This window comes from Balaenoptera ricei, chromosome 17, assembly GCF_028023285.1.
Source record: "Balaenoptera ricei isolate mBalRic1 chromosome 17, mBalRic1.hap2, whole genome shotgun sequence".
Classification (NCBI taxonomy): domain Eukaryota; kingdom Metazoa; phylum Chordata; class Mammalia; order Artiodactyla; family Balaenopteridae; genus Balaenoptera; species Balaenoptera ricei.
This window is the reverse complement of record NC_082655.1, coordinates 61,790,875-61,862,963: the sequence shown is the minus strand read 5'-3', so window position 1 is coordinate 61,862,963 and position 72,089 is coordinate 61,790,875. Positions and strand designations below refer to the sequence as shown.

The window sequence follows — 72,089 nt, the reverse complement described above, 5'->3', positions numbered from 1 at the left end:
AAGAACTCAAAGATGTATTGTTATTATATATCCCTTGATGAGAGAAACTGCGACTCTGCTTTATCAGGGCACTATTGTTTCTTGACTGCTCCTCCTTTGTTTCTGCATTCCCTCACTTCCCAATCAGTAACTGTTTGAACTGGCCCTTTGGAACTCAAGGAAGGTCTAGGAGGCTGAAGCCTTTTTCCTACAAACAGGAAACAGGGACATGGAAAGTCTTCTGCATCCAGGAGGACCCCACAGGTCCTGCTCGATTTCACAATGAAATGTCGTCATTTGTGCTGTCCTTAGCTGTTCTCGCTTTCACAGGTCACTGCTGAATTGCCTTTATTTCTGACTGTGAGACTTCCTCAGCTATTACTCCCAGCTGTAGCCCCTCACTCTTCCCCTGGCATAAAAAACTCAGCATGACAACCCGTAGGCTTTACCATCTTCAAGATATTCTTTGGCCACATTGGAATTATTCTACTGCTCTTCCATAATACTAAGGTCTGGTCAATTATGCCAGGCTATTTTGAGTTCATATGCATAGACCTGTAGTAGCTAGATGGGTCAATAGATAATCTACCTGAGGTAGGTGTGTAATGGAGACTATCATGACCTACAGAACACCTTGCTTGTTGGAAGATGGTACCATTATTCCATTGCAGTGGATTGCTTCTGTGCTCAAAATGTGGACCAATGTTCACAGATCTTCTGGGTTTTCAAGAAAGTGGAAATAAGGTTTTATGTGAAATTTCCCAACAGTAGGCCATATGTAGCCTGTGAACAGCTATATTAGTTTTCTTTTGTGGTTTTAACAAATTATCACAAACTCAGTGGCTTAAAACAATACAAATTTATTATCTTACAGTTCAGTAGGTCAGAAGTCTGACATGGATCTTTCTGGACAAAAATCAATGTGCTGGCAGGCTGTGTTCCTTTCTTAAGACTCTTGGGAAAATGTTCTTTCCTTGCTTTTTTCAGCTTCTAGAAGTCACCCACATTCCTTGGCTAATGGGCCCCTTCCTCTATCTTCAAAGCCAGCAATGTCATGTTTCTCTGGCCCATTCTCTGTTGTCACAGGCCTCTCTGACCACAGCTGTGAAAGGTTAACCACTTTTAAGGACTTGTGTGATTAGAACGGACCCATGTGGATAATCCAGGATAATCTCCCCATTTCAAGCCCCTTAACTTTAATCACACCTGGAAATTCCCTTTTGCCGTGTAAGTTAACATATTTACAGATTCCAGGGATCAGGATTATGGATACCTTTAGGGAGTCTTTATTCTACCTATAAATGGGCCAGTTGTAACCTCTGGCCTAGATATTCTATGAAGTCATCTCTAGTCTAGGATTCTTTCTACTCTCTAGAAAAGGGCTATGGGCCTCTTTTGCTTTCTGTTTCCTGGATTTACCAAGATGCTGTCAAACCTGTCCAAGTGAAGGTTTATGGGATTCCCCCAGATCTTCTCAGAAACCTGCAGGTGCTCAGGGAAGGTCCTTGCTGCCTTGTTGACTTTCTTTTGTACCAGGACAGAATCCAGTCTCAGGGAGCAGGGGGAAAGTTTTACTCTGGCCTCATCTAAGTGCGGCAAATCCTTAGCAACCTCAGGGCTACGCTATTGAAAATTTGTTTCAAAACCAGTTTGTTTTTGCCTTGAGGCTCTGAGAGTTAAAGGGCAGCAGTGGTTTGGCTGTCCTAAAGAAAGGAAGATCATCAGGTTACAGGAAATACTGTGGAGAGGGACTAGTTAAAATTCTATTATTTTGTAAATTAATTTTATTTTGCCTCTATTTTCTTAAGTGAGAGATCTGTGTGTGCTCAAGCAGACCACACTTAACTATTGCCCATGAGATTAAAAAAAAGAACAATTAGCAAGTAGTGCTTTAAATTTCCATTATTTCCAAGCAACTTAATGCCCATTGACAGACGAATGGATAAAGAAGATGTGGTATATATATACAATGGAATATTACTCAGTCATAAAAAGGAACAAAATTGGGTCATTTGTAGAGTTGTGGATGGACCTAGAGACTGTCATACAGAGTGAAGTAAGTCAGAAAGAGAAAAACAAATATCGTAGATTAACGCATATATGTGGAATCTAGAACAATGGTACAGATGAACCAGTTTGCAAGGCAGAAATAGAGAGACAGATGTAGAGAACAAACGTATGGACACCAAGGGGGAAAAGTGGAGGGTGGTGGTGGTGGTGGGATGAATTAGGAGATTGGGATTGACATGTATACACTAATATGTATAAAATAGATAACTAATAATGTACTGTATAAAAATAAACAAATAAAATAAAATAAAGTTCCATTATTTCAATTGCAAAAGTTGTAGTTGACATCCAGTTTTCTGTTCTGCCTTAAATAAAATGTTTAATGATATGAGCATTTCAATAATATGTGAAATTTATTTTCCCATAACTTATGCTATTATGTTAAGCTTACAGTCTTATATAGACTAATAACTTCATCACCTTCACTCCTTAAAATAAGATTTTAAATAAATTAATAATATAATTTCCATATTTCCCTTTAAAATTTGAAGATCTATTTGCTGGGCTTTCTAATTTCCAGTTTGCTGAAAGTCAATCTGACTACGACCACTACTTTTAGGATAGTTAGTGATTAGAAAAGAAGATTCATCATTTTATTTCAAATGCAGTTACCTATGAGTATATGAAAAAGAATTCAATGTCGTTAATAATTAAAAGATGCAAATTAGAACACAGGACATTTTTTCACTTGATAGAGAGTTTTCAAAAGATAATAAAATCTGTATTGTCAATTGTGTAAAACAAATTAGGAAATTATTTTGGATGTCATTATGACAATAAATATTATAAAATTTTAAAAAGTATGTATTGGGTAGAGTTTCAAGTAGCTCCCAAAACACATAATAGCTCCAACACAGTGGAGGTTTATTTCTTGTACATGGTGCAGTGTTGGAGCAGTAAACATGTGAGCAGAGACCCTCTCTACAGTCACTGGGACACTCAAGTTAACAGAAATTCCACCACATTTAATATGTGGCTTCCAACCTTGTCCTGGGGATCGTTGTCATTCCAAACAACTGAAAAGGGAAGAGAGTATGGAGAAGTATGCATAAGCGGTTTATATGGGTCATTATTGAACTGACTATCATTGGTTGAACCTCAGACTCATGGTCACATTAAGAGCAGTGGAGGGAGGGAAAGGTAGTCTGGCTGCATCTAGGAGGAAGAGGAGACCATAGATTCCGGTGAATAAATCAAATTCTCTGCTACAATATGCATTATATTTGATCCAGCATTTCTACATTTGTCCTAAGAAAATGTAAGGTTTGTACCCAAAGATTGAGCTACAAAGATGTTTATTAAAGCAATGTTTATGATGGTGAACAATCGGATACTATTTGAATGTTCAGAAATAATTTGTGTACTGATTCAAAATACATGATGATGTGCGTATGTATATCCATATATATGAGAAAAAGAACTGACTATGGTACAAGAACAACTATAGTAACAAATGATGCTTTAGATAAATATTTATTCACCCGGAAAAATATGTATGGTATATCATTAATTTTAAAGTGCTGATTATGAATAGTATGTAGAGTTTGAACCATTTTCATCATAACAACATATACTGATGGGTGGAAAATATCCTGGAATGATATTGACCAAAGCTATCATAGTAGTTACATCTAGATTGTGGGGTCATAGGTGTTTTGATTTCCTTTCCTTTGTGTATTTGTTTCTTTTTTTCTAATTTCCCTAAAATTACCTTATATTTATTTTGTGGGGTTTTTTAAAATAAAAATTAGAGTCGACTGTATTGCACATCTTGCAGTACAAAAGTTATCTCTTTCTATGGGTTATTTAAATCATTACTTAGATTTCTTTTGCAGAGTTACATAGAACCTGAGAATTCTATTTGTAGTTGGATACCTGTTCCCAGTCACTCTGCATTTGAGCACTACCTTGAACTATGTAAATAACTCTTCCATGTGGCAGGGGCTACATCCTCAAGATTATCTTTTTGTACAGTGGATTAAAGTACTTAAAAGTTCTTTTCAGTTGGGCTAACTTGCTCATAGCATTCAAAACAGAGTGTGTCTGCTGTAAGTAGCTGAGATGATTAGAAATCTGTTAGATTATCACCCATCCTTTGTTTTTCAATGCAATATTGTACAACATAGTATGTCAAGAACCAAGGACACACTGGGAACGCTGTTCATGAAAGAATGAGATGCTTCACTGTGACTGCTTGCTCCTAGGTACTCACAAGCTTTCTTTAATCTGGAACATAGCTAATTTTATAGTAAATTCTCAGCTAAATGCTTGTTGGCTCATTATTGAAGTGTCCCAGCATTTAATTTTGACTGTCTGTAAGCAAGGTGGCTTGTCAAGAAGTCTCATTTGGTAAATCAGAGCAGAGTCCTTACTTAATTTTTTCAATTGCTTCCTTAGATAAACTGCTCTACAGCACAAATATATATTTATAACTGAAAATATTAGGAATTTAAGAATCATAAGCCTAGGATAGCAACAGGCACAGCAGCTTAAATAGCCATTGAGGATCTATTAATATTAAATCAGTCTCCTACCTGAAAAGAACAGTTCTCTGCTGAGTTATAAAGATCAGTAAGATGGGGCTTTGAGGAGGTGGTGTTCTTGGTCAATCTATGGGGCTTCAGGTTGCCCTCTGCACAAGGGCTCATGGCTAAGGGGCCGAGGCGGGGCTGAGATCCAGACTTCATTGGCTTCTCCAAGCTATATGCATCCTTGTGTGAGGCTGTGTCTATCTCGGCACTTGAAGGAGATTAGCACAAAGGCTCTATTTGGTCTCTGCTGTCCCAGCCATTATTTAAGTCTGAAGCTGTAATACACCTTATTAAGCTTCTTTTACAGTTAGAATCAAAACATTTTTTTTATTACAGTTTTGAAGGTTAAGATTAACATGAACCACTTATTGACTTAACCAGGGTCTTCCTTCCTTCCTTCCTCCCTTCCTCCCTTCCTTCCTCCCTTCCTTCCTCCCTTCCCCATCATTTTATTATATGCCAGGCATTACACTAGACTTCAGAGATTAAAAAGTGAACATCAGGGACCCTGCCTTCAAGGAATTTACAATCTGGTGGTGGCATCATTTTAAAAAATGACGATTAGCAGATAATGGAAGTGTGGGCAAGGCACGCTCATGAAAAATTGCCATGGCCTCAGCTTGCTTCACAATGTCTAGGTGATCAGTAAAGTTCTCTGGGTCAAGCATAGGGCATAATCCTCACTGAGTTCTAAGGTTTTTGGAGCACAGTTGTTAGTAAGAAAACCCCCAGGTTTAAACATTCTCTAAATAATGTCCCTGGCTCCCTTCTCAGCCCTTTACCCCCAAGATCCTCACCTCTGTTTTATTTAGCTTGAAACTCAGCCAGTCAGCTTTCATATGAGTCCTTAGCTCAGCCAGGCACTGAGTAAGCTCTAAAGCTACACTGTCAGAATAGATGAAAAGAAGATGTAGTACAGAGTATCATCAGTGTACTGATGATATTCCAATATTTGCATTAAGAAACCATAAATATTTTTCATCAGATTTCAAAAATTCCCTGTGCCCAACCCAATTTTCTCAGGAATACCCAAAGAAATTTGGTAGAGGTATTTTATAGAGTCAGTGGGAGAAGATGGATTGATCTTGGCTGGAAAGAAGAGTTTAAATAAAAACTATGAGCTATCGTAGGTCATGTGTTTCTGGGGCATTTTTTTGTAGGTGTATATGATTCTATAAAACCGAATTTGACTAAGTCTTTGTATAGTGACTTCTAAAACATGATATTCTTTTTTTGTGCAAAATAGAAAGAATTGCCTTTTTTCTCCCTTAGACACGAGTATAACAAGTATAAGAGAATGTCAAAATATTCTAGTTAAAATGCACGATGTCAGAGATTCAGCTTCATTGCTATTATGTTCGCAGCAGCATGGTACCTAAGAACAATGGAACTGGAGTGAACTCTTCCAGGCCCAGTCTGCTTTATTTGAGCCCAGCACTTTTCTTTGCACTAATTTCCCTGATTGACAGTAATATTGGCAGTGGGAAGGAATTTATGGGTATCATTAATGACAAGCAGTGGAAGCTTTTAGGTATTTTTTTTTTAAGAAGGATTATGCCTTTCGAACTAATATGGTATGAGGACCTTTAATGAGATGGGGTTCATAGAACCTAAAATGAAAATCTAACATGTACTATTATATGTGTACGTAGAGGCAGTTTTATAACTTTCTGAAGTTGGAGGGTGGCATTTTATCAACTGGGAGCGTGGCAAAGATGAGAGGCCATCATGAGGATTTCTTGCTCACCCTTCATCTGTGATTGGTTACTCAGCCAAAGCTCTCCTTGATGTCTGTGGTTCTGGGTCTGTGTTTAAAACCTGCACCCAATCCAATGCTTGGCAAATGAGATTGCTGTTAGAAACTAGACAGAAATGATGTGCTTAAATTCCAGGAGATTACATTAATGTTACCATAAATGGAAAATCAAATTGTCATCGTCTTAGAGGAGTAGAGAAAAAAAAAATCTATTTATACCAGACACATCATAAAATTAAGTTACGTCACATGAAGTATGAATTACTTGAGTCCCGAGAGAAAACCATAAAATATAGGCATATACAAAGACAGTTTTGACTATAAAAGAAATGAAATAAACTCAGGATCTGATTGGGCCATTACACTAAGGAAGAGTTGCTAAATAGACCTCCTGTAATGGGGGGGCTGCCCATTTCTGAGATACCAAGGACTTTTTAACTGCAGAAAATTTGGTGATAAAGGGAAAGAATAAGGGGATGGGAGAGCAGGTTCCAGGAACACCTTGCTAAGCACCATTTCCCATTGCCCAAGTTCAATTCTGATTACTTCTGCCATTTTAGAAGGCTCAAAGCCTGAAAATTTGACAAGGAAATAGACCAAAAAATTGAACCCACATGTAAACTATTCACAGTTTTGCTAGCCCAGAGAAATAGGATGGGAAACAAACAGCAGCAACAGCAGATTCGAAATTGGCTATAAATCTCAAATAAGAAGTGTTAAGACTCACATTGGGCATGATATACCAGAATAAGCTTGCTTTAGAATTTATATATATATATATATATTTGAAAGAAGAACACCTTTCATTAGTTCTCTCAGCTTGTTGAAGAGAAATTGCAGCAGAGAATTGATACCCATGGAAAAGACTTATTACTGGGGAAAAGCATTATTTATATTTCCTGCTTTATTACCACAAGTGCTTAAACTTAGCAGCTCTGCTGAATTAAAAAGGGCTATGTTCCAAATGTACAAGTGGGGTCAGGCATGTAGAACTCAAACACAGACTCTTTCTTTAGCCTCAGGCAGGTCCTTTAGTCTCTGTCGCTCAATTTCATCTTTCTACATAGCTCAGTGGAAACTACACAGCCTCCCTCAACAAAATTGCTAATAGCCTAGGGATGCTCATGCCATCTTCAGGGGTCATCTGATGCGGGGGGACAAAGCCAATGACTATACACTGCCCAAAGGGATCAGGCAGTGCTTTAGGTGCTAGTCTTAACCCTAGGGATATTGTCTTATTGGCCTTGGGCGTTTTGCACTCTATACTCTTGTGTGCTTGTGCAGGCAAGTTTTGACATGGTATAGCAGTTCCCCACTGAGTTACTATCAAATGTTTGAAGTTCTTTCTACATGTAAATATGCCCTGAAATTCAGCTGAGACCGTTACATTTTATTCATATTTTCACCCATTGAAATACATTTTGAGAATAAACACTGTGGTGGATAATGCACTTGATAATGGGATTAAAAAGGAAAATATATCGCCCAGTCTTCAAGGAGGTAAGGAGGAAACATGTAGAAATAAACATCACCATGTAACGTGATCAGAGCTAGCAGGGGTCATATGAAGAGGAATAACAGCAGGAGTAAAAGACTTGATCTCAGGACGTTGAAGGAAGCTGCACAGATATTTGAACTGGGTTTTGAAGAATGAGGTAGAATTCACTGTATGGGAGCTATATGATGGATGTTCTTATACAAGGTTAAAGGCAGAGCAAAGTCCCAGAGGAATGGAAAACATAGTGTGTTTAGAATAGTTTTTAATATGTGAAATGGGGAGTGATAAAAGATGAGATCAGAAAGGTAGGATGTGTCCTGAGCTTAAAGAGGCTTTGAATGCAATTCTAATGCAGGGTCTCAACCTATTAGTTCATCATGGAATCAGTTCAGTGGCTTCCCTTCCCAAGACTTCTCCCTTGCATTTATATCATTTCCTCTGAAACATAATTTTATACCTTTCTTCTGGATCATATCTCAACACATATACATGTACTAACATTTATTCTCTTCAAATAAAAATTCTTAATGCTAGGTTTTATCCTCCTCATCTCTCTGTGCTACTGTCTATATCTGACTATAGCTAAACTTACCTTCACAGATAGTTCTCAAAAGTATTATTTACTTCTTTAATAAATACTTCAGTCTTCACTAGCTATGATGGTTAATTTTGTGCCAATTTGACTAAGCCACAGGGTGTTCAGATATTTGGTCAAACATTATTCTGAGTGTGTGCAAGAGGGTTTCTGGATGAGATTAACATTTGAATGGACACACTGGGTGAAGCAGATTGCCCTCCCATAAGGTGGGTGGGCCTCATCTAATCAGTTGAAAGACTGAATAGAACAAAAAGGCTGACCCTCCTGCTCATAAGAGATAATTCCTCCTGCCTGACTGCCTTTGAACTGAGACATCAGCTTTTTCCTGCCTTCAGATTTTAACTGAAACATCAGTCCTTCCTGGGTTTCAAGACAGCTGGCCTTGAGACACTAGAACTACACCATGGGCTCTCCTGGGTTCCAGCTTGCCAATTCACCCTGAAAACCTTGGGAATTGTCACCCTTTATGATCATGTGAACAAATTTCTTATAATAAATCTCTCTTATATTTATATATTATATAAATATTAATACATAACTTATTGGTTCTGTTTCTCTGTATGTGTCTAATACATCAGCTAACACTCACTGATTCTCAATTTCCTTATCTTTATAATAAAGATAATAATATTATCTACCATTGGGTCTATTATGAGGAAATGGTACTAATATCTGTGTGTGTAATATATGTGTGGAAATGTTTATTTAGTGGAAATAAATATTACATAATTGGAAGCTATTATTATTAAAAAACGTTTCTTCCTACACTACTCTTTGGACTTCTCTGTTCACACTCTATCATTACATCAGACATCTCTTGTGATGGGCTTCATATTTTTGGATCATCTTTCTTTCTCCAGTTATTTTTGAGCAAACAGTTTAGCACATGTGCGACTCAGCAGTACCACGTCTTACCTATGCCAATACTTCTCTCTTTTTATTAGCTTTATAGAGCTATAATTGACATACATAAACTGAACTTGGTTACAGTGCATGATTTGGTAAATTTTAACACATGAATACATCTGTAAAGCCACAACTACAATCAAAATAATGAACATATTCACCACCCCCAAAAGTTCCTCGCTGCCCTTCAATTCTCCCCTCTTGCATCTCCCTGCCACCCCTCTCCCAGGCTACGACTGACCTGCTTTTTGCCACTACTAATTAATTACCACTACAAATTAATTGGAATTTTCTAGAATTTTCTATAGGTGAAATCAAATTGTAGTATTTGTATCTTTCTTCTTTCTCTGAGCATACTGTTTTTGAGGTTCATCTGTGTTGTTGTAGGCATCACTAGAACATTCCTTTTTATTGCTGATTAGCATTTCACTGAATGGATATATGACAATTTGTTATATTATCTACTGATAAGCATTTGGATTTTTTTCCAATTTGAGGCTATTAAAGCTGCTATAAATATTCATGTTCAAGTCTTTTATGGAAATATGCTTTTATTTATCTTGGGGAAATACCTTGGAGTTAAATGGCTATATCATATGGTAGATATAGAATTAACTTTTTAAGACCCTGCCACACTGTTTTTGACCAGGAGTGAATGAGAGTTTCAGTTGATCCATATACCTGCCAACACTTGGTATGGTGAGTCGTTTTAATTTTAGGCATGTCAATAGCTGTGTGGTAGTAGTTTACTGAGATTTTAATTACACTTCTCTAATTATTAATGATGCTGAGCATTTTTTATGTGTTTATTTGCCATCCATATAATTTCTTTGGTGATGAGTATGCTCAAATCTTTTGCCCATTTTCTAATTGTGTCTTTTTATTTTCTTATTGAATTTTAACTTCTTTATATATTATAATACAAGTCCTTTATGAGATCAATGATATGCAAATATTCTCTCCCAGTCTATGGCTTATCTTATCATTCTCTTAACAATGTCTTTTTGAGGAGAAGATGATTTAATTTTGATGAAGTCAATTAATCAATTTTTACTTTTTGTAAATCATCTTCCTGGTGTGATAGCTAGGAAATTATTTCCTAACCCCAAATCACTTACAAATCATTTAGGTTATCTCCTCTATTTTCTTCTAGAATGTTTATAGATTTTGAATTTACAGTTGAGTATATGATCCATTTTGAGTTAATTTTTGTATATGGTGTGAGGTATGAAATGAAGTTCTTTTTTCTTGTTTTCTTTTCCTCTTTTTAAATATGAGATATCCATTGTTCCAGCATACTATGAACTGAATATTTGTGTTTCCCCCACCCAAATTTACATATCGAAGCCTAATCTTCATTGTGATAGTATATGGGGGGCAGGGGCTTTGGGAGGTAATTAGGTTTGGATGAGGTCATGGACATGGAGCCCACATGATGGGATGGGATTGAAGCCCTTATAAGGAGATGAAGAGCACAACCTTTCTACCATGTGAGACTACAAAAAGAAGTCAGATGTCCACAACTCAGGGAAAGGCTCTCATCAGAACCCAACCAAGCTGGCACCATAATCTTAGACTTCCAGTCTCCAGAACTGTGAGAAATATGGACCTGGGAATCAAAGAGTGGAATTGCAGGATATACATTTTTCCCCCTGTAATCTTAGTTTCTGTAGGATTCAAAGTCCTGGATCTTGGGTAAGTGGAAAAGATGCTACCACAGAAAACACAGGAAGGATTCTACTGAACTTGAAGAGACTACTACCAACTGGTCAGTTCAGCCTTGCTATGTGAATGAGTCAGCAGGCAAAGAAAGGAGTTACTACATTGGTGGGAATAACTGATTACCATTAGAACCTAGGATTGCTAACACGTAATGAGGACAGAAGAGAACATATGTAAAATCCAGGGAACTCACAGGAGTATTTCTTATTACTTCCATGATCAGTAATACCTCTAAATGGGCAAATCCAGCAACCATGGCCAAACAGATGCCAAGCAACTAAAGACTCAGACCCTTTAGGGATGAAGGTCTGAGTCACTACTAAAGCAAACAGCCTAGTCTTGATGAAGAGCTGACCAAAGGTAAGGGGAATATAGAATAGGTGGGAGAGAAATCTGTTGATAAATATAAATCGCAGCCTCAGTCCCGGGTGCAGCAGTGGGAACTATAGCTTGCTCAACTAACCCTTCAGCGTTGTCTTTTGTAGAAATTAAAGTCAACCATTATCTTGAAGGTCCTGAATGATGCAAGGAACAGATATTATCAGACTTTCTTATTCCCCATCTTACATCTTTTATGTTCACTTTTAATTCCAATTATTGCTGTTAGCAACCAGATTTTTGCAAGCATAATCTAGCAATACCTCTTCTCTGCTGTACTTTGTATCTCTATTTTTCTGTTCTGACATTTCTTTGATTATACTGAGTGCAGCATCTCTCAATAGTGGAGTTTGTAAACACCTGGGAGTATGAAGAATGGACATCCCATGAATGACCTTTGTCTCATGACTTTTGATCAAAGATCACAAAGAATGATCTTTGTGTCCCATAGGCAGTCAGTTCTAAGGCATGTTCTACAGCTTCTCAGATAATTCTAGGATGATTGAGTCTCCAGTGATGATGAGGTGAATGTATGCTTGTATTGACTTTCCTTCCTTCCCTGCTTCACTCTTCCCAGTCCTCCACTCCTAGTTCCTGGGATCATGTCCCAAAATAAACTACTTTCACTGTAGCCTTTGTTTCAGACTCTGCTTTCTGGTTGGTTATACAAGCTCAAACCGTTGTCATTGGCAACCATGTTCCAATGGTCATTTCTCTGTCCTTATTCTACCTGTCAGAAACATTAGACTAGAGCTGACCACTCACTCTCTCTTTTGTAACACAGTTTACTCTTTTCGTTTCTATGATGGACACTGACCTGGTTTTTCTCCTACCTCAGTGGCTTCATCTTTTTAGTCTACCTCATTGCTGTTAAATTTTATGTTGCACCTATAAACGTTGGAGTGTTTCAGAGTTTGATCCTTGGATCTTTTTCAGTCCACTATCTTTCCTTAAGACATCTTACCTAGTTCCCTGGCTGTCACTGAAATGTCGACGAATCCCAGTTTTTTATCTCTAATCATGATCTCTACACTGGCCTCTAGACTTTGATACATATGCAAATACATATTTGATTTCTTCCCTTGGATATCTAACAGGCTTCTCAAAATTATCTTGTACAAATCTGATCCTTAAAACTGTTTCTGATCCAGTCTTCTCAATCAGCCATCTATTGCTCAAGACTAGGAGTCATTCACCTCTTTTATTTATATTCCAAGTCCCATCAATTCTACCTTCAATATATACCATTTATCCATCCACTTCTGTCCATGATCATTGTCTAATCCGTCATGATCATATTTCACCTGAACCACTGTAATAGCCTTTTTTCTACTTGGCTTAACAACTCCTATTCTTGCTCCTTAGAATTCAATCTCTGCACAGTAGAGAGAATGATCCCTTAAATTCATTAGTTAGAACACGTTGTTCCCAGGCTGCAGGTTCTCTGCTGCACTTAGAATAAATCTAATTACGTATCATCACCTTCAAGATTCTTGAACTGGCTACTGTCTGACTTCATCTGTCTATCTGTCTACTTGAACTGGCTGCTGTCTGACTTCATCATCTACTGTGCTCCACCTCTCACTATGCTACAGTCACACTGGCCTTGTGTCTGATCTATGAATTTACCAAGTGTATTCTTGCCTTAGGACATCTTTACTCTCTGTTCCCTCTGCCTAGGACAAGCTGCTGCCATAATATCTTTGCAGAGTTTGCTCCTTCTTGTTATTTATCTCAAGTCAAATATCACCTCTTCAGAGAGGTCTTCAAGTCTAGCCAAATACCCCACTCTCATGCCCACTCACTCTATATCATGTTTCCCTATTTTTTTTAAAATATATGTGTCATTACCCCAAATGATCATGCTCATTTATTCATTTAATTGTCTATTATCTCTTACTCCCTTGGGAATAGAATCTCCCATGAGCACTTACACTCTCTAACACTCTTCCCGGTACCTATGTGGAGTTTAATAAACACGTATTGAATGAACAAAAAAAAAAGATTTCACTTCAAAACAAGATTTCACTTTTTAAAAAGTCTTAAAACTCTGGATCTTACTCTGCCTTACTGCTAAATATTTACTCTTTGCAATTCTGTCAGTTTTACATAATCTCACCTGCAGTTTTTTATTTCGTAATTCCTCCGTAATTCTTAAATAATGGGAATTTGTTGCAGTGATTAAAAGGGGTATATGTACATAGCTATTCCTTATTTGCTGTCCTTATTCACAAATATGGTTCTTTTGGCCCATCATGTATAGAAGATAAACTGAAATAGTGTAATGTAGTCAGATAAATACAAATTGAAGTTAGAATGTCAACCTTTGGTATCAGTTCATTCACTTGTAATACATTATAAAATGGGACTTGTTCTGCCTCTCTATCAACTAAAGTCTCCAAAGGAATAAAGCAATAGAAGAAAATATCCTGACATTTCAAAAATGTCATTTGACCCCTCTATGCAAGATTTTCAAAGGTCCCCCCCAAACCCAGTTTTATGGTCTTCAGCCCACTCAAGGGAATAAAATGCCTGAGTTTAAAGATACAGGGAGAGCAAATGTCTTTGGAGAAAGCTGTTGCAAGTTTTGGCGCTTTCCTTGCCCTCCCTCTGGGAGAGGATTGGGTGTTGCTTTCCCTTCATTTAAGCCATGAGAGAGGTGTTTCAAGCAGACCATCTAGAGAACCTGCTCGAGAATCCTGGAACTTGGGTGACATGGTTGACCAGTATCTATAAGATGGTCTTGGTGTCGGAAAGAGTGATGACAACACTGTGAGCAAGGTGATGACAGGTCGGAGTTGTATGTGTTTCCCCTGGATTGAAGAAGGGCCCAATGGAAGAGAACAGGCCCAAAGCTTGTTTTAAATGAAGTCCTAGAGAGCTTGCTGAGAAATGTGAGACATCCCAGCAGCAAGAAGCCTGTGTATACCACAGAGTGCAGAAGCTGAGGAGTGTATTGTATGTATCAAGCTAGAGGAGAGGCACCACCCAATGTCAAATGAGCCACTGTGAGACATTCTCCATAGAAATTATTCCTGAAGAATCAATAAAAGGAAGATTCAGCCTGAAATAACTGTAGTTAAAAATTTACTTAATGTGAGAGACTGAATACTTTCACCTTAAGATTGAGAACAAGTCAAGGATGTGTGCTATCACCACATCTATTCAACTTTGTACTGGAAGTCCTAGACAGTGCAATGAGGCAAGAAAAATAAATAAAATATAACTTTAAAAGCATTGTACTAAATGAAAGGAGCCAGACACTAAAGGCTAGATGCTGTATAAAAAAGGTGAAACTAGAGGAACAGTTATCAGATCAGTTGCAGGGTATGTGAGTATGGGAGAGATTAGATTAGGAAGTGGCAAAAGGGAACTTTTTGGGGTGATGGGAAATTTCTATGTCCTGATGTTGTGGTAGTTACACGACTGTATGTTGTTGGGAACTTTTCTTAAGAAATTAAATAAATCTGACTTAAAAAGTTAGTTGTGCCAAGAGCTGTAATAGAGATATGGAAAATGGGTGGGGAAAACATAGACAAGGGAAATATAATCTGCAATAGGGTGGTGGAATGCTTTGAGATAAATACATGGTCTACATTTATCATCCCACATGACATTGAGCATCAAGTGGCCAAGTACTAAGAAATCTGAGCTTCTGAGGCTGAATGGAATATTGCATTGTGTTATACAAAAGCATCATTGCACCCGTGTTCCTGCCAGTTGAATATATGCTCCCTGAAAGCATAGATTTGGTCTCATTTATGATATTATCCCTTGTGCTTAGCACAATGTTCAGAAATTCACTGGCACCATAAATGCTTCTTGACTGATGGACTGAGCATCTTGTGGGAAATCACTTTTAAGTTCCCAGATACCAATCAGAAGATTACTCTTCTCAAAAGGTAGAAGAGTAGAATTTAAAACATTTTGCCTATTTCCAACACCAAAATGTTTACTGTTTTTCAATTATATTCATCCAGTCTCCCCCAAAGGCAGATCCACACATTTTCTCCTGGAGGCACGTTGGTCTCCCAAGCCTGGATAAGTACCCATCAGGTATGTTCTTCCTAATTTGGTGCTTATTACATTGTATGAACACATATTTATCTTCCCCTCTACCCGGATTATAGTCTATGTGACCAAGATCCAAGTCTGTATTATTCATCTTTGTATCGTAGAACTGAATACCAAGTCTCACTTGTACTGAATAATCTATAAATATGCATTGAAAAAAATGAATACTTATAAACTTTAATTTTCCTTACAGCGACAATTAAATGAAAGGGCTAAGAAAACAGAATCTTAGTAGAGCTAAAAACACGTATCCTGCTTAAGAATTTCCTTAATCAGCACCCACTAGGGTCTGAACTTACTTTTATTTTTGTACCAGTTAAGTACAAAGTTAAGTAAGGAATAAGGCCAGACGAAGAATACAATATATTCTTGTGGGTTTGTTTTAACCTCCCACTAGGAAACTAATAAGCTGAAGCAGGGTCAGTGGTAGTCAGGAAAGAATAAAATATCTTCTGAACAATGACTCTACTTAAATATTTCCTTAATAAATGCCACAGCATTTGGGAATTCATTAAAGGGAAGAACACTCTTTTCTATATGTTACCTGCAGCTTCAGCAAGAGGAGAGATAATTAAGAGATTTTTGAACGGGGCCCAACTTTCTCAGCAGCAGACTAATAGCTATGATTTTCCTAAAAAGGACTTTCCTAATAACCTATAAGCTTTCCTAATCCCTGATTCAGGCCTGTTTTCTGTCTATGAATAAAAATAGAATAGTTCTGGAACCCAACCCGAAAGTGCTTAAAATTTAGAATCTCCTTTAAAAGAGAAGACAGATTGGCTCATAAGTATCTTCCCTTGCTGAATATTTTCCTTCTTGTCCCCTATTTCTCACCTTTGCAGGGTTCCAATTCAAGATTGCAATTTTTAGCAGTACGCATTCATAATATTTACCTTAAAATTGGGATGCATTCTAAAGAAGTTATTAATTTAGTTAAAAATTTTGATTGTGGTGGTGGTTGCATTATTCTGCTTATTTACCAAATGTCATCAAAATGATGACTGAAAGAGGTGAATTTTGTTTTACTTAGGTTATATTTTTGTTATATCTCAATCAATTGTGAAAGAATTGTTTTGGGATTTTGCTATAAATTGTGTAGAGTGCAGAATTGAAATCTAGGATTATATTACACAGATGTAGGTGTAGGTAGATGATAGATGATAGATATATAGCTAGAGATAGATAAAACTTTTATTGTTTTCTCCATAGAAATAAGTTTATTTCTGGATATCCTGTATTTTACTTATTCTTTTATATGGATTTTCTTTTCCATTTATTTATTAGGAGCTAAATCTCAGCAGTAAAGAAAGACTTTTTTTCTTTTTTTTCATCAAGTAACTTAGATTGTAGTTGTCATAGGTATATAAGAAAGCTATTGAGTTCATTGCACGACCAATTTAATGAAATCACTTACCAGTTCCAATGATTTTTCAGGTTGTTCTCTTGAGTTTTTTTCCATGTGGGTAAATCACATCATTTGAAGATTTAAGAAATTGTTTCTCTCTTTTCCAGTATTATAAGACCTCATTTCATTTTTGATTACATTACTTAGCATTTCCAGAAAGATGTCAAGTGCTAACAGTGAATTGAGTACCTTTGCCCCATTCTTAACTCTAAATGAAATTACTTCCTATTCCAACATTAAACATGATGACAGTTAGTTAAGATACCATACATGTTCATATCAAGTTAAGAAATTATTCTCCTATTCCTTTTTTGCTAAGAGTTTTCTTAAAAGGAGTATTAAAATTTTTCAATTGCCTTTAGATCATCTATCAAAATGATTTTTGATTTTGCTCCTTTGACCTAGTAGGAAAATTAATTGTATTGATTCTTAATAGTAAATTATACTTGGACTCGCTTTTGCACATACTGCTGGGTTTATTCTCTATTATTCCATTTAGGATGTGCATCTATCTTCAGAGGAGAAATGGTTCTTTTTTGTCACTATCTTTTGTTAGACTGTGTTAATAGGGTAATTTCAGTGTTATGTTATAAATTGAGAATTTTCCACTTTCTCTCTTCTATGGAACAGATAAAAGGAATGAGGTTCACCATTTTCCTGGAAGTTTTGAATAATTTGTCTATAAAAGAGTGAATCATATACCTTTTGAAGAAAATTCTTTTACAGAATTTTACATTTCATGTTTATTGATTGAGTAGATTTTTTTTCTCCTTAACTCAGTTTTGGAAATTTATCATCTCCATGAACATCATAAATTTCATCAAGATATTCAAAATTATATGATATTCCCATATATGTAAAAAAATCTTACCTACAACTTTGGTTATATCATCTCTTTTTTCATAATGTTTTATCTGTTTCCCCTCAATCTTGTTCATTCTCTGTGTGTGTGTCTCTCTCATTGTCAAGCCTTGTCAGACGTTTTTCTCTTTGCCTTTGAAAAAAGGAAAAAAACAGACAAGCTCTTGGACTTATTAATTTTACTTTTTTGTTTTCTGTTTCATTTCTACTCATATTTGTAAAGTTATATTTCCCTCCAAATATGTTTCTATGTGGTCTAGGATTTGTAGCAAAGGCTATTAGTTGCCTACCCAATATTCAAGCTCATCTTTTTAGCTAAATAACAGAATCCTGATACTAATTCGGGTAGCAATACGTGTTGTCTGAAAACTACACTTTTCAGTCTCCTTTGAAGTTAGGTGTGACCATGTTCCTAAAACCTGGCCAATGAAATGTAAATGGAAGGTAGTGGGTGGTACTTTCAGACAGGCTTTTTAAGGGAGTTGACTTTGCTGTCACTAATTTCTCTTGCTGGAAGGTGGATGTTATGGTCAGAGATCCAGTAGCCACCTTGTCACTTTGAGAATGAAATCAGTGTTCAAAAGATTGTAAAGCAGAGGGATAGCAGAAGGAGCTTGCATCTTTAATATCATGTGAGACTCCCAAACCAGCCTTGGAATGCTTACCTCTGGAATTTTTTCAAATGAAGGAGAAATAAACTCACCATATCATCCTGTTCTCACCATAATCTAGTCTCAACATAAGAGCCATGCTTACTCCTTTAAAGGGAAAATCAGATTATGGTCCTCGTTTATCCTAGACATTATTATTTGTCTTGAATTCTATGTTGTTATTGATATTGGCTTTCTTGGTTTGTTTGATACCTTAGTTAGTAATATCTTTGGCTATGCCTTAATTGTTAGCCTTCTTCTGTCATTTAGTTTTAGGTACAACTTGTAAATTGTTTATTATAAAATTTAACTTTTTGTTTCAATTCACTGTTTAATAATAGTGACTTTAACTGAATACTTATTATGTGCATTGTGCCATGTATTGTGGAAAGTACTGTTTTATTAATACTTATAATGATCTTATGTGATATTTTGTTCAATAATTTTCTTATCTTTTGCTTTGCTCAAGTTGTCCTTTTATCTTGGTAATGAGATTCATCTCCTGAGGGCCTGGACTAATAGAGATAGTCAGAGATTCTCTGGAATAGCAAGAGTAGTCCTTTTTAGACCAGAATAGCTTGAAACAATAACATTGTTGTCAAGATGTTTACTATTTCATGTAAGAAAAACCAATGAGCCATTCAAGTCTTGTAAAGTGAATATAAGCAAACTGTGAGTGGAAGCCTCAAATTATTGTCTAATATGTGAACCAGAGATGTAAAGTCAATATTCACTAACTATTAAAATCTGTCTTTTTTTCTGCAATAGATGTGCCACAGATAATGAAACTAGTGTAGCTTCTAGATTTTTCCCTTTTTTAAAACTTCTTGTAATTAAAGGCTATCAGTGAGTCCCTAGCCAAAATGTTAAAATGTCGGGCCATGAGTTCCCTGGCTCCACATTTAAGGACCTGAAAATATGAGGAAAAAAAGTACATAAAAGGCATAAAGAGCAGATAGAACAGATTCTTGGAGATTGAATTTTTTAAATCCTATTGTTTTTGCGAATAGGCACTTACTCACCAGCCATAGGTGATTATCAATTTCTGCCAGGGATGTGGTAATAAATGCCGACTTCATTTGTCACTGATCTGCTTTGGGGACAGAGAACTGTTAACATTGAAAGCGAATGCACACCATTTACATTCTTACATAAATCTAATTAAGAATTACCAAGGAGAAGAAAAGTTTCAGCCGAACTCAAAAAACATATATAATGTTACTCTCAATCTTTTTCATCAACAGAATATTTTGCAAAGTATTATGTCATTTTGCTTTAGAGATTTCAATTAGGTATCTTCTTTTGCATATAATCTTGCTATTGGAGGAAGGAGTCAGAAAAAAAATTATAAATAGAGGAGAAAACTTACATTAAGATCAGTGTTTAAAAATTGTGAAAGGAGATTAAGGTTACAAGAGAATATTTTAAGTAGACGTTATTAATTTCAAAGCGGTGTATTTTCTTAGATTTAGTTTGACATGTAGTTAATGACCCCACAGTTAGAAAATTCCTATTTATATGAAAAAATGACATCATGGAAAGTGTACAAACTAACCAATTTAACCTTAAAACTACTTTGTTATTGAAAATGTTAAAAACGATCACCTTTCAGACTTATTTTAGAATGGAATTGACCTAGAATGAAGTTTATGACTTTTGGAAAATTAATCTTGCTAGATTTTATTTATGTTTTTAGTTTATGATGGTTTCAAATTTTGGTGACAGTCACATTAAAAAAATCAGTACAGAAGACTGCTTTTTGCTTATAAACAAAACAAAGAGAAAGATATTACTATGACCTTATCTTCATTCTCTTATGAGTAGGATGAAACATATTATAACTTTTCTTTTGGAAATAATTATACTAAACCATAGCCCAAGAAGTTTTAAATTAAGTTTAAAAACATTAAATGGATACAAATTACTCCAGATTTAAAAGATAACGTTTTTCCACAAGAAGAAAATAATGGCTGTCAAAGAGTCACCAACATTCAATTCAAGCATCATCTCATAAATACAGTGTCCCAAGATGCTGGGGGACTATAAATATAAATAAGATATACTCTCTATCTTCAAGGAACTTTCAGTGGGGGTGACTTGCAGAGCCAAAACATGTATAAATCAAGGCAGAAAAAAAATTCCCAGACTCCTTTGCAGGGATATCCCCTTCCATGCCAGCTCCCTCCCCTGCACATACAAACTCACACCTTAAAGATTTTTCTCTGTTGATGTTCTTCAAGGATGGGTCCTTGGCTCTTATCCCCTCTAATGTTCTATATTTTCTAAGAAGTTTCTAGGCCAATGAGCCTCAAATATACATCAACACAGACTTCTCCTTGGATCTTAAGTGAACCTTAAACACAAGTTTCACCAAAGTGAAAGTATCTTCTCCCAAAGAACTGATTTTCTTCCAGTGTTCCCTGTCTTGGTGAATGGCACCACCACTCATTATACCCAACCCTGAAACACTGCCATCCCCCTCTCTCTCACTCTCCATATCAAACCATCACTAAGTCTAGAAGATTTTATGATCTCAGTATTTCTCAAATCTGTACACTTCTCTTTACCACCACTGACATCCCCAACACCCAAGCCACCAGTTCATACCTGAACTACTGCAATAATCTTGTAACTGGTTACTCTGCATCCGCTTTTGTTATCCTCAGATAATTTCCCTGCTACAACCAGAGGGTTCTTTACAAAACCATGTCACCCACTTAAAACTCAGAGGTTTTCCATTTCTCTTAGAATAAAGACGAAATCTGGACACCTCCTATCACAACAGATACTCTCACCTCATTCAGCCCTTGCTTTATGTCTTCCAAGTATCTCTGACTTTCTTTCATTTTTTTGAATAAGCCAAAGTCACTCCCACCATGAAGCTTTAGCATTCTCAGCTCCCTCTACCTTTTCCCCTTTTCATCTAGTTGACTCCTATTAATCCTTGAAATCTCAGTTTGCCTGTCAATTCCTCAGAAAAGCTTATCCCAACTGCCCAGGAAAACCCTAGTTATACATTCTCAAAAAACACTTTGTTTTCTTGAAGAGCTCTTTTTCTAGTTCACGTCAGTTTATCCTTATTTCTTAGGGCCGTTATTTAATTAATAGCTGTCTTCCCCAGTAGTCTAAGCTTTGTGAGGGCAGAAACTCTTACAGGACAGAGCAGAGTTCCAAGTTCATGGTACGTTCTCAGTAAACATTGTTGAATGAATGGATGGATGGAGGAATGAAAGAAAAGACAGATAGATGAGCAGAGGAATTATCAAGGCAAATTAAAAGTAAAGGGAGAATTTATTTAATTCTCAAAGTAAGGTAGGATAGGTTTCCTGAGGTCATAGCTTTTGAGCTGAACCTAATAGACTAAGGAAAAGGGGAAAGTTCTTCTAGGTTAACGGGAGAAAAGTTTTTTAAAGTAAGAAAATATAGAAGTTTTTAGATATTGTTGGCATGGTAAGTTAGCAAATGTGGCCAGAGTAGGAATTTGTGAGGCATTAGATATACAAAGGGCATATAATGACGTACTAAGAATCTTATTTGGTAGACAGTGAGACACCAGTGAAGATTTGGAGGAAGAATTCATCATTATTTAACCTGTTGAAAGATAAGTTGAATTTAAAGGATGGACTAGAAAGTCAAGAGATTAGAAAGAGAAATACTAGTTGAGAGGCTACTCAGGAAAGAGAACGGAGGTCTCAGCTTGGACTGTGGAAGTAGTGTTGGAAAGGAGGAAAAGGCTAGATACATTTCAGAGAATGAACCAATTGTACTGGGTGACCATTCAAATGAGGGGAGGAAGAAGGTGATGAGATTCAAGATGCTTTGATTTCTCTGCCCATAGGCCCATGGGACGAGGACCAGAATTAGAAAGAATAACGTTGGTGAAATAAGTTCAGACTAGAAAAAATAAAAATTGGATAAACCAGTATAATATCATTATAAAGATTATTGTCTGATAATAATTGCAGTCCTGCCCTTAGACCCTGGAGAGGAGCCCTTGCCCAAGGACCCACAATTTAGAGGGCTCTACCCTGGTCCTGGTCTGGATATGTTTCCCCATGGGATGAGGAATCCACAGGTCTAAGAGGGATGTGCCCTGGAGTCCACTACTCATTGCTAAATCAGCTCTGGGTTCCTGAGACCCTAGAAACCATGCCCAAATGGCCCTCAATCCACTTCTGGAATAGGTGCAGTCTTCCTCATTAGGTCCATCTTCCGATGTGCTCCCTTAGGCTCAAGAGATGCTCAAAGGATAGCTGTCTGTAAGTGTATGGATGCAGCCTGCACCTGAGGTATGGGGTTCTACACATGAGGTCCCACATGGTATTGGATAGAGCCAGGAGGTGGAGAAAAAGAGAGAGGGCAGGACTGGAATGGTTCTCACCTTTTGTTATGTTCTTGGGAGGAATTCCCAGAAATCTGAAAGAAGTTTAAATTTGAAACTGGCCTTTCAGGTTTTTATGGAGGCATATTTGCCAGAGTAGAAGAATCAACTATATTGAACTGTTAAAATATCAGGCATCTAAAATGTCTATACTGTTGGTGGGAATGTAAATTGGTACAGCCACTATTTTAAAAAACTAAAAATAGAGCTACCATATGATCCAGCAATCCCACTCCTGGGCATATATCCAGAGAAAAACATGGTTCAAAAGTGTACATGCACCCCAATGTTCATTGCAGCACTGTTTACAATAGCCAAGACATGGAAGCAACCTAAATGTCCATCAACAGATGAATGGATAAAGAAGATGTGGTACATATATACAAGGGAATATTACTCAGCCATTACAAAGACTGAAATAATGCCATTTGCAGCCCTATGGATGGACATGGAGATTATCATACTAAGTGAATTTAAGTCAGACAGAGAAAGACAAATATCGTATGATATTGCTTAGATGCAGAATCTTAAAAAAAAATGATACAAATGAACTTATTTACAAAACAGAAACAGACTTACAGACTTACAGAATGAACTTATGGTTACCAGGGGGAAAGGTCGGGGGGAAGGATAGATTGGGAGTTTGGGACTGACATGAACACACTGCTATATTTAAAATAGATAACCAACAAGGACCTACTGTAATAAATAAATAAATATCAGTCATCTGTTAAGATATCAGGCTTGGAGATATAGACTCAAGAGCCATTAGCATCATTGACACCATGATATGGAGGAAGCCTCCTCTGGACCAAGTGCAGGCTCAGAAGTCATTATGAAGGTTTGGATGTGGGATAGGCAGAAAGAATGGAGCCAGTGAATGAGACTTAGATGCAGCAGTCCTAAATGTAGAAGGCTGCTCAGATGAGCAGTCAGAAAGGTAGACATTCATGAAAGCCAAGGGGGAATTTCAAAAATAGCAAGATTATTAATAGTATCTCTTTCTAGATAGGTCAAGCTGGATGAGAACTGAAAAGTGACCAATAGATTCTAAATGACCTTTTAAATAATCGTTGCAATGATATTTTACGGGCAGTAATAAGATCTTAAGGGATTAAGAAGGAAATGAGTTGTGAGAAAAAAAGGGTCATAAGTAATGAATATTTTCTTGAAAAATTTAGTAGTGAAGGGAATAAAAGAGAAGAATGGGGAAGTTTTTATTAGGATAGGAGACAATCAGACTTGTAACCAATGGTGTAGAAGCCATGGAAGGTGCAAGGGAGGGTAGGTAACTGATGGAACAAGCATAGGGCACTTGGGAAGTAGCAGTGTTCATAAAGTGGGTTAAAGGGGGTATCAGAGTTAATCTAAAAATTAGTGGCTGCCATTATTAGTAAGTTTGGAAAGGAATAAGTGATAGCAACTGAGAGAGTTGGCATCTGGTGGTCTTCATTTATTCTGTGATGTATAGAACACGTTAGAGTGTTGTTATGTGGGTGGTTTAAAAAGAGCAGAAAACTTCTGAAGTAATCACTGTTGGAAAAAGAACAGTAAGTTAACTAATTCAATGAATTAGTGAGCAGCGTTGGGCTAGTAAAGGCTGCTCTATACACTTGTCACCAAATAAATCAGGTTTGGTCATGTCTCTCCTTGACAGCTTCATTTAGAAAGTCAGGAAATTCAAAAACAGAAAGTGGATTTTAGGTTTTCCATGTTTATTTATTCAGCTATCTAATATTTATGGTTTTGCCTAATTAGCTGATTTAGACAAGCACAGAACCTATATTTGGGGAACTAACTGCACAGTGGAATTAGAATAAGGTAAGTAGTCAATACAATTTGGAATACTTGTGAGTGAATAGTTGAACCTTTTCTTGGGGATCTGACTGGGTAGGAAGGAAAGTGAAACCAGATTGTAAACTCTGAGATCAGGAACAACTAGAATGTTTTTCTGTAAAATCTGCATTGAATAGGTTTTAAATAAACCCTTGATCAAGAAATGAATGAATGAATTTGGTCTTACAAAAATTAATGAGTCGGGCATAAATGAATGGTTATAGAGTAGAGAGAAGTTAGGCCTGGAAGTCTGGATGAAATTAGAGAGTAGATTTAGTGGTAGTGCAATATTGACAATGAGAAGCTCAAAATAAGGATCGGAGGAAAAATTTAGAGTTTGGCATTTAGGGACTAAAGAATTCCAAATAATGGAAGTGCTAGGGTGTGGCTCTGTTAAAACCAGATGAGGGCAAAATGTGTTGGATTTGGTCCAGGAACTGTGACATCTGAGTATTGGGTGGTTGTTCTACTGCAATGAGGTAAGGCAGGTCTAGAGGGAATCTGGTGCAGGTTTCAAGAACTCTGAACATGAAGGGGAGCTTCCTGAAGTTAAGAAAAATCCTGGTAAAAAAAATAGGAGTAGAGTCATAGAGGCAAAAAAGTGGGAAGGGAAATTAAACGAGGGTGGACACACACAGACGAAGACGTGGCAGTGAGAAAGGAAAGGAGGTGGATCTTGGTGGTATCTGCTGGTTCTGAAATATTATAAATTTGGGACAATGATCCACTTTCATTTGAGAGAGTTACCGGGAAAGATAGTTCATCTGAAGGAATCCAGTTCTCCACTGCAGTGGAGGTGCCGTGAGAGACAAAATAATGGCCCTAGTATGTTCTCATTTTTATCCCCAAACCTGTGAATATACTACCCTACAAGGCAAAAGGATTTTACAGAAGTGATTGAGCGTAAGGATTTTAAGACAGAAAAATTATTCTAGGTTCTCTCTGTGCAGTCAATCTAATCACATGTGGCCTTGAAAGCTGAGAACCTCTTCTGGCTGTAGTGAGTGAGAGGTGGCAGTGTGAGAATGATTCTGACACTTTGCTGCTGGTTCAAGGAGGTAAGGGGCTATGGGCCAGCATGGGAGAGAGGTTTTCTCTAGGAGCTAAGGGGTCCCCCCTGCTGACAGCAAGGAAACAGATCTTGAAACTGAGCAGGACCCTCTGGAGCTCCTGGGCACAAAAGCCTGTCTGTGTCCCCCGTTTCTTTCTTTCTTTTTTTTTTTTTTTTTTTTTGAGATTCCAGGTTTGTTGCTATGAACTTTTTTTTTTTTTAACATCTTTATTGGAGTTAAGGATATAGGCTTCATTCAGCCTCCGTGACCCTCCCTGAGTTCCAAAGAGCAGGTTCAAACAGTTGCTAATCAGGGAAGGGAGGGGATGCAGAGACAGGGGAAGAGCAGTCAAGAAGCAATAGTGCAGCCTTGGGGCAGGGTCCTGGTTCCCCCTCAAGGGATACACATAACAGTATCTTTGAGCTGTTTTGCAGATACTGAAATCCCTACCAGGTGGAGAGGTGAACTGTATGCTGCCCACAAGCATGTAGACCCCAGACCGCTGGGAACCAGAAGGTTGATGATGCCGACTCCCACTTACCTCACCACCAAACGAATGTCCACGAGCTGATCACGGCCTCCTCTTTGAACCATGACTATAAAACTGCTCACTACCACCTCCAGGTGGGGACACAGTTTTGAGGGCATTACCTCTGTGGCCCCCTTTGCCTGACAAAGCAATAAAGCTATTCTTTTCTACTTCACCCAAAACTCTGTCTCTGAGATTCAATTCTGTACCGGTATTCTGAGGCCGAATTTTGGCATCAATATCAGTTCTACAACTGCAGAGTCATCCCTTGGTATCCCCAGGGGATGGGTTCCAGCACTTTGATTTTGCCCTGGTGAGACCTGTCCTGGACTTCTGATCTATAGAACTGTGAGATAATAGACTTATGTATGTTGTTTAGGCCACTAAGTTTGTGATCATTTGTTACAACGGCAATTAAAAAAAAAAAGAATTCAGGGGCCATTATCGAAATAGACATTTTATAGTAATTTTCTGACAAAAAATTGGGGATTTTAGAGAAAACATATAAAATATTTAGGAGGATATTGATAAAGACTTCTCAGGTTTCCAAAAATGCATGGATAATTTATTTTTCAAAGGTCACACTCTTTCACAAAATTACACAGAGGTGAAGGATCTCATATTACATGCTTTAAAATAGAAATTATGTAATAAAATGTGAAATGTCAGTTTGATAATTAGTCCTTAAAAAGTTTTTATAAGCTAAAATGAATAATATTTTATATCAAAACCCCACCACAAACCACTACTTTTTGTAATTAAAGAAAAAACATTTTTTTTAAATGAAATGGGGTGAATATCCATTGCAAAATATACAGTTTGTTCCCTATAATCTTAGGTTCTGTAGGGTTGACAAAATTAAAATGATTGACCTCTTGATCAATTAAAATTTAAATCTAGACAATTTAAATCTAGAAAGGGTCTAGAAAAGACTTGGTCTTAGCCCTGGAGCTTAGTCCAGCTCATATGGTAGTCTTGAAAATTGCTCAAGAAAAAGAAAGAAAGAAAGAAAAAAAACTACCTCTTTGCACCTTTTATGATTTCATAGCAAAGATAATTTTCAATCCATCCTGTTTCCATTCTAGTCCTACATGCCCCACCGGTCTGGGAAAAGTTTTCCTGACAGAGGGGTGAAAACAAAAGGGAATTTGCCTGCATTTTGCTGATGTGCAGGCAAGATCTTTCCCAGAATTTCCTTTTGGCAAAAGCAGATCTTTCAATTTACATAAAAGTGACTGTGTTTTTCCTTTTACTTGTACCCTTTTGATTTACATTCTTCCTTATTGACTCACTTCTTCCTGGCGTGTTAAAAATCACTCCTCAAATTCTAGAATGACTAAGTGGACTTTCTGGCTCTTCTTCAGGCAATGCTTCTTCATGACCACCCTCTCTTTCTAATTCCAGCCGTTTCACCCCCATGACTGGCCTGAAGAATGGGGCTCATTCTGGGGTGGTCCCTGTGAACCTCTTCTCTCTGCAAGTGGGGAAAGTAAAAACATATTTATGGCACAAGACCCTGTATGGTATTTTAGTGCCTAAAATATTTTAAAATAGTATTATTTTTATAAAAAAAGCAAATGTATTAAAGTTTTGGTATACAAGATAGTAAAATGTCAGTTTTTAAGAATAATGAATAAGGAAGGTTTGAGGAAGACTTAGAAACAAAATAAATTCAGTAAACTTTTTGTTTTTTAAACTGATAAAGGAAAGCAGAAAGTAATAATAAAAAGATCATAGGTTTGGGAACTAGATAGAGCTACCTTTGATGTGAACTCAAATTTTGTAACATATTAACTCTGTGACTTTGGACTTAATATTTAACCTTTCTGAGGTTCAGGTTTATGTCTTCTGTTGTTCCCATCTGTAAATGGGGATGGTGACACCTACCCCATTCAAGGCAGTTGTTGTAAGGATTCAAACACAGTAATTCCTAACACATTGCCATCCTGTATGCTTGTTGAGGGTAGGAATGGTGTCTTCTCATTTTGTTTTTCCCATGCTAAAGACGGCAGCCATCTGGTAGACACACAAAAGATGTACATTGAATGGCTGAACAAGGGCAGCAATGTGAATAATCCAGAATAACAGATCATTGGAATGAATGTATTCCTCGTGGGGAAACTTACCTGTGGCTTTCCAAGGAATGAGATTTACATGATTCATGGATAGCCAATATTTGCAATTAGATTGCATTCCATGGGAACACATAGGTTGAGCAGAAAGCTACCCAAGACCTTGCTGAACAATTAAGGGACAACTGGCCTGGGACTAAAAACCCTTATAAAAATAAATAGAAGTCAATAACAATGCCAGTCCCTTTATATGCATTCTTTTCTTTTTTTAAGCACTAGGATCAATGGATCTAGGCTGTCATCCATTTACTATCATGCTGCATTGGGAGCTTATCTTAGACCATGGAACTCTTCTTTTGGAATATCCAAAGACAGGCAGTATATTTGGTAGGGCAGTTTGGTAATTTGGGGGTTTTGATTTTTTTCTCTATGAAATCCCTGATCCCAGAGTCTGGAGAAATCTAAAAGCTAGAATTGAGCAAAGATTAATTGGAATGCTGGCTTCAATTTATTCTGTCTCGTTCCCACTGTTCTTACAACAGGTTATTAACTTATTTGGAACTCTGTAGTGAGAACATCTTTGAGCTAAAACTTGAGATCTTTTTTTAAGAAATAAAGATGGTAACTAAGAGTAAGAAAAATAACATTACCAGTGATCAGGAAAAGACTTATCTTGAAAATAATATTATAGATTATTACTAGTATTATTTTTAATGTACTTTTTACAGCCAATATGTCTTGCATTCAACCAAAAATGACTCATAAATATTTTAAGGCCATATGGTTTGAGGAGAGTCAATCAAATTTAAACAAAGCACTTGTTTTAAAATGGCATATATAAATGTTCAGCTAAAAGAACGAGCTTCCTTTAGCCTTAGAATAGCATCATGCTTTCTTTAGTGAAGCCAGTTGCACCAGGGAGTGAATATGAATCACTCTTAATTTCATTAGTCTATTTATATTACTGCTCATTATCTGAATCATCAAAATATGATGATGATCAAGCTTTTAAGGAGCGTGATTTTTCTTCTTTGTTTTGCAATAGTTCAAGAAATTCATATCGTATCTTACTTGTGAGTGCCTACTATGAGTGGGAAAAGTAATTAAAGACTTGTGATGGCAAAACATTTCTGTACCTGATGGCATAAACCCCATGGATTTAAGCGATTTAAAGGACTTAGCTTGTTATTTTGTAACGATAAATATGATAAAGAAGAGAACTGGATTATAGTTTTTAACAGAAAACAAAATAAACTTGTTTATATCTAATTAAATTGATTCATTAGCTATGTTATAATGACTAACACACTAAGGAAAGCATTGTTAAATAATTAAATACAGAGGCAGTCAATATTACAATATTGCATTGTTTTAATCAAAGTGTCAGCTCCAATAATGTAGATGGTCCTGGGTTGTGGACCTAGGACAAATAAAGCTGAAAGGATTTAAGGAACAGAGATGGTGGAAAAGCAGAGAAGTAAATAATAAAGAGATGGTTCAGTGCTCAGGGCTGAGCTAGTGTTCTGGTACCAGGTCCAAAAATTTGGCAAGATAGGAGGAAAGGGAAGAGTGGAGGCTTATAACTTTTATTATTAAAAGAAAATGTTCCTTGGAGATCGACATCCATTGCTTGAAATCTTAGTTCCACTGATTGCTTACAGCCTGACCTCAGGGTCATATCAGAGCTAGTTTTCTCATTTGCAAAAGGAGATAACGCTTGCCTCTGATGGTGGTTTCATGTGTTCCCACCATTAGGGGTTATCTTTGGACTGATCTCTCTTCTCCAGGAACTTACATTTGAGTAGATGAGAGAATGTGTACTCTAGTAACCACAGTAGAGTGTGATGGATACAGTGTGTCTGCAAAGTCCTCAAATGACAGAAAGATTGCTTGGACAGGTGAGAGCAACCTACACAGAGAAGGAGACATTTAATGCTATATATCATTACTGATTACCCAAGGTAGGCACTTGTCTTAGTCTGCTTGGGCTGCCACAATAAAACACCATCATTGGGTGGCTTAAACAATAGAAATTTATTTTCCTACGGTTCTAGAGGCTAGAAGTTCGAGATCAGGGTGCCAGCATGGTCAGGTTCTGGTGAAAGCTTCTCTTTCTGGCTGACAGACCCACTGCCTACTCCCTGCGTGTTCATGTGGTCTTGTTCGTGCTGAAAGAGAGAACTGTCCGCCATCTCTTCCTCTTCTTATAAGGTCACCAGTCCTATAGGATTGGGGCTCCACCCTTATGACCTCATTTAACCTTAATTTCTTCCTAAAATCTCTATCTCCAAATACGGTCACATTGGAAGTTAGGGCATCAGCATATGAATTGGGCTGGGGGTGGGTGCAGGAGAACACAATTCAGTCCACAGCAGTATTTAGTTAGAGGCAGGCGCCAAGGCTGTAAAGACTAAGGGATGATGGATACAGAATCCACACAGAGAGGCTGCGCAAAAGGAACTCGCAGGCAGGTAGTCTAGTCCACTAGCAATTCTTCACCAGAGTTGAAGTTCTTCACAATAGGGTAACAGTTTTTCTCAGATTAGGACGTTTTGCATATCTCCAACTTTTTAGGGCAAAAAGCAGTCTCTAATGTCAGGCTTCTGGTGTAGCTCAGTGGGAGCACATGACTTAAGAAATGATGCTGATATAGAAAGAGATGATGGAGAAAGGGGAAGAACCACTGTCCCCTCCATCTTTGATTCTTCCATGGGGCCGGATACACTAACAGATGTTCAATACATGTCAGTTTAATTAACTTGATAGGAAAATCCAAATACATAAAAACCAACTTGTGTTTTTGGCCCAGTGATAACAGAAAGTACCTTCTTTTCAGAAAAAGAAAAGAAAATTGCTGCCTAATATTCCAGGAAAGGTGAGGTATTTGTTAAAATATCTGAAGTACAATGCGTATTCTACAGAAGCTCATCCATGCTGAACTCAGTGAAGAGTGGGTGTAAATAGAGTGGGTGTAAATGTCCTTTCCGCTGTCTCTTCTGTGTGCACAGGAGGACTACGTTGTGCCCCGCTCCTTCAAGTTTGATTGGGATCACGTGACCCAGGGCTGGCCCATGGGATGTGGGCAGCTGTGATGCAAGCTGCTTCCAGGCCTGGAACTTAAATATTCCTTGTGTGGCCCTCAACCTCTCTCTTCAGGGTTGGTTACACCCTGACTTGGAGACCACATGTTGTACATTGTGAAGCTGTTAGATAGAGGAGACTCACCTAACCTGAACTGGCTTTATAACAGTGAGAAGGAAATGTTTTATTGTGTTAAAGCTACTTAGATATCAAATATAGGTTAGCTTATCCTGACTAATACATTACCCTTCCCATGTGTGAGGAAATGTGTTTTCTGTTCTGCTTAGTTCTATTTTATGTTAGTTTTCAAAAATGCTGGTCCCAACCAATTAAACTGACTTAGTGACCCCTACTGCGTCCTGATACGTAGTTTGAAAAACACCCTTCTAAAGACTACTAGCGTTCCGATAAGGCAATGCGATGCTCACCATTAAAACAAGTGGATTGAATCACATTCTTAAAGACTTTGGCCTAATGGTTCAGACTGATCACAATTAGATGGTTTCATTGTCTTCTTAGGTAGCTAAAATCCTACCCCAGTCTTCTCATCGATTGCTAACAATGGGAACCAACTCTAGAGACGTGCATTTTCCAAAATGAGGCAAATCCTATTAAAACATCATAAATATTAATGACACACTCCATAGAAAGGACAAAGGAAATAAGATATGAATTTTGAAATGATTTTGTGGTTTTTTTTCTTCTTGATCTGTGATGGCTCAGAGTGCCTTCTTGGGTTTCATTTTCATGCACCATCTTCAATCTAGGATTCCCAAACTTTTACTCATATCTGTGGCTTCCTGGAGCAGTCTGCCTGTGGGACATCCCCAGGAGTTGTTACAAGGCCAACTGCTCTTCCTCCTTGAGGCTTAAATCCTCTGGGATAAACGTGAACCCAGTTAGGTGTTGACTTTTTAATTTACTCCAATAATTAAGCTCTAAGAAAAGTTGTCCATTCACTGGGGAGCCAAACCTTTTCTCCCTGTGCTCATGGCATCCCCAACCATGAAACTGTTCCGTGAAACTTTGTTCTCCAACAGAAGAATGTTGTCAGGGTAGCACCCTCACCCCCTTTTGTTTGTTTTTGTTTCTTTGTTTAAAGTAATATGTTGGTCAAGCAAGACAGTAGTGGGCTTGGAGACAGCAGATCTCTATCACTTCTGAAAAATGTAGGAAGTCTGGATACCCTGGTGTACCCTAGGCTTAGATCTGACTCAGCTCACCCTCCTATCTGTGGGTTTCAAATGATGTTAAACCCTAAGGAGATTTTTTGGTCTATCCTATCTCTACCTGAACTGTTAGGAAAGTTTGATGACAAGGAGCCAAGTAAGCTTTCTGCTCGTAAGAACTTTTATTTAAAAAAATTTTCATTAGACCATCTTAATATTCCAACATAACATATGAGGGGTAAATTTAAAACAGATTCTGACCTAACTTCTTCACAGGTTAAAATCCTCTAATGTTACTTAGTTTGGAGGGAAAATGGTTAGTAAATGTTTTTGCCAACATAGTTAAAAGCATGTGGTCACAGCCTTATGTGAAGATTCCACATTCTGTGGATTTGTAGACTACAAATAGAAACGTAAGAAAGTACATAAAAATCACAAAGTGCTAGATAACAAGCAAAGGTACAAATAATTAATACTCAACTATGATGTTGCCATTTACAACAGGACAGAGTCTACTGAGAGTAAAAGTGACACATGTATGTTGGACATTTAAAAACAGAAAGACAGAAATCATGGTAAAATTTAAAGTGCCATTCTGAGAGGATTTATTTTAGTTATCATAAATTAATCCCTATTACTAGTTCCTTTATGGATTATGAAGAGTGATTATTGTTTAAGGTCACTGATAACTGGGATGAACTAGAAATAAAGATAATTAGGTTAGTATAGCCATGATGGTTGTTGACATTTGGGAAGAAGTAGAAAGCACCAGTTATAAAGCAGTGGGACTCATCTGAAGCACAGAGCCATAGATGTCCATGACATTTCCATTATGGAGAGCCAACTGGGGACAGAAAGATTTCAAAGATTTTGAAAATTGTGCCAAAAGAATTAGATATTCTTCCATTTACATAAATAGAAAACCATCAAAAAAGGCGTTAAAGCAGTATAAGGCCCTATTAATTTGAAATTTAGATAGCAAGCCTCACGGTAAAATATTGGATGGCTGGACTAGATACTGTAAGTCAGAGGTAGCAACCTAAAGTTAGGCAGGAAAAGTAGAAATGGAGAGCCATGGGTAGAAAGGATATACAAGGTAATGCAAATGTAGAAGTACCAGGAGTAGGCAACCAACTGAGTGTGAAAGTGAAGGAGAAGTGGAAATTAAGAAACGAGCCCAAGATTCCTTTCATGGTGACTGGGTAGATGGCAATACAATTAAAAGAACATAGTAAACAGATATACACTACTATATATAAAATAGGTAAACAACTAGCACCTACTGTATAGCACAGGGAACTCTACTCAATACTCTAGTAAAAGAAAGAATAGTAAAAGAAAGAACATAGTAAAGAAGTGGGTTTGGGGATAATGATGATCAGTTCAGTTTTGAACTGGTTGAGTTAAAATTTCAGGTTAAACCAAATTTACGATGGTCTTTGAAAACCAGGTCAAAGAATTCAACTTTGATACAGTAATTAGACAAGCTCTACTGAAGACCTAAATTGTGGAATAATAAAAATTGTATTAAAGTATACTTTATTGTATATCCAGATACAACTTTTAAGAAAAACATAGATTAAGAAAAATCCATCTTTGAGAAGCTGCTGATGTAGGCATGGTGATAGCAATAGAAAAATTTAGGAAGGAACCACAGAGGGGAGATTTGACATCATGTCATGTAAGGAGCACAGATTCCCTGACATATACAACATCGGTGCCTGAATAAGGTCACTTCTCCAGATAAAGTAAGTTCTGCAGGTGGAAAGTTTGGCAAGGGGACTTAATGGGGGGTGAGTGCCTTCATGAAAATTATAAAAGATATCCTCTCCTGTGGTTGTCTACAGCCCCATATTGGAGCTCAACACCTAGCATGGAGAGTGTGGCCTGAATTTCAGCTCCCACTCACCCTTTTGACCCAACTTCCCTTTGTAGTGTGTGTGCTGGTGGCAGAGGGAGGGTAAGCCTAGATAAGAGAAAAGGAAGGGAGCCATGCTTTGTTTTTACTTTAAGTAGATAAAAGACTCTCTTGGAGAAGGAAGATTAGACTTTTTCAAAGGGCTTTACTGGGCAGAATTATGACCATCAGATAACTATTTCAAAATGGCAGGTAAATGTTTTAAGTAAATAAAACTGCTCAAAAGCATGACTGACTTTCTTGGGAGACAGTGAACTCAGTCATTGGAAGTAATAAAATGGACTCTGGATACTTAATTGATAAATATTTTACAGAGGAATTCTTCAAGAAAATTCTTTCAAGCCTGTGATTTGATGATTACTTGAGTGTTATGACCAATAAATCTGTGACCACAGAGTAGAGCTGACTGGCTGGAATGGAGGAGACAGAACTTGGGTTGGCTCTTGTAAGAAGAATATTTTCTCAAATACAAAGATTTGGGGAAAAAATAGAAGAGCCCCCTCCTCGCTCCCACTTACCTTTTAATATTTACATAGCTGTATAATGTTTGCTACAGTTGACTATGATTTAACAGAGCAGCTTTGTCGTAAAAGTCCTACTTGGATTGATAGATTATTCTAGTAGAAGTTGATATGGATGAAATCTTGATTTGATTTTGGCCAGATTATGTGTCTGCATTCCCCAGATTTTCTAATGTAGGTAATTGGATAGCTAGTGTTTGTTGGTTTCTGTTTCTGCATTCAATTGCTTTGACTTGGTACACTTCACATCTAGGACATCCACTTTATTTCAAAAGGGGGGGTCTTCAGTAAGACCCAGCTGTAAATAAGTGTACAGGTATCAAGTATCTGTATTTAACTGAAGTAAGAAAGTAAGAATAATAAATATCAAAAACCTTGTTTTCATTGAATATTAAATTAATTGACCAACAAATTTAAGGAAAAGAAACTTATTTTCGAAAAAAATTGTAAGCTTATAAAAATCGAGTTTTTTTCAGACTTCAGCAGTGAAGAAAGTTGAAAGAAAATGGAGAAAGGAAAACAGCTCACTAAGAAGGAAGAAGAGGAACCTGAACCAGCAGGTTAGTTTCACAGTTCATGTTGCTTCTGTCTTTTCAAAGGATAAATAGAAGGTCAGGAAGATAAAAATCCAGTTTCCTGGTTCAGGGGGTTCCTGCATATCTCAGAACATAGTCTACCTTCCAATTCACAGCTCTCATTGGAGATTAGAAACAGGTTCTAACAGATCAGTGTACCTAAGAGTTAATAGTTTTAATAAAGTAGAACATTGGGTCTATGAATTATGTAAACCAATACCTATTTATAGTGACAGGAGTGTAATCAGAATTGTCAGAAATGGAGGAAAATAAACTTTTAAAAGATCAGAGGTACTCAGCGAAACAAATAACTTATCACTTAAAAAAATGGATTCTCATTTAATTTATGGGAAATCCATTCATCAAGATGAAAACAATAAGCAGCAGCAGCGACCACCACTCAGTGCCTTTAAAAAAAAAAAAAATCAGTTGTTGTCAGCTTGATCTAACAAGCTAGCTAACTAAAATATTATTTCAATTTAAGTAGCTTTAGTAAGTGACCAGTAATGTGCATCTTTATGATAAACCAACTATTATTGGATTTAGCATACTATCATTGCAACTTAATTGAAAGTATTTTATGTCAAAGTGGAGAAGAAAAATTTAAATAATATTTACTCTATCTCATGTGGCAACCTTTCATAGTCTATTGCCACTTGGCATGAGCATAGTCTAAAACCAGGTTCAGTATTGTAAGGTACTATTGTATCAGTTATCTATTGCTGCATAACAAATTACCATTTGAAGATGGGGACCTTGTTTGCTAGTTCGCATTGCTGCAAATGTTTGAGGTATCAAAATGGCGCTGACTCTTTAAGTACTCATTGCATCAGACCATTGCTATGTTCTCTGTAAAGACCAGAAGAAGGCCTCTCTCTCCACTCTGACCAGGTTTTGTCCTTCAGGCCCCAGAGCAACATTGTTTATGTCTGTGCCTGACAAGGATCTTCCAAAGGACATCTCCTTTATCTTCTGTTGGCAGCCCCTCCATCACAGGGTGTGTTGGTTAATTTTATGTGTCAACTTGGCTGGCACCATGGTGCCCAGATATTTGGTCAAACATTACCCTGGTGTTTCTATGAAGCTGTTTTGGATGAGATTAACATTTAAATGGGCAGACTCTGAGTAAAGCAGACTGCCCTTCCTAATGTGGGTGGGCCTCATCTGGTCTGTTGAAGGCCTGAATAGAACTAAAAGATCAGCCTACCCAGAGCAAGACAGAATTCTCCAGCCTGCTGGCCTTCAAATCAGCAGCATCGGCTATCCTGGGTCAATAGCATGCCTGTGTACTCTGCAGGTTTTGAATTTTCTAACCTCTATGACTGTGAAAGCCAATTCTTTATAATAAATCTCTTCATATATATAAAAATACATATTTATGTCTATATCCATATTTATGTATACACATCCTATTTGTTCTGTTTCTCTGCATAACCTTGACTAATACACGGGTCATATTTATTTAATGTGGGTGGGCAGGACACTATGCCATTCTCCCCTTCCTGTCTTGGCACCAGAGTATTAAATCCTCTCCCTCCTCTTCTTGGTCTTAGTCAAAACTCCTCAAGTGACTTGATATGCACACCTCTAAAGTTTATTCCATTTTGGACTGCTTTCCTAGGATAGATTCTGAGAAGTGGAATTCTTTGGTCAAAAGCTATGAGTTATTTAAGGCTCTTCATTCATACTGGCAAATTGCTTTCCTCAAATATATCATTATTTGGGCCTTCATCAATAATGAATAGTCACATCTGTATAGCATATTGTTATTCTAATTAGCATTTCTTTGAATGCTGGCCAAGAGGAACATATTTTTATGTTTTTTAGCCATTATTATTTCCTTTTATGAGAATTGTCTTTTCATGTCTTTTTATTCATTCTTTTAAGGATGAGGATCAAGGACATTAACCCTTTATTTCATATAATTTGAAAATATTTTTCTCATTTTGTTGCTTGCCTTTACATTTTTATGAATTTCTTTTCTTTTTGTAAAAGAAATATATATTTATTGTAGAAAATTTGGAAAATGCAGAAAATCACATAGAAGGAAGTAAAAATTACTCCAATTCCCCTGGAGATAGCTATTACCAATATTTTTCTACAAATTCTTCTAGTCTTTTGTTGTGAATATAGATAAATATATATATATACATAAGTATTTCATTTTTAGGAAAATATAATATTTCACATTTTGCATGTAAGATTTTCAGTTTTTACTCTAGAATATATAAGGAACATCTTGCCATGTTATTAAATATTCTTTTATAGCATGATTTATTTGACCTATTTCCTGTTGGAAATTTTTGGTTGTCAGCAATTTTTACCATAGTAAATAGGAATGAACGTCCTGGTAAACAAATCTCTCCAACTATCAGTAGTATTAAATAATAGAATTATAATTTCTTGTGAAAAAGGAGACATATTTTAAAAGCTTATGATACATATAACCAATCTTTTCTCCGAAACAATTTATACTCCTACAGTAATATAAGAAAATGCTAATTTCTCTATACCCCTAACAATACTTGGTATGACTATTAAAAATAGCACCACTAGAAAATAACGTTGCCAATATGTACGGTAAAATGAGCATCTCTGATATTTCACCTTTCCCTTGACATCCATTCTTCTATTCAATCCACTAATAATTAGTGAGTCCCACCACAGACCAGGCACAATGCTGACTTCTAAGAAAACCGTAATACCCCCTCCTTTTCCTGAATCATTATCTTCATTTCCTGGGTCAGAAGAAATTCTTGGCATGGACTTTTCCTCTCAAGTATCTAAGTATCTCAAGGATACACTGTATCTCCCCTATTTCTCAATTATGGTACAGTTACTCAAATAGGACATTCTGACCAGCGTCTGCTCTATTTTGGCCAGTACTCTATAGGATAGTTCCCTCTGAGTAACTTTTTTTCTTTTTTCCTGATACATTTCTGATTTTTGTTGAGATCCATGTAACACAGGAGATATGGACAAGCCAGTTGAACAGTGAGCCTCTGGGAGAAATTGTGAAATAAAATTGAAAAGCCATTTCGTATTATAGAAAGAGGATAGATTTTGAGTAAGAAAGATCGTAGTTCTCACACCTGCACCGTAACTTTGGACAAATTACTTAGTTGCTGCTTTTGTGAAGCGTGGCTTGTATAATACTTTTCTCATTGAATAAAAAATTCTAGAAAAGTAGCCACAGAGCAGAGCTAAGAATTTTTGGTTTGTTTCGACCAAACTTTGTTACTTGGGCTGCCTCATTTCACTGATCTTATCTCTAGCTTTGCTGCCCGGTGTCTTCTGAGGAATCCTTAGCCTTCCCTGCTGGCACTGGAAGATGTGGATCTCCACTTGAGGTTATTAATGTGTGCTTTCTTCTCTAGACAATGCCTTACGTTATGAACCTATCTTCGCCCTGCTCATGCGCAAACCCCTGCTCCGACCGGACCCTGCTTTCCCCAGTGATAAATAGTTTTCAAGGAAACCTATGAGCTCCTTGTGGACAGAAATCATGTCCTGTGTTTTCTCTGTATTTGCATCCTCACTGCTTACCTTACACAATGTCTGGCACCCTGCAGGTGCTTGGTGATTATCTATTCAATGACTATTCATCTGAACTTGGTTGCTAAAGGCTCATGTGTTAAATCCCAGGAGTAATTTTATTTTTCTCTTTCGAATGTCTTTCGTTTGTTTCACCTGAAGATCTCCTACATACTTGTCAAGACTGAACCCGAATGTCACCTTCCCTGGGAGGCCTTCCACAGGTCCCCGATGAAATAAATTACTCACTTCTCCATTCTCTGAAGCACTTTATCTATTTACTCTCTTCATCTTCTCATTTGGTAGACTCTGATCTCCTATTTATCTTTGGATTTCTAGTGCTCAGTAGACAGAAGAAAGTGTTCGATAATTGTTTGTCTGAGTTGGATGGAGAGGAAGCCTATGTTTAATTGTTCCTATGACTTCCAATTTCAGATTGTATAAAGGAGAAGCCGATTTAAAACATACTTGAAGGACAGTAAGTGAAAAGAGGCAATGTGCAATAATCGGGGAGCACAGGGGACGAGGAGATAAACCAGGTTTGATTGGTGGTTCTGTAGTTTATGGGTGTATGTATAGAGACCAACCTTCCCCTTTCTCTGGCTCCCTCTGGTCTCTGCCTGGTGCCAGCAGAAAAGCCACTAGAAGTGGCAGCACATTCCATATAATTTAGCAAATTAGAAATCATGCTCTAACTTTAGAGACATCCACTGATGCTAGAATTCCAGGCACCATGGCAGACTCATGGAAGATATTTATACTTTTCAAAACACACTTGGAAGCCCCTGCATGGAATTGTCCTGCTGAGACAAGTTCATGGGCCTTCCTTATGTAACTCATTAAAGGAAATATGTGGGTAACCAGAGCTGCAGTTGGAAGGCAGAGGGGTAAATAAGGACCAGCTTCAGAATCGAATTGGTTATCTTTTAAATCTGTCACTTCACCCTTGCAATACCTCATAACTTTGTGTTATTAGTAAATTTAATTATCATGCTTTTGATTCAACTTCTCAATCCAAAGACTGAGGTGTTTTTAAAAAGACTGGACTTTAACTTCCTAAGTTTTTTAGGAGATATTTAACCCTTTCCCTGTCAGCATTTCTGAGAAATTTTCATGTATCATATATGGCCTTAGACCATCACGGAATCTGCAGGCATTTTTTTCCCTCTTAACTCCTTATTTTATACCTGAATGCCCATTTTCCATTTATCAACTTTTTGAAACACCAGACAAAACTGAACTCAAGTATTGGTAGAGGTAGTTTTCCCAAGGATCACTGTCAGAAGTTCCACTTTTAATAGAAAGCCTCTTACACTCCTTCACTGTGGGGCTGAAAAGAGAAAGTAAACATTATTGAGGAAAAAGGATTTAGTCTTGGAAAAATTTTGTTTCAGTATTTCTAGTTTGACCTTGGGAAAAGGAATATATGTTATTGTTTGCAGACATCAAGTAATCTGTGGGTTTTGAATTTTCTACCAGTTATCTATCCATGTGTGGAAGCAACATACGTGGGAAAGGAAAGAAGACTGATTACTTAATTTTTTAAAAATAAAACTGATGAGACAGCAAATGATATTCAATCCTATTAAAGAGACTAAGCACAGACCTTAAAAAAAGAAAAAAATCCTTACATTCCTTGCATTGGGATTGTGTGATATGGTTCCACAATTCAGGGAGATTGGAAATTACAGAACATCTGCAATGAAATTGGTTTTCTGTGGGAAACTGATGAATCACTTACTGCCAATGACTAGAAGGAAAAGCACTTGTTTATGCCCTTATGTAATGAATTTTTATGAGGTGAAGTTTGCTGCTTATAAAAAATACACTTTAAGCTGCTGTAGATGTAAAATAATAGAATTCAGAATTCAGAGCAATGCATTACTGCAAAGACAGTCACTAGCAGAATATTATCTGCTTACAAAACACCAAAACAGGGCTATTACTTCTATAATGGAATTAAAAAAAATCTCATCTACCCAGTTGTATTCTAGAAGAAAAAGTATTTAAAGAGACATAGCTGAAATTGACAGCTCCAAAATTGCATGTATTTTCAAAGAAAAGTTATTAATTCTCTTGTTGTGCTCCTGAATTCCAACTGTTTTCCCCTCAAAGCAAGAATACCACAGAACATTTTAAATTAAAAATGGCACACCTAAGATTCACCACAAAGACAAACTGGGGGTGCTGGCCTCTCTGTGGTGTTATAGAAATGCATGTAGAAATCTTCTCACAATAATACCATTAGTTGCTCTGCTCGATGTTTGTTAAGGGGTTCACGATCAAACCCCAAACTCTCCTGCCTTCTTCAAACACTTACTGAGCACTTGTATTGTGCCAGTCACTGTTTTCGGCTGTAGTGTCACAAAACAATGAGCAAGATACAGTCTCTGTCTTCACTGAGCTCACAGTCTATTTTGCCATTTAAGAAAGAGAGTCATCCAATTGAAACTGAGGAATATTCTGGTAGCTTTGAGAAGGGGCACTAAGAAATACTGCACACAATACTGGATGGGGGTCCTTACTCTCAAAGAATTTCTTTGCCCTTTGTACTTGGTCTGGAGCTAAGCATTTTTAAAGCAAATAACCATACTTTTCATGAGTGGAAAACAATCGTGGTGTTTTATAGTTTTTGCTGATTAAAAAGGCACTCTTACAAATTGTTGGAGATTTGAAAGCATAGAGGCTGTCAGGAGAGGATGGTATTTCCTGAGTGCTTAGGGAATATGTTTACCAGGGAACCATCCCTGACACCTCACAGGACGGTAAAGCCTCTGGCTCCACTAATTCAGAACTCCGACTAGATAAAGTCTCAGCTGAAGTTCAAGCTTGCATTATGTCTTATTGGCAACCAAACCATAAAAATACCTCAGAAATGTCAGCATTTCTGTGTCCACATCTGGAAAGAATACAAACTCTTGGTTCAGAACCTGTGTCTTGACTCTTAGTTGAGGACATATGGTCATCTTACAGGCTTAGGTGAATTGATAATATATTTATGTCAATTGTTTTGATCTGGTGTACTAGTTCTAGATATTTTAATGTAACTAAACTACATTCATTTACAAATACTGTACATGCATTTGTAAGTACCATACAAATACTTTTGGAAAAGGGAGTGGAGACTCTTTACCTTTTTGTTGCCTACATATTTCGAAGTGCTTGAAAAAAGTGTATATGCTATATAGAGTTAGAGATTTAATATGTAATTTATAAATGCATTAAATAATTCAGACTCTTTTAAGAGTTGTGGGTGGTTGTCCATAAAAAGGGCAGACTATTTATTGTAATGCAAAAATAGCTACTCTAAGGTTTTTAGGATCTTGTATCTCCTAAATTCACATAGTTAAAGGACTTGTTTACTAGCTGTGCAGATGTTTACCTTTGAATTGAACTGAAACAAAATTGGCCAGGAGATTTTAAAGATATAAGTAACTCGTTTTGGTGTAATTAAGAAGTATTGCATGCTCATTGTAGAAAATTGGGGAATACAGAAAAAGTATAAAGAAAAAATCAAAATTGAATTATTTATTGTAAGTTTATGTGCCTGTTTATCTCATAGTTGAGATCATATTGTACTTAATTTAATAACCTACTTCTTTCTTCATTTTAATATTATATTGTAAGCATGTTCTCATGTAATTAAAATTATTTATGTATATTATTGCATAAAATTTTTTTCTATGGTATTTATAACATTGCGTTAATTAAATAGCTCTACCATTTTATTTATTTCCCTTTTGTTGAACATTTGTGTTGTTTCACATCTTTATTATGAATAGTGCTATACTGAACATCATTTCAGTAAATCTGTATCTAAAATCTTATCATTTCCTTGAAATAGATTCTTAAGGTCAATGGATATAAACATGTCCACATCCATCTGATTTTAAAATCAGCTTTACTTCCATAGATTTTTTTATTGGTTCTGGGATTTCAGCAAAGGCATGAACCAAACTTGTTAATGAGAAGAAGTTATTTTACTGCTAATGAGAAGGAAAGAGAACTACCTATTTAATACTGTACTCCTTGGCCTCAGAAGTGACTTGGTTTAACCTCATTTGACTTGTTTTAATTGCCAGAACAACAACTCAAGGCAGGATTCCATGAAGGCCCTTGTATAAAATGGTGCTTATTTTTTTTTTTAAATGACATTTTAAAAACCATACACTTTTTCTTGAAAATATCGAGAGAAAGTAAGACCTGGAAAATATCGAGAGAAAATTACGACCTGGAAACATAAAGGCCTATTCTGTCTTGTTACATAATGTACATACTCTTTGAAGGAAAAAAAAAAAAAACATACATGTGAAATACTTGCCAAATTACTTGTGGTAATGAGTACAAATGTACACTACACACTAATTTTGGCTGCAGAGAACCCTGGAACATCAGTCCTATAGACAATATGGCCTTTTGGTTTGGCTAAAAAGTCTGTTTGGAATTGTTCTGTTGCTGAAAACATCTTTTCTTAATAGAGTAACACTTCACTTACTGAGCGCTGTTAGGAAAAACAGCTTCCAAAGGAATCAAGTTTTTGCCTTTGAGTGCCAACACATTTTGAAGGCTTCCTCAAATACAGCAATGTTAATGTCACTGCCTCCTTAACCAAATGATACAGATTGTAAAGTACTTTTATTGATGATCCGAGGTCATTTTTTTAAGCCACAATTACTATTCAGTTATTCTCCAGAGTCTGTGTGTCCCTACTGTAAATGTTACCAGATTATAGAGTTTTTAAATTCTTTTTTTCCATTGATACCAGGTTTTCTATTATTCCTTGTTACTATAAACATGCTTGCTTTTTACCAGTGTTCTCCATCTCTCGTCTGTTATTTTTCATCTGTTGGTGAAAGTTCATTAGAAATCTATTCAAAATAAAGCAGCCCCTAAATGGGAACTCAAAGAACTACGCCATGGGTAGAGCTTTGGTGCATGAAATCTATGAAAACCTGTTTGAATTTCTCAAGGCTTTGCTGGCTGTGGCCATTTCAGATAGTGATGCCGTTAACGTACCACAAACCTAATAGAATTCATAAGAATCGTGGCTTGTATCGACTGATTATTTGCTGTAGCCTTTGAACTGGTTTTCTTGCTTTTACTCATAACTCTTCACACATTAGTCATTGTGATCCTTTAAAAGAATGTAAGTTTGATGTCATTTCTCTGTTTAAAACCTTCTGGTGGTTTCCTCATCCTTAGAATAAATTCGGGTATCTCTTCACCCTGGCCTGCAAAGGCCAGTCCCGGATCCCCTTATCTCACTGCCTCATTTCCCACCTCTCTTGCTCGCTCTGATTTCTTGCTGTTCTTTGAACAGGCGATGGACGCTCACCTGAGACCTTGGGCACTTGCCATTTTCTTATCCTGGCACCCCTTCTCTGCTTGGCTCTCTCCCTCTTTTCATTCAGATCTCTTCAAATTTCAGCTCCTCAGAGAGGACTTCCAGGAGCATGTAATTCAATACAGCATCTCTTGTCACTCTCCATTCCCTTAGCCTGTTTTATTTTCTTCAGAGAACTTCTAACATCTGAAATGATCTTACAACATGTGTTTATTGTCTATCACCCCTCCAAGAATGTAAACTCCATGAAAGCCAGGGGTTTTGTTTTATTCATGAACACATCTCTGAGTACAGAAGAATGCCTGTAGGGGCTCAAGAGATAATTTTTGAAAGAATGATATGTTATTTAATTCCCAATACAGTCCTAAGAGGTTGACATTACTGAATGCCCATTTCATAGACTGAGCAAACTGAAACTCAGAGAAGTTAAATAAACCTGTCCACACCCCATAGCCGCTAAGTACTGAAGGCGGGGGAGCTGGGAACAAGGGAGCGGGTCATGCCTTGTGTTCGCTTGGAGGGATGTATTTTAGATACGATCACTGAAGCCACTTGGATACACTAAATACACAAGTAGCAAACCTGACTTGAGAACAAGTTGCACGGGAGAGAAAAGAAAAATATTCGTGTGGAAGTTCTTATTTTCTCAAAGGGGGACACTCAGGGCTGAACGTTAGGTTCTGGATGCTGAAGTGGAAACACAGGATGTGGCTAAATACGACCCAGTTGTCGTGAACTTTGGGCCCTGAGGCCGCTGGGGAGTGGGAACGCAAGCGCCAGGGTTCAAGCAAGTCTCCTGGCAGCCACAGGGCAGCAGGGACTGATGGAGTCCGAGGCTGTCACAGCAGCCTGGCCAGCAGGCCTGCGTCTCTGGGGGGAGGTGAAGCTCCCTGAGGCAGCACTAAGGGTACACGTCACCCACTGATGAGAAGGTGAATGCCAGCTGCCCTTAGTGTGCTCTGTGCCAAATCTCCTTAAAAGCAGGGAAAACAAAAGAAGGGAAACTATAAAGAAAAAAGACAGAGAGACGGGAGCGGTTGTGACACCCACCGGGGTAGCCACCCGGCTCCTCCTTTGAGGATGGCCCTGTGGCCTCACTGTGGTGGGTCAGGTCCGCAGGCTGCCTCAGCCCTCGGTTCCTTCAGGGTCCGCCCTGGGTGCAGCGCTGCCAGGCCTGAGGCTGTGCCCTCCCCCGGAGCGGCCACATCCAGTGTCTGAGAGGTGGAGGTCAAAGGCCTGACTACTCTGGCCCCGCCTAGGACATCCTGAAAGACAAAACGCTCCAGAGATCTCCTCAGGGTTGGCCGAGGCTGGCAGGCGTGGCTTACAGTTCTGTTTCCTCTGCTATTCCTGCTTCTTCACCATTTCCTTTCACAGGCGTGGATCCCTAATGAATATCTTGTATTGATACTTCTAACCCTTTTCGACATCTGCTTCTGCAGAACCCGACCTGTGATGTTAGGTTTCATCACTGGCTAACGAGATGTCTCCTGGTACACTGGAACCAAGAGGCAGCCTCTGGCTATCCAACGATGAGCAGAACAGCCACAGTCTGTGACCTCATGGGGGGTTATCACTTAGTGGGGGTGGCAGATGTGAAATGAAAAAAGAAAAAAAAAATTGTACTAAGTGCCATTAGGGTCTGTAGAGAAGAAGAAAACCCCATAATATTGACAACTGTTAGTTAGCATAGGTGTATTGTGTTTTCACGTTAAAATTATGACAACGTGGGCACCTACTCAGAATCCGCTATCAAAATAACACCATAACAAAATTATTGGTAGAACAAAATCTTGTTAACTTTATTTCATCCTTTCAAATCTGCAATCTAAGACGACCATTTACTTATAATGTCCTTATCAAAGTAGATCACCGGTAAAATAAAGACTCCGGGGTATAGAAGGCAAAGGGAGATTCTAGTTGGGACCTACTGCTTCCCCCTTTCTGGTGGCCACCATTCTCCTAAGAAAACCGGTGGTGAACTGCTTCCTGTCCTGCTTTAGGTGCATGGGGTGTTCATGAGGGTATGTCACCCACATCTGAACGATCGGGAGCAGTATTTCTCCATCCTGGTTTAGGAATGTGCACATAATCTCAGGCTGACCATTAACGGTGAGCTCCTGGACTTTGCCAGAACTATTAGGCAAGAAGCTCTCAGGCCAGTGGGATCAGAAAGCTGGTAAAATGGAAGTCTTGAGCTTCTGGTGGCCGTCGTTTGGCCTGAGAATGAAGCTGACTGAATCCTCTAAAAGCTGGCTTCAGAGAAAAGCTTAAAATTACAACTGAGACATCAGATCTGAAAGTTTAAAACAACAGGTCTTACTATTGTCATTTTATGATGTTATGGTGTCATTTCTGAAAATAAATGCCCACTCATCTCAGAGTCACCACAATCTTTTATTTTTAGAGTCTAACCTATTTCCAGGAAGTAGTAGAATGAAGGAGCATTCTTAGTGGTCATTTGATAAAAACTATCCATTATTCTTGACATTAAAAATTAAATGCAATGATTAAAAAAATAATAATACGTTACCATTTGTATCATATATTTAGAATCATGTGGTTTCCAGTGTGAGTAGAATTTAGTCGTGCCTGGAAAGGAACAGAGGGCAGTGGCTGAGAAGCACATGTCCTCATAAGACATACCTAAATAGAATGCTTAGGATGACTCATGCTAAGGATTTAGACAAAATACTGTTCTCCTCAGAGGAAACAATTTTAGCTTCTAAAGGGCATTCACTTCTGTCATCTCGATTCCTGATTTCAGTGGTTGCAGGCTGTGGACCTCTGTGCCGCACTTAGGACAAGCAAAGGACACATCAAATAAGAAGCTACTCTTCACACAGTAGTAACAGAAAACATGCTCGCAGCCTATGGTGTGAGGCATGGTGGGCCACTCCCCACACAGAGAACACTGTCTGCCGCTGGTGGCCAGCGTGCTGTCACGGCTTGGAGCTCCGGTCAGAGGGATACACCACGAAGAGAGCTTGCCTTTCAACTTCTGGATATTGACAAGCGGTAAGAGGAAAATCAGAAACTCGGCAAAGCCGTGCCAGAGGAGTTCTCTATTCATATACTCAAAGCCTACTTCTCGGACATTTTGGGGCCTGCAAAATACAGAACGGACGCCCAGCAGACGCTCGGTCAAAGTTGCGAACTTGCCCCTTTGAAGGAAAATCAAGAAATTAATCAACCTGCCCAGCTTCAAAAGTCCAACCACGAGATTCACGCACTGCTTGGCTTTCCTGAAGGATGCTATGTGACGGTTTCGAAACAAATCGTAGCATCGTTCTTCTAACCACTTCCCACCGATTGTACAGACGGCATACCAGAGCTTTTGATTTTTGCTCGGTGGCTGGTATCTCAGGTTTGGGGAAAAATCGTTCTTGTACTGAATATTCAAAACTGACTGTCCCACGGTGGCATTTTTAGAGTAGATGGTGAATCTCCACAAGAAAAGCCACAAGAATGCTTTCACCTCTGGTTCAAAGCGGGCTAACAGCCCTGGCTTAAATCCATGAAAGCACTGAGTAAACTGGGACCAAACGAGCTGCTCCAGGGCCTTGTTTAGTTCAAGTGCATCCAACTGGCTTATTCTTAGCACTCTGTTTGTCCGCTTCATATTCTCATCTCTGGAAGCCATGCCTTCTCTGAAGGTCTCTAGGAAAAAGTATAATTAGAAACCATCAACAAACAGTTGCAATCTTGTACTATCTTCTCGACTTACACTTGGAAAACTGTGACACACAAATGACACAGGACACAGAGGAGATGGGCTTTCAGTAGCATCAAAGCAGCACAGTAATCACTTCTTACTTGGAACTTCTTCCTCTTTCTTCTCTCTCTCTCCTCCCTCTCTCCTTTCCTTTCTTTTCCTATCTTTTCTTTCCATTCTTTTTTTTTGGCCCTCCTAATCAAAGGAATAACAAGTTTTAGCAAGTTGCATCCTTTTTCCACAAACTTTCCCCTAGGTAGTCCTCCTGGGTCAGATATTTTAAAGGGAGATGATAAAATCCTGAGGCTAACAGCGATATGAGGCTGGATAATAACATGACCTATTAAATACATGAACTTAATAAATACAATGAACTATGTGGAACGTTGCAATGGATGGTAAGTCAAGACCTCAGTTTAATTTCCAGCACTTCTACTGACTCCGAAGGGATATTTTCAACAAGTCATTTAATGTGTCTCAAGAACATTTTACATTTGTAAAGGAAGTTAGGAGAAAACAAAATTAACCAGTAAGTATTATTCTAGCACACAATCATAGAAAATAAATAGTAGCACAAAGCAACATGAATGCAGGAATGTCATTATTAAGGTGCACATACAGTTTTCTAAGAAAAGGAAACTATGATGTAAAAATAGACACTGAGATCATTTCATAAAAACACTAAGGAAACAAATAGGTGCTATAGGGATAAAAATCTTTTAAAATGAAATAGAAAAAAGCTGATTAATGGTTAGCTGGGTATGACTGACTCATTCAAAACACATTTATTAAATGCCTATTTTGTGCAAATCAATGAGATTAAACCACCCAGCAGCTACTGTTGTTAAGGAGTTTAGAGATTCTACATTTTACTTTAGGTATTTTACATTTTATTAATGAACTGGCAAATCCAAACTATGACAAGAAATCCCTTTAAATTTAGTTTCTAAAACAGGCCCTCAACACACAGAGCTGGATCATGATCTCTGGGCCGTCAAAAGGCCTTTGCAAGGCCCGAGGCACTAAGGGAACACTGAGCTACAGATGGAGGCAGGGATCCTGGTGAAGTTCACTGCCGCCAACTGTGCAGTAATTGTGACCTTGGTCAAGTCATTTTACCATGTCTCTGCTTTGGTTTCTTCACTTACAAAACTAAGGACCGGAGACAAAATGACCTCTAAAGTTCTTTCAAATCTATTATAATTTTTTACAAAACTATACAAAAATAAGAAACAGAAATGACTACTAAATAATAGGTGGTTTAGTGCTGTTTTCTTCTCAAACCAGATCCATGACAGGAATGCTTCTGACTGATAAATGGGGTGGGTGACCTCAACTTTTTCCCCCTTCCTGCAGCTCCCTCAAGACTTGACTTGGCAGCCTATAAGCTACAACAGTGGGGATTTTGGCTGCAAGTTCTGTGAAATCCTTGCCTCACACTAGCCAGGAGCTACAGGAAAGAAACAAGGGGATTAGGACAGAGTGCCCTTTCTTCTCTGTTTTTCTAATCCATTCACGACTCTATTCCCTCCCAGCCTTTTCCTCATTCTGGCTGCTCTCAGCTCCCCGCTGGATGACATCTAATTGGTCTATCTTACCTTTTGCGTCCTTCAGTGCATTTCCCACACGGCAATCCTTCTACAACACAAGCCTCCCCAAATCTACCCCCAGGTTGCTTTCCTTCCTAATGCTTCAACCTCTAGTCACAAAGCAGCCCCCTCTCTTGTTCGCTAGTGGACATCTGCTGTCTGTTCCCGTCACCTGGAACAGTCTGTTCCCATTCTTTAACTGAAAAACTCACATGATACTAAGTTTTTAAGTACTAGCTTAGGGACCACTTCCTTCTGACCCTCCAAATATGAGTTAGGTGCCTCTCTAGCTGTTCCTTTAGCACCCCGGCCTTCCTCTTTCTTGGCCTTTATGTATTTACTGTTCGTAAACTACTTTTTAATTGTCTACTTCCTCCGCTAGAGGATAAGCCCTGTTGCGAAGATTCAGTCCTGTCACAGCTGAATCTTAGCAACTAGCGCAGTGCCTGGTACACAGACCGCCTCCTGCAAATACTAGATGAGTGGAGTAGCGAACACGAAAGTCTAGGGTGGGTGAAGGGTAGAAAATACAAATTCCCATCCCCAAACCTTTAAAACTATTTCAAGTTACCATATCCAGACTGTTGACTACTATTTCTTTCAACATGTTTCTTGTGCCTCTGCTGTTTCCCAATGAATGTGTCAGAGCCAGTGATAAAATGGGAGAGCGGACACAGTCTCAGCCCTTGCGGAGATGATAATCTAGTGAGTGGGAGGAGGGGGAAAGGAAGAGTGTGCTGCAGAAAATAACACACAGGCGATTACGATAAAGTGTGATAGGTGACGCGCACGGGGAACTTCAGAACATTTTGCTCACAACTAGACCTCAGAAGGTCCAAGAAGGCTTCGGGTGGGGGAGGCAAGATCTCTGCAGCCACCTGAAGGATGAGCAGTGTCCGGCAGGTAAAAGAAGGTAAGAAAACCACTCCAACAGGGGGAACGCTAGGCGCCAAGGACAGGAGGGGTCAGGGCAAAAGATCAGGCTGGAAAGGAAAGCAAAAGACGGAAGCGAAAGGCTCTGAACGCCGGGCTGAGAAGGCTGCGTTTTATCAAGAAGGTAATGGGGGAGCCACTGAATGGCTGTAAGCAAAGAACTAATCATTGCATTTTAGACAGCTTGTTCTGGCCACATGGAGAATGGATCAGAGGCTGAAAGACTGGAGGCAGAGAGACCAATTAAGATGACTGTTAACATGATTTAGTGAGAAACTAATGATGGTCTAAATTAGAAAGGTTATCAATGGGGATGGAGAAAAGCAGGTACCTTTGAAAGCTTCGAGGTGGAAGAATGGACACGACTTAGTGAGAAGTAAGCCAAGAATAACTGACTTGAGTAATGGAGTGGATGGTAGTCCAATTCTCTGAAATAGGAAACACATGCAGAGATATAGATTTGAAGGGAAAGATAATAAATCTGTGTAGTTTTAGAGATCTGAGGCTCCTGTGAGACAGTTCAGTGGAAAAGCTCAGTAGGCGGTTATGGGGATATGACAGAGAGAATCTGGGTGGAGATTTTGAGTGTGAGCCCCCTCTCATGGGACCCATCTATTTTAAATCTACTTGATCTATTTAAATGCTACGATCGGGAAGGCAGTGGTCTAAAGTTAGGCAGATCTTGTCCATTTACAGCACATTCAACCTTCTTTGTATCAACATCACCTTATTCTCACGGTTTCCTACTCCAGCTACTGTGGCATTTCATGGGTTACGTTCACTGCTAACACAAACCTTTGGTCTTTCAATCTTTCTCTGCTGGGGTCTTCGCATCACATTCCTGTAGTCTCTCTGCGCTTCTAGTCTAGCGCTCTTCAAACCTGGGCACTCATCACGTGGAGGACTTGTTAGACTGCGTCCCTCAGTTCCAGATTTTCTGATTCAGTAGGCCCGGAGTGGGAGCCAAGAATTTGCATTTCTAGCAAGTTCCCAGGTGATGTCGCAAATTACTGGGCTAGTCCATTTCAAAGCTGAATTCATAATTTTGTGGTCATATCTATCACCCATACAGCTCAATGCTGCATGCTGGTCTTCCCACTCATTTCTGCTTGGTTTTCATTCCTAGATCTACAGAGGTTCTTACAAATCTTCACTGATTCAGGCTTTCTCTTTCTGCTATTAAGTAGTCCTTGTGAGATTGAGACCATTCACAGATTCCACAAATTCTATGAGCATCAGTACATCCTAGCCCTGCCAGGTGCCTGGGATGCAAAGATAAAGTCTTATCCTGGCTCTCACTTTAAAGACTCCCACCAAGGTCTGCACAAGGGAAGCAGGCAAGGTGATGGACAAGTCGGGCATTAGCGAAGGGAGATGGCATTGCAAGATTCTCAAAGACACTACATAAATTTTCAAACTATCTCAATAGAAAAAAAATCCCAAAATTTATGTAAAAAATCATCAGCGATTATTTTGCTCACTTTTTCCTGCAGTTTACAAATCTTCTCTAATTAACATAACATGTATGTAATTAAGAAAAGAAAAAGCGAAAACATTATTTGAAAAACCTCATAAGCAAACCAAACTCTATAAAGTTATTTGTTCTTATTTACCAAATCATGTCTTTTTTACCTCATTATCGCCCCTGGGATAAAGTACAAACTTCTTAGACCTAACCTAGCTCAATTCTGTCTCCATCTCTGTAACCATATAACCCATTATTCACCAAAGAACCTTTAATTGCAGACTATCCTTCGGTCCTGCGTTTGTACCTTTTCTCATGTACCTAAAACACTTACCTTCCCCAGCAACTCCTCCTACCGCCCTCGACCATCTGCCCTTCACATTCCAACCCAGTTACAACATTTTCCACGAAACCTTCACAATTATCTCCAACTCCCATTGTCAGCATTTTTAACTCTGACAGCAATTGTCCGTGTCACATGCTTGAGCCCTCAACTCTTTGTACTGTGATTTCAGTTGTGTGAATACATCTTCTCTCCCTAACTTGACCATAAACTAGTTAAGGGAAAGTGCCTCATACTTGCTTCTCAAAGTGCTTGCCACCCACAAAGTGACTTTGATACCTAACTCAGTTTTCCTCACGCAAAATTCTATAATCGTTCAGGATAGGTGGGAATATGGTATATGCAACTCTTCTACTGTGACAGTGTCAACAACTCGGTGTCTTCCCCAGGTTTTGTATTCTGTGGTCAGCAAGATAAGGGAAACTCCCTTATTTGTAAAAAAGTACTCCTGAAAAAGCTCGGATCATACTGGACATCAATATCAAGTCCAACACTACCAGTTCCCTCCCCTCACCCCTTCCCTGCCCCCAGCATTGAACTGGATGGATTGTTATTCTTTTCAGTTGAGGGTCAGGTGAGAAATATGGCTTGTGTTAGAGCACCAGTTGTGCCAATTTATGTATCTTCAGATATTAGAGTCACAGTCAGTTCTTAGTAATCTTATAAAATTTACCACAAAGATAGGCACATAGTAGTTGCTTAGTAAAGATTGGTTGATCCCATATGCAGTGGAATGAGTAGTTTGGTAGTGAATCTGTACTGACTGAACCTTGCTGAGAGCATCTAGAGGAACTGGAGGCTGTGGGGCGCGATCTCTTCTCAGGTTCCTTACTTACATGTAGGGAGAAACTGCTCGGAGAGAGTGGCTTCTCAGAGGAATCATCTATTTCAAGTCCCTCATTTCTGGAGGACCCATACTGACGGACATTTAGTAAAGACAGGAATTTTTAATGGCTGCCAGAAAAGAAGACTTAACACACTCTCTAACCAATCCAATATTTAACAATCCTTATTATCAAAAAATTCTTTCTTATCCCTTCTGTTACAGTTTAACATTTTTTTTTTTTTTCTTTCCTTTTCTTCGCCCCAGGCCCGGCCTCGGTGTAGATTAAGAACAGCTGGGCTCGATCTCCTCCCTACAGAAGACTTTTTACTAGAGCAGAAGACTATTATTAACTACTCTTTGGCCTTTGCTCTTCCAGATGAATAATTTGTTTCTCTGTTTTTTTTGTTTTAGGTTTTAGTTTCTAACATTTTAGTCATTTCTGTGACTTCTTTTAGTTGTAAACATAGAACAGACACTGTCCATTAGGCACCATAGTTTGTTAAAAGTACAATAGCCTTCCTATTGCTCTATATTCTTGTCTGGCAACTGTGACAGAGTAGAAAGACCAGGTTTAAAATCAGATGGACTTGGGCTCAAATTCCAGCTTGGTCATTTAGTTGCTATGTAATCTTAAAAAAGTCATTAGCATCAGATTCTTCTAGAAGTTGGAAATGAACCACTACCTGACAATGTTGGTAAGATTAAAGCGGATAATGTTATGAAAGTGGTTTGGAAATGGGAAAGCAGTATTATTATTGTATTATTGCTACTTTGGTTAGGGATGAGCATCAGAAGAAAAAGACTCGGTGGATTTTACCAAATCTCATTTCAAAAGACTGAAATCTTCATTGTTACTCATCTAATGCCTCAATCGACCTGTGGTAAAATAATTTTTTTTCCGCAGGAAATACTGACTACACCATTAAAACGTAACTGGGGCAGTTACACAGTGAACATGATGTCACCTTGATGTGGGCACGTGTGGGGGTCGGACGGGAAGGCGCGAGACATGGTCCAGTGGAACTCATCACACCCTTCACTTGCATCTTATCTGAGAGGAGATGTTGGGGTGGGAATCCCGAGAGAACGGGGGTGGATGCCAGCATGACCTGCTCTCTGGGCTGTTTCACCTGCATCCACGTGGCTGTGCCTGTTGATCCAGAAGCAAAGAAACCTCCAGAATGCACACCGATAGCACCTGACTCTATGGTGCTTCGCTGAACAGGGCCTGATACAGGCAGTCCAAGACAAGCATCCAACCTTGGTTCCTCACCGACACACTCCATTCAGTTCCTCCTCCCCACCCCTCCTACTTTCTGGCAGGTCAGTTATTCTAGAATACTGGCTTTAGAGAAGGGCAGTGCTCAAGAGTAGAAGAAACTGATGAAATCGAAATAACTAGAAGTTCAATTCATCTGATTACAGAACTTCTTCCTTCCACTGTCATACAATACTATTTCCCCATAATGGGTGTAGAATACAGAAAAATGCCATAAGTGCCTTAAAATCACATAAAGTTATTCTCAGTCTAATGTGAGAAGTTGGTGTTTCAGTGAATTCTAATTCTCTGACAAATGGCTACTCAATTTAACCAATATTTATTGAGTGCCGACAAAATGCCGGGAATTCTCCTAGGTACCAGGGATTCGGTCCAAATAGTTAAGTCTCAGTTAACTTCTTTTTAGTCAAGCATTTCTAAAGAAATAGGATGCTATGGTAATCAAGACTAGCCATTGATCTCTGAAGCAAAGAATGGATCTCAAAATCGGAAAACACTATAAAGGGTCACAAAACTCCCTGGGGCAGAAAAGAGAAAAATTGCATTTAATGTTGTGCAAACTCCAGAAATATGCAAACACTGACACTGGCTATGGTCTATCTGGGAAACACAGGGATGGGTTCCAACAGGAGCTGCGTCCTTCGTTATTTAATCCCCATCAACGTCTTTGCACTTGTTAGGAAGTAAAGAAACAAGTCGTCTGCTGTGACCAGAGCTTAATGGCTTGGCAGGAGAGACTGGCTGAAGAGTCAACACCCTGCAAAAAGACCCTGTTTTAAGGAAATTGCACTGATTTTGTAGCCATGAGTAACCACTGAAGAGAAGAGACATAACAGGATATAAATTTTAAAAGATTAATCTGATGGTAGAGTTCAAGAAGTTGAAGAAAAGGAAAACTGCAATTCTGGAAGACCAGTTACAGGACTTCTGCAACCTTTCAAGGGCCTTAACTAAGGTGCTTATTAATAACTTTCTGAACAAGTCATAGTAATTTAACTTGCTTCACTGACAACTATGAAAATAGAAAAGATTACAGTGTCCTCACATTTTCGAATCAAAAATCCCCAACTCTTCTGGTAAACCAATGCTTTCCTGACTCTGTTACATTGATTGCTATCCACACGCAACTATTGGTCAGTCTACTTCTACTTTCAAGAGTTTAAGTACTAAAAATCCCATATTATTGGTCCTTGTAGGTTAGTATCTAATTTCACAAAAGTAGGCTCAAACTTGAATAGTTAAAAAAAATACAAGCTAATCTTTTTTCAGAAAAGTTGGGATTGTTCTGAATTGAAACAAACACCATCAGATTTAATTCAAATTGATTTTTCCAGAAGGCCAAAACCACGTGATGCTTTTTCCTACTCTGCCATGAAATCTCATTCTTTTAATACACAATCCTATCAACCTCTTCCTCCCCACTCCCCATTTCCCAAACTATACTAAGTTAAGATTCTAAAAAGCTAACCCAGGGGGAAACATTTACAGCCATGCAAAGAGACTTATACAATAATTAATTAAAAGTATAATTGTCACTAAATAAATTAGTGTTTAGTGAAGGATACTGCTATGTTAAGGATACGTGAAAAAGATGCTTAAGGCAAAAATCAAGACCAGATAAAAAGTATAGCACCTACGAGGGTTAGTGTCATTAACTTGTCACATAAATATGTTTAAGACAAAATGATCTAGCACTAAAAACTATTAAAAAGGTCTCCTGCTGATATTTTATCACTAGACAGGTCACACTGCTTTTCTTTCACCGAGAAAAAAACAACTGAAAATTCGTTTACTAAGAGCAGCGATATATAACCTTATCCCTTAAATAACTCATGCTTTCTTTTTAAGCTTTTCATTCCCCAAATAAAACTTTGTCATCTATATTGCATTCCAAAACCAAAACAAATGATTGTATCTCACTAAAGAGGGAAGAATTTTTCAGGATGCATTCCAGAGCTTTTATTGAGTATAGTACAAATTATGAATGAATATATTTTATTTAAAAACATGTTATTGACAGAAATCTATCAATAATAATGTGGGTATTGTCAAGGGCCTGTCAATATTAATGTAATTATGATTAAGGGGATAACATGGATTTTTAGCTATAATACCAAGTAACATCTCCTACATTACTGCTGTCAATATACACATTATTATTGACCTGTTCCGAGATGCTCAGTACTAGATGTATTACCATTAGGCATGTTTGTCAATGCATGCTGCCGACGAAAATTCTACACTGAAATTTACAGTCCTGTAAACTTTGTCAGCAGAAACATGTGATTCCCAAGTAATCCCTAAGGTTTCAAACCCACCCATGCACCCGCTCCCTGCCAGACTATCCTTTTCTAGATCCACAATAATCAACTAATTTTTAGTATAACAATGTTGCTGTCACACTATCCTAAAGGTTCTAGTAATCAAAATGGATGAGACCATTTTTGCCTTTTAGGTTTTAAAAAAAAAAAATTAATCAGCATTTCATATTAGGAGGTTATATGAAAAAAGTTCTATAACCCGAGATCTTAAGCTTTGAACCTATACCCTACTATTTTATTTCCTTTGTGTAGTCAGATAGATTTACTGTCCATTGTATTGAAATCAATACTAATAAATGGGACATGCATCAAAGAGAGATTTAACAGGACACTGATTCCCAGAACACATTTCAAACATGAGCAAAAGAGAAAAAGCTATGGCTGGGACCCATTAGAACACAGTGACCTCTGGCACTGTGAACAGGCCTAGAAATCAACAACTGTAAGTTCAAATCCCACTTCTGCCACAGGCTTGCTAAGTGACTTGTCACTGCTCTTTTGTTCCTCTCTTTCATCAAATATGAACTAACTCTCAATAGTTTACAGATATCTGATGATACAAATCCCAACTGTTCTCATTTGGATACAGACAAGACATGCAGAATTTGAAAATTCCCTTATGGACACTAGATCTCTGAATTACTCTTAACTTAAATGCAATCCTCATCAATTTCCAAATAGAATTTTTCTTTTTGGGGGTGCTAGTGGGTATGCAACAAAGTGTCTTTAAAATATATCTGAAGGATAAAGTTCAAAATAGTATACATTTCTCAAAAAGAAGAACAATGATAAGTAACTTGCCCTAGCAGAGGGGAAATACTCTTTTTATTTGGAGAGAGTTGGGAATTCAACTCAAAGACTACAATCTTCAAGACTATAATTAGTCTTACACAATTGAGCACCTTACCTATTTCACTTACGGTTATTTACTCAAGTATCTACAAGTAACACAAAATACTTTTTTTTAAACCTGAGAGCAGAACTGCCCATTACTTCGGCCTCACTTCACAAATACATTTGTAAGAAGACAGCATGGCACTCATAATCTTTTCTTTCAGAAAGTTGATACTTCTGAGTCTTTGAGAAAGAAAGCACATTGTGGAAATAAAGAGCAGATGTCTGAGTGAACATGGGGGAGGGGAGTTAAACTGCTTCTGATTAGTTCTGTATTCTAGCCCAGGTTTACCAACAGGCTGTGTGACTCTGGACAAGTCATTTTACCACGCTATACTCTTCAGCAGTTAAAAAAAAAAAAAAAAAGCACTGTAAAAAGTCCACCTCTCTAGAATCCTTTAGGAAACCTTGGAAGAGGAAGAGAAAAAAATAAAAGAACAGTCATTTCCAACTGCAGAAATGGTTCACATTGAACATGAGTTTGGAAAAGACTAGAGAAAGCAGAGAAATCAGAATGGTGGTACCCATGAGACAGACTCAGTCCTCACGGAAAAAAGTAGCGAAGTCTGATGGAAGAGAAACCCAACCAATCTGTGAGTTTACAACCGCAGTAAACCTGTACCACTTACTTTCTGGTTATGAAGTGCTAATAAGCAACGACAACAGCTAAGTGTCCTTTGCAAAATTAAGTATTAAATCATTTAATCCTTACGATATTATGAAAGAGGTTCTCTCAGTATTTTTGTTTTAAATCAAGGAAACTGAGGCACAGAGAGATGAGCTGACTTCTATGAAATCACACAAGCAGAAGTGGTGGGGCCATGCTCTGTACCAGCATCCTCTATGGACAAGGCGATGACGGACCTAAAAGATGAACATAAACACTTCAGTGTGGCACTGCAGGACATGCAGATGGGGCTGTTTGAAGTGGCTAAGTACTACGAGATGAAGATAACAGGCATGCACTACAGCAAAAATTGCAATCCAAGTATGAACAAAGAGCAACCCGATAAAACTTACGGAGCAAATAGATCTTTAAGTGCTCTATAAATCTGGAAAAAAACCCTGAGGATATAATTGCCTAAGAAGAGAATTCTAAATGACTTTAAGATTACTGGAACACAGGTTTATTTGCACATTTTATGGCACTTGAGAGAATGTGAGAAGAGCCACGAAGGAACAGAGGTATTAGCAATGGAAAAGGAGAAGTACCATGGGATACATACTATGTATGAGGCACTAGACGTTTTCTTTACAGTTCTTTACCTCATTTAATCCTCATAACACGGTAAATATTATGCCCATTTTAAGAAGTAAAAAATTAAGAGAAGACCGACAACCTGTTTAAGGTCAAGCTGGCGCTTAGGAAATTTCTGGTAAACACTAGAGAAATGGTGGAACACACAAAAGGAAGTTAGTAGTATGGGTATTTGGTAAGCTTGGATCAAATTCAATCCCACAGAGCTCGAAGCAGAATTTTTCCCTCATGATCTTTCCAAACACCAGACTGCCAGTCAAGCTCTCAGGACTGTAGACAGGGAAGAAATTCAAGGAATCTGGTAAAGTTGCCCGACTTGCCTGGGATGCACCTCATCTACTTTCCCTGTCTTTCCGTGTGGTCAGAGAACCATTCAAAGAGACTCAATATCAAATCTGAACCAAAGGAATATGGGGGTGCAAAAAGGAGGTACAAACATTCATTTAACTATTATGAACATATACCATACACAAGGCAGAGGCAATGCCAACTCACCTACCTGACACTGGAAAGGAGTGGGTATACATAATCAAAACAGAATTACCCCAGAGCTCTTGGTCTTCATGTTTTTTTAGTAAGAAGAAAGAAAAGAAAACTGGGATGAAATTTTATCTCACCTTATTGACAGGCAGGTAAGAAGGAAGAGCTCTGGAAAATAAAATGAAGCAAGATAAAAAGCAATCTAGAAAAGGGCATTTTGATTCCAAGGTGGGAAAAGGTTGGGAAGTTAACAGCCCACGATGGGAAGTACAGAGGGTGCTAGACATACTCTTCCCTGCTTCCATGTCCACATCCAGAAATCACAGCGATGGCACTTGCAGTGACAGGATTACAGATGTGGGGCAAGTGCGGGCAGTTTGGGGCTTTTCTGCTGAGGTTTCTTCCACCTTCCAAAGGAACTGAGGAGGAACATGGAATGTTTAGAAACTGCTGTCATTTCACAGGGAAGAGAAAAAAGGGAACGTCCAATTTGCTTCTAGGTTGTCCAACCCAGATAATCAAGGGAGGAAAAAAAAAGAGCCAGTGATTCAGAGCAGAACTTTCGTCCAGAAATAAAGATTGTACATATTGCATACCTTTTCCTGTGCTAGAGGAACCGGACTATGGTGGAGTGCAAGAGGCAAAGACACTTAAAATATACTTGATGTTGTGAGGAAAACATGGGGCTAGGACTTGGAAATTTACTAGTAACGTGACGTTAGGTAAGACTGCTAACATCTTTATGGTTCAGCTACCAAAAATGGAAAATGGAAAATGGAAAACATCTGCCTTCCCTATTGCAAAGACTATTACGAGCTTCAAATGTAAGCAAAAGTTTTATGGCTAAAATTTTAAAAAGTAGGGGGAAAAGAGAAAAGGAATTATGACTCTGATCAAAAAGAAAGAAACTTAAAATTTGTATCTATTAAATAAGGTTGAATATAGACAGGTTTGTGGCTTTTGGTAATGAATTAACTGTGAACATATACACTTTATTATTTTTTAAAAAACTGTAATAATCAAAGGAATGCACCTTGAATACAAATGAAAAATTAACCAAAGAAACAAAATTTTAATGCTAGAAGGAAACAGATCATCTAGTCTAAAATATGAATTTAATCTTCCTAACGGGATCCCTGTTTTTCAAGCAGAACAGAAAAAAATAGCTGTTCTTGTAAAATACTGCTGAGGGTCTGCTTGTTTCATCTCTCCTCTGCATGGCTCCAGTAAATTTCTACAGAAGTCCTCCTATGGAACAGTTTTAAAACCACAGATTGAGGTGCTGCTCCTAATTTCTAAAAATGAGGAGAATAAGGCTAAGAGGTAGACCTGGTCAGGAGTAGAACTCAATTCTCTTGACTTAGTCTGACATGTTCTCTACTATGTCCTGTTACTTCTATTTTCTTTCCTTTTTTTTTTTTTTTTTTCTTTTTTAAGGAAAAAAATAAGGGGTTCTCCTTTTAACTTGTAAATAATTCCTAATTCCCCTCTCTCTTTCCTTCCAAATCTCTTTATGGCCCAAAACCATTCAACGCTAATCTTTCTGGATACAAGTAATGGATAATATGGGCAAGATCAGGGAGAAGATAAAGTGAAAAAGAAAAAGAAAGAGTCAGCCATCCCAAGATTATTCTGTTCAGGCTTAACTAAAGGTAACTCATTATGGGAAGGTATTTAGAAGACAAACTGTGGTGTGGATGGAACCTCAGCCTCCCTGTAATTGCTTGAAACTGTTCAGGTATAAAGTGTTCCAGGGACATCATAGAATACAGACGTGTTGTGAACGGTCAACAACTTGGTCTGATTCTGTGAACAGCCCTTTCACTAAGTGTAGTATTTTTGGAAAATGGGACCTAAAGAAATAAGTAAACAAACAATGAGTTTCAATTTAAGGCCTCAGAAGAACAATGATTTTTACATTCTATCTCTTACCAGAAATCAATGTTAAACATAACACGCTCATGGCAAGCAATTCTCTAAGAAAATTCTCAGTAACTTTTTCTCCCCAAGAAAATTAAAACTGCTTTTGAGTTCATCGTCTTTCAAAAATGTTGGAAACTTAAGCATACTCAACTTTTTTGGTACCAAACATTACATTTTACATGAACCATCAGATATTAAAGTTTTGACCCTGAATAATTCTTAAGCCGTTCGTAACAGTTAAATCTCACCGCCGCCAAGTGCGGGGAAAAGATTTCCAAGTGTGTGTCTAGAAAGTCACTTCGCAGAATGCAAAGGAGCTCAAGTCTAGCTGTGTTTCTTTTTCTTTTTTTCTTTTTAATGGTGCGATCCTAAGACTATTTTTAGGAGTTTACGTTTGTCCCACTGCCTTTCCCCAAATCAGATTGTGATTGCCTCTTCCAGGAAGACGGGAAGACAATACAACAGGGAAACAAGTAAAAGGCGACAATTACAAGGTCGTGAAACTCCACGCCCTCCCAGCTGTACGCAAGACCTCAGGTCCGCACTCCGGCTCTCTCGGGCGACACTGACCTTACGAGTCTGCGAAACGCCCCGCTCCAAGTAACTGTTCCTGAAACATTCTCTGGGAAGCTTGGCTTTTCCTAGCAGAACCTGGGCTCTCCAAGCTTCCGGAACTCGCGCGTTTACGTAGTGACACAGCACCCGGAAGTGCCTGAAAAAAAGGGGAAACTAAACCAACGAGAACCAAGCTTTAGCGCGCCGCAGAACAGCGAACGTCCATGTGCCGAAGGCCGAAGGGCCGAAGAGCCGAAGAGCCGAAGGGCCGAAGGGCCGAAGGACCGAAGAGGACACCCGCGCGCGATGATTGGTCGGCTGGCAGTGGAGGAAATCCGTATCTGATTGGCAGGAGAGTGGCGAACCCGGGGGGGCCGCGCGTGGAGGGGCCTCGGTGTCAGGGGTCGCCCTGGGCGACCTGGGGCTCTCGAAGGCAAGGCTTTCCCTGCCCTCGGGCGCCGGCAGCTGGCCTCCGGACAAGCGCCGCCGAGTGGAGGCGGGGCGCCTCCGCGTCTCGGGGGCTCTTCGCTCGCCCAGGGTGGAGGTCCCACCGCGGGATAGCCCCATTGGGAAGGGAGCCTCCGGATAGCGCGGCAGCGTCCGGGCTGGGGCAGTTTTGCCGCGCGGCGCTGCCGTAGGGGAGGGGGTGGGGGGGCGGGGCTTGTTGGCCTCTGCAGGCTCAGGGAGGCAGGTGGCCCCGACTAGTCGGCCGTCCACCCTGCAAAATCGCGGCTCGGGAGGCCCTACCGGGCGAACTGGACGCGCTCGCAGCATTGGGGGCCGTGAGCTCCCGGCCGCAGGGTCGGTGTGAATCACCCCAGAGCTCTTAGAAACACTGACAGCCAGGTCGCCCAGTTCTGGGGAAGTGAGGGGGGATTTCTAGGACTGGGACCCGACGGAAGGTGTTTTTTGAGCGTTCACCAGGCGATTATTTGTAGCCGGCGTTGAGAATCGCCACCGCCTACTCATGGATGGCACTGTAGGGCTGGTTTGCTCTAAGGTTTGAATGAAGTCAGGTGCGTAAAATTTCCTGCACACAGTAGGTCTTAAAAACGTTTGAGCTCCTGTCTCCCCTGCCCCGCCTTCTCACCAGGAGCAGTCAGTCCTACAATACCTGTATTGATAGACATTGGAGAGCTCATCCTGTAGAAGCAGTGATGCAAGAAAGCTTTGGGTTTTTTTGTTTTTTTTAATTATCCCGTGGAACACTTGTTATTCAGAATTTAAAACATTATAGACAAGATAAAAGAACATTTCTCAGTGAAGTCTAATAACTGTTCAAATTCATTTTTACCTGAAAGATACACAGTTAACACCACAGATACCTGGAATTCTCTTGTCTTCCATACATTAAGGAGTTCTCAGTTCAGGCCTAGGAGAATGATGGTGATGGTTTCTCCAATTAATGAAATTCCCGCTATAGGAACCAATTCCCGCTATAGGAACCAAGATATAGAGTAGGAGCTCCAAGCTGAAAGGGTGTGTAGTTCCCTTAGGTACAGAAGGGGAGGTTTCTGCAGAGCTCAAGTTGGCCAACTAGTAGCCACGAGCCATCTGAAGTGTGGGTAGGCCAGATTGAGATCTGCTCTAAGTGTAAAATGCACACTGGATTTCTAAGATAAGGTATGAAAAGCAAAGAATGGAAACTATTCATTTGTTATATTGGTTACATGTCAACATGAGAATGTTTTGGAAATTTTAAAATTACATATGTGGCTCCCGTTACATTTATGGTGGATAGGGCTGTTCTAGCTCTTTGAAGAAGACCAAGTCTTTCATGTAGCAATTGTGAAGGAAGGCAACCGTGTACTTCTCAGGTGGACCTACATCTGTACTGTGCTTCACTTAATTTTTATGAAAGGGAGAAAAAGGGAAAGACTAACATAGGGGACATTTTCAGAAAGCAGTTTCTAATTCATGAAGCCTTATGTATGTTACATGAACGTCACGATATCCATTGATAAAAGATACCAAGCTATTGAGAAACTTGAATTATGTTTAAGGAATCTGATTAAGAGGGCAAAACGTGTAGAACATTTAAAATTTCTATTGAAAATGTTTCACATAGGTTCTGGGTTTTACCGTTTAATCTCTAGATATGGTGAACTTTTTTAGTTTTCCAGTGAGCTAGTAAGCTGAGGTTTCAGGGAAACTTTGTTTCCAGTTTTTTATATTTGCTTTAAAAATATATTTATTTTTCATTCATTTATTCAATAAAAGCTTGCCGGGGGCCAGGGGTATTGCTAAGCAGTGTTGATGTAAAGGTTAACACTCAGACACGGCCCTTACTCTCTTGGAGCTAATGGTTATCAATTCAGAGACAGTGAAAAAGTACGTAATAACCAAGGCATAGTGTATTTTGCCATTGAGTAAGTGCTCTACCTCTGTAAATTCAACACATTGTTTTAAACCCAGAATTTATGTATTCCTGCTGACATTTTAATGAAGAGTCTTATTAGGACTTGACTATGGGCTTAAAATATATTAGTAAAAAATCAAAGTATACTTAATTCATCTGTTAATTACGAGAACTCAAGAAAAAAAATTAAATTTGACTATTCACCTTTAAAAAGAAAGAAAAGATGAAAAAATTACAATAGCATCTTATTTATGATACCTTCTTTTAGCCTTTCAGCAACTTTTAGGTTCTAAGGAATTTAATAACAGAAGTGGAAAGGCGACATTGATTTATGCCCCAACATAGTTTAAAATTGCTGACTTTAAAAACTTAAATTTATTTTAGCATATTACAGAGTTCTTAAATCAATATATTTGAGTCTTTTAGGAAAAAGGTAAACATAAATCTTATGTTAGTTTACTACTGCTGCTGTAACAAATTACCACAAAGTTAGTGGCTCAAAACAACACCAGTACATTAGCTTACATTTCTGTAGTCGGAAGTCCAGCTCAGGTCTCCCTGGGCTAAAATCAAGGTGTCCACGGGTCTGTGTTCCTTTCTAGAGGGTCTAGGGAAGAATCAGGGTTTTTGTTTATTCAGATTGTTGACCAGATGCAGTTCCTTGCTATGGTAGTATTGAAGTCCCTGGTTCCTTGCCAGCTGTCGGCTGAGAGATGTTTCCAGCTTCTAGAAGCCACTCACATTCCTTAGGTTGTGGCCCTCTTGCTCCATCTTCAAAGCCAACAATGGTAGGTTGAGATCCTCTCATCCTTCTGATTTCTCTTACCTTTTCATCTGTTGTTTCATCTCTCTAATTTCAGTTTTTTAAGACTCTGATTAAGTTGAGCCTACCTAGATAATCCAGGATAATCTCTCCACATCAAGGTCCGTAAACTTAATCACATCCTTCAAGTCCCTTTTGCCATAGTGAAGTAACATATTCATGGGTTCCAGGGATTAGGGCATGGACATTTTTAGGGGAGGTTATTCTACCTACCACAGATCATACTTGGGTCCATGCAGTATATCCATCATTTCTTATCAGTACTCTCACAGTACTTTAGGATAGAATAATAATGTTTATAATAACAGGTAAATTTTATCATATGTATAATATGTTCCAGGCACTATTCCAAACCCTTTTTCTGCATTTACTCTTAGTCCTCAGAAATGCCCTAGGAGACGAGTACTGTTTTTATCCCCACTTACAGATAGGGAAACAGGTACAGAGTGGGGAAGTAACTTCTCACAGCTATTAAGTGGTAGAATTAGGATTTGAATCTACATGGTCTGATTCCAGGACCTCTGCACGCTCTGAACCACAACACTGTAGAAATAATTTGTGAACCTCTGGATTTACTAAACATGCTTTAGTGATATAGTGACTATGAGTTCAGGCTCTGGCATCACAATGTGTGGATTTATATTCTACCTTTTACCAGTTACTGGATGATCTGGACAAGTTACCTAACCTCCCTGGTTAGGTAACTGAATTCATAATAACACTTGAGGATTCAATGAGGCACTATACGTGAAGTACTAGAAAAGGGCCTCCACGTGAGCTGTTGCTAGCTATAATTATTGGTGACAATTCAACTTTTAAAAACAGTAGTTTATTGTAAAAAAGGAATGTTTCCTTTACGTAAATTCAGTCTCTTTATGAAATAAAAACGGAAAGTTAAATTTTTCCTTTTTATAAAATTTTATTTATTTATTTATTTTATTTTTGGCTGTGTTGGGTCTTCGTTGCTGCACGTGAGCTTCTCTCTAGTTGCAGCGAGCGGGGGCTACACTCTGTTGCGGTGCGCGGGCTTCTCATTGCGGTGGCTTCTGTTGTTGTGGAGCACGGGTTCTAGGTGCACGGGCTTCAGTAGCTGTGGCACGTGGGCTCAGTAGTTGTGGCTCGTGGGCTCTAGAGCGCAGGCTCAGTAGTTGTGGCTTAGTTGCTCTGTGGCATGTGGGATCTTCCTGGACAAAGGCTCGAACCCATGTCCCCTGCATTGGCAGGCAGATTCTTAACCACTGTGCCACCAGGGAAGCCCTAAATTTTTCCTTTTAAAGCACCACAATGCTGTCTCCTTTCCCAGCCTCTAATTTCCCTCCACTGCAGCCTCGCCTCCGTCTTTCTGGTGGTGTTACTTTCTAGTGCTACCTGATCGTACACTTTAAACACTTTGTCCAGACTCTAGTTGCCCCAGGTTAACATCCAAATTCCATAGAAAGGCACCAGGACACAAGTTCCAAATACCCCCTGCTGCCATTCCTCTGCCTAGTATTTACACATCCACCATTTCTAACTTGTCACTGTTCTCTTTTGCTATTATTATTCCTGGAGGGAGACATGGCAGATGCTGGGTCTCTGGCCATAATGCCTTCTAATACTACTCCAAACCTTACCCTCTACTAATAATCTTTGCTGCCATTGCCTTAATTCAAACCCTCATGTTCTCTGCATTTTATCTCCTAACAAATTTGTGGCCTCCTTATCACCCTTCAAGCTTACTCTCCTCCCTGTTCACCAGAATAATCTTTCTAAAGTACAAAACTCCATACATAGTTACTCTTCTTCAAACCCTTCATTGTCTACCCCTGACGCCAGTTCCTGCAAATATTATTCCTTTTCTTATGTCTCTTAACACCAGTTAGGTGCTTCCACTGTTGCATTCAAGGTATGCTTATTTAAGCACTCGTCTTTCCTTCTAAATGATGAACTCATTGATAGGGAATAAGAGATGCTTTCGCTTGCATGAATTTATTATACTATTTCATCATTGCCTATTTACATGTCTGTCTCTTGTCACTGAACTGTGGACGCTTTAAGGGGAAGCTTGTTGTTTTATTTCTCTTTTCTTCTGTGCCCAAGAAATAGGAGGTGCTTAGTAATTGTTGAATGAATGAATAGGGAAAAATAACCCCAAATAAATACAGTTAAAAAAACGCTGCTTAAATCCCCAAATGTATCCAAAGCAATTTACTGGGAATATATAAGGTTCTGATTTTAGAAGAAGCATAACTGGTAGTTAAGAGCATGGACTCTGGAGACAGAGTGTTTGGCTTGGAATTTTGGCTCTGCCACTTACTGCCTGTGCACTCTGAACCTTGAGTCTGTTCTTTGTCTGTGAAACAGGGATGATAATAGTAACTATCTCTTAGGGTTAAAAGAGCCAACTGAGTTTGTGTTTATGAAGTGTCTATAGTAGTGTCTACCACATAGCAAATATTCTATAAGTGTTGGTTAATTTAAAACACAATAGTTTATGTTCTCATTACTTTTGATAATAGCTAATGTCCTTATAATACAGTGATAAAAACAATAGCCCAGTGTTTTGTAATTGTGATACCTAACTAGCGATTTTTTAGCTTTCAATGATGTTTAATATCTTATGTTATAGAATGATATATTCATTAAACATTTAGAGAGTACTTGTGTATGATCCCTCTCCTGAGTAACTGACATATTTTCTCTATGTATTATTTTTCTGTTACCTGCTAAATGTAACATATTACTACAAACATATGGCTTGAAACAACATGAATGTATTATCTCATGGTTCTATTGGTCAGTAGTCCATCATTGATCTGACCAAGGTAAGATCAAGTTGTCAGCAGAGCTGCCTTCCTTTCAGGAGACACCAGGGCAGAATCCATTTTCTTGTCTTTTCCAGATTCTAAGAGGTGTCCACACTCTCTGGCTCATGGGCGCCTTTCTCCATCTTCAAAGCCAGCAATGTTGTAGCTCTCTAACTAATCTGCAGTGATGTCTCTTTCTCTGACTACAGATAGGGAAGATTCTCTGCTTTTAAGTATTCTTGTGATAAAATTAGATCCACCTCCATAATCTAGGACAATCTCCCATCTCAAGATCCTTAATTACATCTTCGAAGTCCCTTTTGCCATGTAACTTATTCACAGGTTCTGGGGGTTCGGTAAGAGCATCTTTGTGGGACCGTTATTCTGCCTACCACACTCTTGTACTGTAAATGAATCCCTGGGACTGCCCTGGTGGCGCAGTGATTGGGAATCTGCCTGCCAATGCAGGGGACATGGGTTTGAGCCCTGGTCCGGGAAGATCCCACATGACGCAGAGCAACTAAGCCTGTGTGCCACAACTACTGAACCTGCACTCTAGAGCCCACGAGCCACAACTACTGAAGCCTGTGTGCCCTAGAGCCTGTGTGCTGCAACTACTGAGCCCACACGCTGCAACTACTGAAGCCCACGTGCTCTAGGGCCCACATGCTGCAACTACTGAGCCCATGTGCTGCAGCTACTGAAGCCCGCACGCCTAGAGCCCGTGCTCCTCAACAAGAGAAGCCACCGCAATGAGAAGCCTGCACACTGCAACAAAGAGTAGCCCCCGCTCACCGCAACTAGAGAAAAACAGCATACAGCAAGAAGACCCAATGCAGCCAAAAAAAAAAAAAAAAAAAAAAAAATCCCTGATGAAAGGTACATGGGCTGTACTTTCTGTACTTTCTCCATTTCTGAAAATAGAGACAATATTAACTAAATTGTGAACAGTTTTGTCAGTATCACTTATCATCTGTTCTTCCAGTGATTGGTAAGAGCCATGTCTTCTTCGCAGAGTGCTAAGGTACTGCAGGGCTCACTGAGCAATGTCCTTGTTTTCAAGAACTTTTATTCTAGTGAGGAAGGGAGAATCAGGTTGAATAGCTGCTATGGGCTAAGCACTCTACAATGAATTTCAGATACATTAGTCCCATTTAATTCCCACAATAACTTTATAAGGAGTGGTAGGCAGCCTAGAGAGGCCCTCAGTGACCCCCACCACGTAGTATTCATGCCCTTGTATAATCTTGTCCCTTTGAGTGTGGGCTGGATCTGGTGACACTCCCAAGGAATGCAGTAGGACACTGGTGATAGGATATCATCTCAGGATTAGGTTATAGAAGACCTGTGACTTCCCTCTTGCTCACGCTATCTCTGTTTCACTTTTTCTAGCTTGTTTTGATGAATAAAATTGTGATATGTTATATTGCCCTATACAGAGGCAAAGGAACTGAGGGCAGCTTCTGGCCAACAGCCAGAAAGGAACCAAGACCCTCAGTCCAGTAGCTTGTTAGAAACTGAGTCCTACCAAGGACCAGAACATGAACTTAGAAGTGGACCCTTCTCTAGTTGAACCTTGAGATGCCTGCAGCCCCAGTGAACTCCTTGACTGCAGCCTTCTGGGAGATCCTGAGCCAGAGGGCACTGTTAAACCTCACCCAGATTCCTGATCCATAGAATTATAATGTAATAAATATTTTTTAAAGCCATTAAGTTTGGGGGTAATTTATTATGCAGCAATAGATAGCTAATACTGTTTCAGTACAGATGACGAACAAAAAAACCACTTGGAATATTAAGGCAAATTTGTAGGTCTCCCACTTATTAGTGAAAGCTCTTTCCACTGCAAACAATGATGATAATAATAATAAGAATACTGGTAGTAGCCTACATTTACTGAGCACTTACTAGGCTATGAGGCACCTTTCAAATTATTTTATATATATATTATCTTAGATTATTATAACAACTCTATAAGATAGGTATTATAATTATCTCCATTTTATAAGTAATAGAATTGGAGCTAAGAGAGGTTAAATAAAGGACACGCCCAAGATCTCCAGTTGACTAACAACATACTGGCAAGATTTGAACCCAGTGTGTGTGACTCTAGAGTTTTTCCTCTTAACAACTATAATAAATTGTTCCCAAAGGATCCATGTTATAAGGCAAAGGTGATGGGTGCAGCCGGAAGAAAGGGCAGGGCTCCAAGAGTTCACAACTAGATGAGATTAATCCTGATAAGGGGTACTAGGAAATGCCATGGTGCCAGGAAGGCATCTGATCTGACTCTCGGAGGCTGGGTAAGATTTAGGTGCGTGGCTCTTAGAGGAAGGAAGCTGAGCAAAAGAGGTGGAAAAGCATGAGACACAGATGAGAAAACACCACGTCACACCGTCTAGAGCTGGGCAGGATGAGGAATGGTGGGAGATAAAATTAGAAAGGTAGTTTGGAGCCTGGTTATAGTTATGTAAAAAGATTATGAATATTTTTAAGAAAAAAATCGATTCTTGAGTTTTTTGATAGTAGTTTCAATCACCTACCTCTTAGTTTAAACTATAGAACGGAACTATTAGAGAGGTAATATTCTGGTGAATCTGAAACAGAGAATCTGATTGTATGGATTGTGTGGGAATATGAAATTTAGTTCCAGTGAAGTGCAAAAGAAAAATAGAAATACGCGGAGAACATTTCATGTTGTTAAATTTCTTAACACATTCAAAGATGTGTTCAGTTTATATTTAGGTTCAGTAAAACTGCAAGAGTATCAAAATTTGCAGGCCTTTTTATTTCCTTGTAAAACCAATACTATTAGTGGTTATACTCAAAGCACATTAAGTATTTCACTAAAAATAGAGCCTATAGAAATAAAGAACAAAAAAGCATTATGATTGTGTTTTCACTTACCTGGGAGTGGACCTTAAAAACAGTACTATGGAAGGGAGTCATATGAAGCAGGGCTTAAAATATTATCCTCTATTTTTCTCAAAACATCATTCAAGTGCACTAGATGGAAATTTAATTTTGTAAGATGTCTGTACTGTTCAAATTTGTTTATGGCGTGAGCTTTCAATTTAGACAATTTATCATTACTTGGAGAGGAACTTTTTCTCTTAAGCCAGACTGAGTTTCCTTTCCAGGGAATAGATGAATCCAGGAAAAATGTTTCCACAGCTCATACCTAGCCAAAAACAATGGCCATGGAGGAATGGAGAGCTCATTGAATAATGACAAAAGGAAAATATGTAATCCCCTTTCCTGTGGCCTCTCGTGTCCTTGACATGTCTCAAAACTCTCCAATGCATAGACTGAAGCAGTGTACATTTTGATTCTCAAATTTAGGGGTTGAACTTCTGTTTCACAACAGTATTAAGCAAGCAATTACAAATATGAAATACCTACAGAGGCCTGACTCTGGTTTGTCTGACAGTTGTGTGACCTTTGGAAGGTCTCTTAACTGTCATGAGCCTCGGTTTCTTATTCTCTCATCTGTTTGACATGTCCTCAAAGATTCCTTGATTCCTTTTGGTTTTAATGGATTAGGATTCTGAAGTCCAAGTTTGCATGACTGCAGTTTCAGCTCAATGCTATACTTAAACACTTGGGTCTCCATATATATTTTTCAAGCCATCTTTTCTATATCTGCAGGTTTTCTGCAGTAACATAATTACATCCATAAGAGGCTAAATATGGCTCCTCTTCTGGTTAATTCTGGTCTCATAATTTAGGAGCTGATACTCCCTCCACCTCTAGGGCAGATAGATTCTATACCAGTGCTAGAGGAATAAGCTTGAAGTCATTTCCTTGTAAAATCTCTCTCCTTTCTGCATGTATTTAAGTATTTGTACTGTATATCTTACTGCCATAACAGAGGTAGTCAGTGAGGAAAAGAGAAAAAATATATGGCAATAATTTACCCTGACACCTTTAACCTTGTCAACCTCAGCATCCATCCTGAGCCCACAACTCTCAACCTGAGAGCACTGCAGTCAGTCTTAGAGGCAGGGAATTTCTTCAAAAAGAAGCCTCTGAAACCATGATAAGCTGTTCCAAACAAGAGCTATTTACTCATTACATCAGAAGTGCGGGACTGGTCTGCA

The 72,089-nt window shown here is 38.6% G+C and overlaps 1 protein-coding gene across 2 annotated transcripts; it reads right to left on the bottom strand.

Annotated features, from left to right (window-relative positions):
- Positions 1-46,214: 46,214 nt before the first annotated feature.
- PEX2 (peroxisomal biogenesis factor 2) lies at positions 46,215-62,217 on the bottom strand. 2 transcript variants are annotated; one of them, XM_059901397.1, is made up of 3 exons: positions 62,037-62,217; positions 59,681-59,711; positions 46,215-48,100 (listed from the first exon to the last, which is right to left on the bottom strand). In XM_059901397.1, exon 3 carries the CDS (start codon positions 48,081-48,083, stop codon positions 47,166-47,168), a length of 918 nt encoding a protein of 305 aa, XP_059757380.1. In that variant the 5' UTR covers positions 48,084-48,100; positions 59,681-59,711; positions 62,037-62,217; the 3' UTR covers positions 46,215-47,165. The 2 variants fall into 2 exon arrangements, with proteins under 2 accessions (XP_059757380.1, XP_059757379.1); XM_059901396.1 differs by lacking the exon at positions 59,681-59,711 and having other exon boundaries at positions 62,037-62,215.
- Positions 62,218-72,089: the final 9,872 nt, after the last annotated feature.

Excerpts from the sequence above, each read along its gene's own strand:
- PEX2 (XM_059901397.1), bottom strand. The coding sequence starts at position 48,083 with ATGGCTTCCAGAGATGAGAATATGAAGCGGACAAACAGAGTGCTAAGA.